The 72,089-nt window shown below is 32.7% G+C and overlaps 1 protein-coding gene and 1 long non-coding RNA gene across 2 annotated transcripts in view; both read left to right on the top strand.

The window, feature by feature from the left end:
* The window catches only part of TECRL (trans-2,3-enoyl-CoA reductase like), a 98,273-nt gene extending 80,466 nt beyond the window's left edge, over positions 1-17,807 (top strand). Inside the window, exons 9-12 of the mRNA XM_040482290.1 lie at positions 12,437-12,494; positions 15,930-16,015; positions 16,553-16,598; positions 17,456-17,807. Coding sequence (XP_040338224.1) covers positions 12,437-12,494; positions 15,930-16,015; positions 16,553-16,598; positions 17,456-17,583 — 318 coding nt within the window. The 3' untranslated portion in view covers positions 17,584-17,807. The remainder of the gene's footprint in view (positions 1-12,436; positions 12,495-15,929; positions 16,016-16,552; positions 16,599-17,455) is intronic.
* A 4,314-nt stretch (positions 17,808-22,121) lies between these two features.
* Positions 22,122-43,709, top strand: LOC121034979 (uncharacterized). Its single transcript, XR_005792707.1, has 2 exons — positions 22,122-23,096; positions 43,486-43,709. It is a non-coding gene; the product is annotated as an uncharacterized LOC121034979 (long non-coding RNA).
* The last annotated feature ends 28,380 nt before the right edge of the window (positions 43,710-72,089 follow it).

Below are 72,089 nucleotides of genomic sequence, written 5' to 3' on the forward strand. Positions count from 1 at the left end.
TTAGCTCTCTAAATCTTTTTTTTTTTAGTTCTCTAAATCTTTTAAGTTTATTTATTTACTTTTACAAGAGAGAGAGAAAGCGCTCACATATGTGCAAACTTGTGCCCAAGTGGGGAAGGACAGAGAGAGAGACAGATTCCCAAGCAGGCTCCATGCTGTCAGCGCAAAGCCTGACATGGAGCATGATCCCACCAGTCGTGAGATCCTGACCAGAGCGGAAGTCAAGAGTCAGGCGCTTAACTGACTGAGCCTCCCAGGCACCCCAAATCTCTAAATATTTTAATCAAAATGTTCTACTTAACTATAAAGAATGATTAAAATTTTTGAAGTATAGTAAACTTTGAAAAAAAATCATACTTAGTAGTTCTTCCTATTGTCTGCACACTTATAAACCCTTAACAGCAAAAAGTTTTACTAATCTAAAAGATGAACATTTAAAAAACACTTTGGTGGGGTGCCTGGGTGGCTCAGTACATTAAGCTTCTGACTTCCACTCAGGTCATGATCTTGCAGTTTGTGAGTTTCAGCTCCATGGCAGGCTCTGTGCTGACAGCTCAGAGCCTGGAGCCCGCTTCGGATTCTATGTGTCTCTCTCTTTGCCCCTGCCCCACTCACTCTTGGTCTCTCTCTCTCTCAAAAATATATAAGCATTAAAAATGTTAAAAAAAATAATAACAAAATTAAAAAAATTAAAAAAACACTTTGGCATAATTGTTAATTAACTAATTCTGAATGAAAACAAAATCTGCTTTTTTGAATGAATTACAGATCTTTTCTAATTGTTTTCAATCCAGTTATTTAGATAAATCTGTTTAACTTTACATATGCATTGTTTGGATTGGGTACACATCCATTATTTTATGAGACACATATTTTACTTCATATACCATATAATTCCACCATATAACCCATACTTTTATTCTTTGTTCATGTTCTTTCTCATTCCTGTCCTTGATAGATTAACTCTCATGATTCCTGTCCCTGATGTATTGATAAATTCCCTTGATTCATATATAAGTCTACATCCTTTGTGAAGTTTGTCTTAGACAACTTACACTCCCACATTCATACAAGGCACAAATGACACACCACACTTTGTTAAAAGGTCTCATGTAAACCTGGGTGTGTGTGTGTGTGTGTGTGTGTGTGTGTGTGCGTGCGTGTGTGTGTATTTTAATTAATAGTTTAGATAATAAGGTTCTCTACTTGTTGGCTGTGGTGGGGGCAGGTCATGCTTTAATATTTTTAACACCTGGTCTTGCACATAGTAGAAATACTACTTTCTTGAGTGAATAACAAAAACTATTTATTTATAATTTCTTTTTTTAATATTTATTTATTTTTGAGAGAGAGAGAGTGGGGGGTAAGGGGAGGGAAAAAGGGGGACAGATTATCTGAGGTGGGTTCTGTGCTAACGTCAAAGAACCCAATGCAGGGCTTGACCTCACAAACCTGAGAGAATGACCTGAGCTAAAGTTGGACGCTTAACCGACAGCCACTCAGGAGCCCCCTCTTTATTCATAATTTCTTAAGGGAATGTATTAGAAGTATATCACAACCTTTTAATTTTCCACATGTTTATATTATTCATAGATAGTAAAGCTTCAGTTTATTTACTTTGATGCCTTTATTGCTAATCTACATTGTACCAAATCTAATGATCTCTGTATATTAACTACTCAGTAAATTTGAGCAAATGGAAGAATTAACTAGTGGATAAACAAAACAATAACCACATATTTGGTTTTTATTTTGATATGTTTTTAACTTCATGCATGATTATTTCTCTCATATTTCTTCTCCTTATGATGTTAACCACTATACAAGGGTTTTGCAACTTGGTTTCCGTTATTTCTGTGTAAATATTTACACATTTCCCATTTATATAATATTATTGATTCTTTCCTTTTTTCAAATGTGGTATAGCCATGAATCCATGGCTCTAGTATAAAATAAAATTTGTTTTAAAAAAGTTACAGCTTTTTAAAACTGTCATAACAATTATAATATTTTAGTGTAAAAAAGGTATAATTGGAAACAAGCAAAATTCTAATAGTTTGCACTATACATTTTTTCCCAGGATTTTTAAAGATGCTGCCTCCTAATTAAGCTACTAGTGTTCAATCTTCACACACTCTTTTATTAATAAATGTTTCTTTATACATTTCACATGGGGAGAAAATAAGAAGGAGGAGAATTAGGCAAGTCTTATAATTTTATCATAGTTGCTGTCTTATAAGGGCCAAGGTCTCAAAATAAATAGTGATAAATAGTAGCATTGTCTAAGTCCAATATAGACAGTAGGTAAATACAATGACTTTAATTCCACATTTCTAAGCACATAACAAACATTGACCATCTCAATCCTAGACTTAAATTAAGATAAAAAGAAACATCTGTGTTTTCAATTATAGATGGTATTATCTGAGAAAACCTTGTTTAAAAGTCAAAATTTTGAATTTTGTCTATTCTGTTGCAAGTAGACATTTAGAAATAAGGTAGAGGGGCCACTGGGACTCTCTTAACATTATAAATTGTGATGGCAAATTAAAAAGGCCTGCTAGCCCTGATATTTCCTAATAATGTTGGATGCAGGCAAAACACATTTATTTTTCACAAATAAAATATGATATTAAGATGTAAGTTAGGAAACTGATTCTAATACAGAATGTAATAAAAACTGAGTTGTTTGAGTTTGCACATTTATCACCTAAATTGAAGATGCCTACCATATCACTGTGAGCATAACATTCTGTATTTCAAGGTTAATTTTCTTCATTCATAATAAATGAATGCCTAAATGTGTGCCTTTCACATATATCACAAAAATGTATATGCAAATGGTTTGGAAAGAAAAGCATCTTTTTTTTTTTTCTTAAAGAGTTTAATTTTACATAATCTCTGCACCCAACATGAGCTTCCAACTTGCAACCCTGAGATCAAAAGTTGAATGCTCTATTGACTGAGCCAGCCAAGTGCCCCAAAAGCACATATTTTTAAGTCAAGTGCATCTAAAATTATATTATAGTAAGATTATCAGTATATATTATAATTAATTACTACTATGTGAAGAAACTCAGGGGAAATTCATAGGCCAGTCTTGTATAATATAAAGTCTAACCAGAAAATGCCTATCTTAATTCCAAGTGCTAATTTTTCTGCAAATGTTTGCAAAATTTCCTGTTCTTCATTTATTGATATATGTACCCTCTTAATCTAAGAAAAAATGCTTTATTCATTTAAAGTTGAATTTGCTTCTGTTGTGTAGAGCCACATTATCACCTGGCTAGAAGACAATGTATGAGAACTATGTTCAATAAGGTCATAATTAATTATTAATGACTTATGTATGAATCAGGCATTTTGTGGACTATTAACAATTATGATTTTCTCTTCTGCTCCCGCCTTCTGTTTTTTTTTTCTACTGCCATTCTGTTTTCTAATATATGAAGCAAAATATACTGTAAGCAAAACAACACACTTTACAATGAACACTTAAAACATTCCAAAGTAGAGTATAATTCCTTTTGGAAACTCTTTGATTTTTGTGAGTTTTGCCATGCTTATATTTTATTCTGAGAAGTATTTTACCACCTCCCTCTCTGTGTAAATTCTTTCTGACTTTCAATGTGTCTTTGTTCTCTCAAATATGTTCTGAAATCACAAAATCTATAAGGGAAAAAACCAAACAAGTAGAATCAAAATTAGGCAAATTTATAAAGGCATCATAATATTTTTCTCCACAACTTTTAGATCTTTGTTTTTATGCTAGAAATAATGTGGACATACACTATAACCCAGTATCTTCATATTTCTATGACCTCTCTTCATTCTCTGAACTCAAGTCCACCCACAAAGAAACAAAATCACTATTGCAAAACAAAATATATTCTATAATTGTTAATATTTTGCTATTTTATAAATAATATTACTTTTTCTTTATCCTCTCTTCTTCTCAGTTTAGTTTTACTCTCCAGGAGCAGTTACAGTTCATCAATTCTTTGTACATTGAGCACTTCACCAGAAGAGGAATTTTTTTCTCCTGAATTTCTTACTGTCTTCAACAATGCAGGAAATGAGAGAATAGATAACATAAGACATGGTTTGCAAAACACTGAAAATCACTCTACTTCCTGTTTTGCTCTCTGTGTCTTCAGTCTCACCATTAGTTATCCAGTCATTTAGGTTAATTTTTTTTATTAAAATGAAAATATTCTTGGAGAGGTAATAAATTATGCTCTTCTCAAGCAGTCACAACTTCACTTGTAACACTGAACCAAGAAGGACCTTGGGCATAGAACAGTAATTTTTGATTAGGAGAGAGGGTGCTGGGAACACTATCTATCATAGCATATATCATAGCAAGGCTGGAGGAGAGTGGGGCCATGCAATGGGAACTGCAGTAAGGCCAGGAAACTGCTTGAATGTTTGGTATTTGTGGGGGGAAGATAAATAAGGGATGAAAAGTGTGCCAAAGGTAATGCTTTTATTCTCAGCATCGTGCTCAGGTTTCTTTGTGACAGTGTTTTCTATCTTTTGCTTACTGTTGATAGACAGTTATAGACACCAATAAAAAAGATTCACATTACTTTTTTACTGAAGACTTTAAATATAGGACTCTACCTTTTCTCATCATTTGTCAATTTAATTTCCTCGCAAATCCCCTCAAGTATCTAAGATACCTAATAACATAAATAGGAATCAACTTTATACGCAAATTTGGCTGGAGTTACTACTGCTTCTTAAATAATTTGTGTAGAAACTAGTTTTAAAAATAATAATGTAAAATTAATGGAAATTGATTTTATTATAATTTGTTATAATTATCATTTATGTTTTAGCTAAAACTGACTTACTTCTAAAAAGAGTAATAATTTAAATTAAAAACAGCAACTACTATAATGATAAAATATATCATTGCTAAAATATATACAATCAAAGCTAATATATAAAAATTTCTGAAAAAATAATAATCATAAATGTATTTTTAATAATCATTTACCACATAGTCAATATTTATGAAGTATCAAGTATCATTTTTAAAATTTTACTCTATGATGCTATTTTTATACTGTATTCTTTACCATATGTGCACATTCTTGTCTTATATAATATTTCATGAAAGCTCTACGGATTAAAAAAATAATTCAGGGACCCCCAGAAATGTGATAATGAGATAGACCACAGAAACAAAGTAAACTACTTTTAAACACTAAATTTCAAATCAAATACTTTGAGTTATAATTTTGAATGAAAATATCATCTCTTATAATGAGTTTTGTACAATAAAATATTAGTTTCATGCAACAAATAAATTCATAAAATAACTACTAAAATTTACTTTTCATACCCTGTAATAATATAAATACAATATCTGAACTTTTGTTTAGAGCTCTACAGTTACTCATTTTCAAAAGTGAAATTTATTGGTTACAGCAAAGACAATACAATAGAACAGAATAGTCATAATAAAATGATGCTAGGACAACTAGATACACACACACACACACACACACACACACACAATATCAATCCAGACACAGACCTATACCCTTCACAAAAATTAACTCAAAATGGATCACAGACTTAAGTGCAAAATGCAAAACCATAAACCTCTTAAGAGTTAGCATAAGAGAAAATCTAGATGACTTTAGGTACCACAATGACTTTTTCGATAAAACACTAACAAATGATCCAAGAAGAATATAACCAATAAGCTAGGCTTCATTAATATTAAAAACTAATGATCTCCAAACGACAATATCAAGAGAATGGGAAGAAAAGCATAGACCTGGAAAAAAATATTTGCCAAAGACACATCTGATAAAAGATCATTATCTGGAATATATAATGGATACTTAAAATGCAAGAATAAGAAAATAAACAGCTGAATTCAAAAATGACACCTTACCAAAGAAGATATACAGATAGTAAATAGCATACAAATAGATGCTCCAAGTCATATGCTATCAGGGAAATGCAGATTGAAATGAGGTAGCACTACAAACTGATTAGAATGGCCAAGAATTTAGAGCACTGATGGCACCAAATGATGACAAGGATGAGGGACAACAGCGACTCTCATTCATTGCTATGGGAATGCAAAATGATCCAGCCCCTTTGGGAAGCAGCTTGGTGGTTTCTTAAATACACTTTTACTGTACTATCCAACAATTGTGCTCCTTGTTTACCCAAAGGAATTAGAAGCTTATAACTACACAAAACCCTACAAATGGATGTTTATAGCAGTTTCATTCATAATTGCCCAAACTTGGAAGCAACTAAGCCAAAGCAGGTGAATGGATAAACTACGACACATCCAGATAATGGAATATTATTCAGTGCTAAAAAGTAATGAGCTGTGAAGTAATGAGAGGACATGGGGAAAGATTAAAGGAATATTAATTAATAAAAGGAGCCATTTTGTAAAGGCTAAATACTGTATGATTCCAAACAGATAACATTTTGGAAAAGGCAAAACTGTGGAAACAGTAACAAGATCAGTGGTTGTCAAGGATTGAAGAGAGAAATGAACGGGAAGAGTGCAGAGAATTTTTAGGACAGTAAAATACTCTGCATGATACCATAATGATGGATATATGGCAATATACATTTGTCCAAACTTAGAATGTACAAACAATATCAAGAGTGAGCCATATAATGCAAACCATGAACTTTGGATGATTATAATGTGTTATTGTGGTTCATCAGGTGTGACAAATGTACCACTCTGGTGGAGGATATTGATAATGGGAGAGCTTATACATGTACTGTAGCAGGGAGTACATGAAAAATCTTTGCACCTTCCCCTGGATTTTGCTATAAATGTTAAACTGCTCTAAAAAAAGTCTTAATGAAAAAAGTATCATTTAGTATATATATTTTCTGATAAATCCATAATTAACATATTGGATATATTTACTCTGGAATACAATACATGTTATCCTTTCTTATATAAATGTATATAAATGAGTTTCATAATAAAAATAGAGATTAGGAGTTGAAATAAATTATTAGAATATTATGATCATAGTGATATAAATTATCATGTTATAAAACCTATGCTAAAACAGTATAATATTGGCTTGCATTATCAAATATCATGTCTGTGTGAATATATTTTATCCCTAAGAGAAGAAACTAACTTCTCAAGCTTATAATAGTTGATACATATCACAGATGAAGCTTTCCATAATTATATAGTGATCCAATATTTCCCTTGAAATATTAAGATAAAATAAATAAGACACAACTTATAATAATAATACTTACTAGAAATAGAAAAATTAAGAGCTGAAATGCAAAACACACCTGATTGTCAGTGTTAGAAACATTTTAGCAGATTCTATTTTTTAATTGTATTAATAAAATGACCATTACATTGCTCAAATGATAAACTTACATCTGCCAATAACTAATAATAATGATAACATATATAACATATATGAAACTTTGGGAAGAACAGATATAGACAGAAATAATCATTTTAATTCCTATAAAAATATTACTACATCACAGAATAAAGATTACTGACTTTTACAGTGGAAACCAAAATAATTTTACTAAGACAAAATACACAGTCTGACTATTTGATGGCTACAAATTCTATATTAGGATGTTTAGAGTTTGTTCCCTAGGTGCATAATTTTCGCTTATATAAATAGAGAATGCTTCACTTGATGAAGCTTTCAAGAAAGAACATTACAGAAATTAGCAACACAAGAAACAACAGATGTTGTTGAGGATGTGGAGGAAGGGGAACTCTCTTACACTGTTGGTGGGAATGCAAACTGGGGCAGCCACTCTGGAGAACAGTATGGATTTCCTCAAAAAGATAAAAATAGAACTACTCTATGATCTAGCAATTGCACTGTTAGGTATTTACCCAAAGGATACAAAAATACTGATTTGAAGGGGCACATGCACCCTGATGCTTATAACAACATTATGAACAATAGCCAGATTATGGAAAGAGCCCAAACATTCATCAACTGATGAATCAATAAAGAAGATGTTGTATACATCCACCCCCCGACACACACACAATGGAATATTACTCAGCAATCAAAAAGAATGAAATCTTGCCATTTGCAACAATGTGAATTGAGCTAAAGTATATTATACTGAGTGAAATAGCCAGAGAAAGACAAGTGCTATATGATTTAAATCATATGTGGAATTTAAGAAATAGAACAGATGAACATAGGGGAAAGACTCTTAACTCCAGAGACAACAAACTGAAGGTTCCTGGCAGGGAGATGGGAGGGGGATGGGCTAAATAAGTGATGGGTATTAAGGAGGGCACTTGTGATGAGCATTGGGTATTAGAAGTAAGTGATGAGGGGTGCCTGGGTGGCTCAGTCGGTTAAGCGGCCGACCTCGGCTCAGGTCATGATCTCGCAGTCCATGAGTTCGAGCCCCGCGTCGGGCTCTGGGCTGATGGCTCAGAGCCTGGAGCCTGCTTCAGATTCTGTGTCTCCCTCTCTCTCTGACCCTCCCCCGTTCATGCTCTGTCTCTCTCTGTCTCAAAAATAAATAAACATTAAAAAAAAAAAAATTAAAAAAAAAAAAAAAAAGAAGTGATGAATCACTAAATTCTATTCCTGAAACCAATATTACACTATATGTTAACTAACTGGAATGTAAATAAAAACTTTAAAAAAAAGTGGATCTCTGCAAGTTGGCCTTCTTCTAGACATTGGTCATAGGCATCCTTACCATAATGACAACATGCTATGGACTGAGGTACAGTACCGAGTAGTAAACAAGAAGCATCTTTACTACTGAAATTCCATATATTCTGATCCAATCATGTCTTTCAATATGGAAACAGTGGGATTTAATGGTGAATATTTTGATAAAAATTTGGACAACCACACTTCTGATATAGTAACTAAAAAGTCCTTTATGAGCTATTAATTTGATACTTCCCTGCCCCATATGCATATTGTTAAATATTTCTTAAGGTCTATATATTTATCTTTAAGTTTTTATTTAAAGTCCAGTTAATTAACATACAATGTGATATTAGTTTCAGGAGTACAACACAGTAATTCAACACTTACATTACCCAGTGCTCATCTCAAGTGCACTCCTAAATTCCATCACCTATTTCACCCATCCCACATTGTTAAATATTTAGTAATACTAATTAAAAATAAAATTGAAATGTCAAAGAACTGAGAATACTGAGGGTGCTGAAAAAATAAAAGTGTTTCCATTTACTTCCTAAATCAAAACACTCAAGGAAAAGATTATTTTCTCATGTAAACACTGTGATACTTTCAATTAGCTGACAAATTTATTTTTATACTTATCAATATAATGTTAACGCTCAAGAGGAAAATGGATTATTGAATCACTAACACCCTATTATTCATATAGTATGACGCAACATATAGTCAAGCTACTCAATAAAGATTATATGAAACAAGCAAAAATAAATTTTTTTTAGATTTACTTTAAGCAACACATATACTTCCAAATGAAAGTACATTTGAATTTTCATTATTTACTCTTCTAAAATTCTTTTGCAATTAAAACAATATATCCAGGGAAGTAAAAAAACATTAACTATGGTAAAAACCCAAAGAGCATAAAATTTACTATCTTACCCATTTTTAGTGCACAACTCAGTAGTGTTAATTGTATCCACATTGTTGTGCACAAACTCCTAGTGACTTTTAAAATCTAGGTCATCTTGTTCTTTGTAAGTAAGGTGATTCTGGCAATGCCCCTGAGTTGCTGATCTCTCTGTGAATGTGTCTGGAAAATATAAACTTATTTTTTAATTAAACTTTTTGAAAGAAGGTAACATTGTTCCAAATTATCAATTTGTATGTGAGCAAATCAAATGAAATATTTTGAAACTCATTTGTTCTACTACTATAATGCAGGAAAACTGCTTCTTCTTGCACGTATTATTTAAATATAATTTTTTTCTTAAAATATCTGGACAATGTTTCCTTGGCATTTTTTCTTATGTTCCTGTGTACTTATTATCTACAATGTCTTTACCATCGGTGTTACGTAGGAATCATACACAGTTCACAGTAGATTGCATCTGTATGTTTTGCTACATAAGATAATTCAAATTTTAAGTAACGTAAAAATCAAACCTAATGATAGCAACTTCCTCAAGCTTTATTTATGAAATTGTTGTGTTAACATATAATGTGCCAAATGAATACATCTAATTTAGAAAAGAATCAATCCAAGAGAAATATATAAATCATATGGAAAAATGTTCCAGTGTTTCACATTTAATGTGCTTCTGAAATTTTATTTGGTAATAGAACCGTATATTGAGTTTTATAGCACTGACTGAATTTTCTAATCTTACTCAGCCCGGATCCAAGAGGAAATTATATCAACCACTTCTGTTTAGGGCAGTTAGCCTATAGTGGACTCATTCATTCTTCAGAATTTTAAACCCAGTGCTTAAGGTGAAAATTGAAAATAGTCACATTGCTCTTTAAAATCCATTATGGAGTTGCTAAGTTGATGATAAGCTAAGTATGTCTAGGCATATGGATATAGCTGATGTGTTTTTTTATTTTTCTCTCTCCACCCCTGGAATGTATATAGATATGCATTTCATCGGTAGACAACAATGGACTAGTTGGCTTATTTACAAGTTTTTTTTAATCCCCTTCTTTTATTTTTCTTATTTCAGTATGTTATATGTTTTATTTTGGGGCTGGGCCCTTCATGGGGCACATAATCTTAAATTATGGCATTAGTTACAGCTATTTTAGTGGTCTGACTGAAGCCTAAAAGCTCTTTTTTCCATGGCCTATACTTTGGGTAGAAGATTGATGTTTCCATATTTAGCTGTAAAAAGTAAGAAGGAGAAAATATTTTGATGGTTGAATAAGTATAATATATTGAGAATCAAAAAGTGAATACATTTCACCAGAAGAAAATCCATATTTCTAAAATATAATTTGTTTACAAAGATTTGCTAAGGTAATTTGCTTATTAATACTACTTACTTTTATCATATATTCCATTGTGTGTTTGGCACTGTGAGTGATGAAAAATGAGTATGACATTCTATTTGACTGAAAGATGAGCAAAGGTATTAAGATCAAACAAACATAACAAATTATTAATTTGGTAATTATATGTTTTGTAGTGTAGCCAATGTGTGACACAGAAATTTAGAGAAGATCAATCAATGTAGGATCATTCTCTGGAGAAGTTTTTAACTGATGATATTGGTAACTAAAATTATCATAATTTTATTGGGCAATTCATATGTCAGACACTGGATTTCATTTAATCATCCTCAAATAATCATCATGAGATAGGAAGTAATATTTGCATTTAGGTGAAGAAATGAAATTTCAAATGTCTTAATCACGTAATCTCTAATAAGTAAGTTAAAAGATGTGCTTTTTGAACACAAATTAGTCCAACAAAAGTCCACACTCTTAACCACATTCACCTACAAATAAGTTCAACTATAAAATTATTATCTGAAAATGTGAAATTCAACTTTGATTCCTAATGATAACTTGAGAAACTAGGAGCTTCTTCTACAATTACAAAATGTGAATAAACCGATACAGAAATTGTTGAAAAGAACAAAATCAGATATATTTTAAGAGATTAATAGCATTAAAGACACTGAGTTAAAAACATGCTCAATTATGGAATATATTACAGTAAAACTTTGGGTGACCCTAAACGATAAAGGTTTTGAATAACAATCTGTTATTAATACCATAGTATTTAAATGTTGAATACACACTTTGTGTTAATCAGATAAGGCATGTAACTTCTGGGAATACATGTTGCAAATTGGGAACATTATTAGCCCTCCCCAACCCCTCTCCAAAGATGTTAGTAACACAAGCTTCTTAGAGGGTCATAGTGGCCTATTTACAGGGACATGTGGAGTGTGCATGATCAAGGGGCCAGATGACAGACAAGCAGCAAGTGTCTTGGTGGGACAGTACCTCTTAGAATAAATTTTCTAAACTGAGCTGAATCCACCTGGGAATCACACTACCACCCTTGAAGTAGTGCTGCTGTGCTAATGAATTTAGAACATGTTAACCTATGCCAAATCTATCTTTCCCGACGTGACTTACCTCTTCATAGCATGCAAACTTTACCTACTAAAACAAGTACAAAGCATATAGTCAGCAATGCCTGATTAACAAGGAAATTTGAACCTAGTTATCAAAAGGTGTCAATAATATCTTCAAAGTTTCTACCTCAATGTGACTCATTATGTTAACTCAATATATATTCAACAGCTTTTTTTATTGTTATAATACAACATGTCCTCTTCTTGCAATTAGAGTAATAATATGTCTCTTGGATCTTTGGAATTAATATATTACATGGACATTAGTATATATAGAGAGAATACAATTTTTAAAGAGGAACAGGTATACCACAGTGAAAACTTTTAAATGTTTTACAGATTTGTGAAGCTGGAAATCATTTCATCAATGTAATTTTGTCTCATCCTAATCACACAGGTTAGTCCCTTTTTCTCTTTATCTTCTCTGGTGTGAGTTAATCTAGTGTGATGTTAATTATTACTTTCAAAGCCTTAAGTGAACACTTTTTTAAAGCAATAGTTGGAAACATTTAAGACAATATGCCCCAAGGCTAGCCCCTTTATGCCTAAGTTTTTCAAATTTTGAACTAAATCATATTTCCTAATAATGGTTTCTCTAAAATGAAGTATGCATGCCCTCCTCAGAACAAATGATAACCTCACTTAAATATATGAAAAAATAAAGAGATATTACTAATAAAGGCAATATAAAATTCAGTGATACAGATCTAATTTCTTAACTCTCAATCTTGATCTAATTTGCATAATAATGGACACAATCTCACTATATTTCAATTGACTTCTTAAGCTTTTTTCTAATAAAAGTGATCATTGTTTAGCAAATACAGTAGCTATAAAAAAATAGCAATGCCTAGGAGGACATTTTGAATTCAGTAGTTAGTTAAAAAAAAATTTTTTTTAAATTTACACTGTTTATCTAAAGCTTTTCTTGGTAAATCAGTCCTGTCATTCAGGTTTAATTATATGTAAGGATTCACACTGTTTTTTGTACATGATACATGATTATATTATACTTTCAAATAACAATGGTCAACATTTGGATTTCATTTTGTTATCAATCTCGCTGAAAATATAAACGTGTATTTGTCTCAAGTATGTTTTAATATCTACCTGAATGTCTTAACATTTTCTTGCCTTGCATATTTCTGGCAGTCTGGTGAAATATTTTCCAGAATAATACTTACACATATAGAATTAAAAAGGAAATTTATTATGTTGGTATATTTGTGAATGTATAAAAAAGCCAAAATATATAACATTTTTATTACATTACATAATCCTGTGATAACTACTCAACTTCTTGAGTATTGATGAACATATAGAGATAGAGATAGATACATAGATATCTAAAATAACTATACTATGATTTGAAAATATCTGTACTCTCTCTTGCTGAAAAATGTTAACAGATTAATGCCAGTACTATAGTGGTTTACTGTCTGCTTTTGCCTTACAGTAGAGCCTGCATTTAATTAAATGGTTGGATGCCATTTTTATCTTATCTATATTCATGATTTACTGAGTTCTCTTTGGATGTATTTGAAGCCTAAAAGTTCTGATAGTCTGATTTGTTTTTGTGTAGAAACACAATACAGTCCTATAAAAATACTAACATTACCAAAGTTATGAATATCACTAATTTTAGTCTTGACTATGAACCCTTAACAGCATTACCTTGCTCAAGTTTCTTCATCTTGTCTGGATTCTGGTATCATTATATGAAAATGAAAATTTCAGGGGTTCCTGGGTGGCTCAATTGGCTGGGTGTCCCATTCTCAATTTTGGCTCAAGTCATGATCTCATGGCTTGTAGGATTGAGCACCTCCTAGGGCTCCGTGCTACTCCACGGAGCCTACTTGGGACTCTCTCTGTCCCTCCTGTGCACTCTCTCTCTCTCTCAAAATAAATGAATAAACATTTAAAAAATAAAGAAAATGAAAATTTTTAAATCATCATATTTCTAAAGTCAAATGTAACTTTGGAATTGTTCAAATGAAAAAAACTTTTTTTTTTTTTCTTCAGGGTTCACTCCGCCTTTTATCTTGCTTGTATGTTGCTCTTGAGAAATCAGAAATCTAATCTTCTCTTCTTTGTTTATTGACTTGATCTTTTTGCCTTCAGACTGAAAAGAATTTTTCCTTATCACTACATCTATTAATTTTGTGAGGTGTGTCTCAGAGTTGATCATTTCAGGTCAGTTTTCCCAGATACATGATGTAATTTTCCAGGACACTGATTCATGTCCCTTTTTTTAGTACCAGAAAGTTTTGTAATTTAAAATTTGTTTTGTCGCTTTGTGGACTGGGTCAGGGGGTAAATTGTATATGTATTATATTTTATATCTTATATATCTATCACTTTCTATTTTTTTCCTTCTTGTTTGCTTGTTTTGGCTGGTTTTGTTCATCTACTTAATATCCCCTATTCTAGTGAACATTCTACTCTTAAGAAAATTGAAAAGTCTATATTACTGAGATGATTTTTTTTTTCTACAATTTCTTTCTTGAGTTCAATCAACTCTCATCTTTTCTTTTTTTCTTCCTGTTTTGGCCATATCTATTTTGAGTTTGGGAATTCCCTTTTTTTTTTAAGTTTATTTATTTATTGTGATAAAGAGAAAGAGAGAGCACTCACACACGTGCATGAGCAGGGTGGGGGCACAGAGCAAGAGAAAAAAAGAATCCCTAGCAGGCTTTGCACTGTCAGAGCTAGAGGCTGATGCTGGGCTCCATCTCACAGGTTTGTGAGATCACGATGTGAGCTGCAAGCAAGAGTCCAGGGCTTAATAGACTGAGCCACCCAGGTGCTCCCTCAATTATTTTTCTTTTGATGAATATATAGGCATTACACAAAGACATTTACATGAATGTTATCAAGAGAATATGATATTAAATGGCATATGTATTTATCTTTATCTTGAAATGAGCAGTACATGAAATCTGTACAGTACCTAATATATTTTTTGTTGATATTTTAACAATAGATACAACTCTGAAAACAACATACTGGCATTTAATTATGACTTTAGAATTATAACTAAAAGAGATTCGTTGATGTGTTATCCAATTAAACTTGTTATGGAGAATAAACAGTAATTTTATAATTCATATTTACTTTTATAAATGTCACAGCTCAAAGTTCAACTTGAAATCATTTTAATATGCTACCTAAAATATTTCTTGAACAAAATTAAAAGGCAAAGAATCACAAAAATCAAGTGACAATATGCTAAGTATAATGAAAATTGTAAATAACAACCCTGATTGCTGAGCAGAAATAATTTATGTGGTATTTCTGAATATTAACTATGGTGATATTCATTGTAATCCTCTTATGAGAGATTTTTCACACTTTTCTGATATAAATGACATCCTTAAAAAATTCCTTTTGGATTTTCACTAATTAAATTAGAAAGGGAGGTTTGAAGTATTAAACAATCTCAACCAAAAATATCTTCTTTGACACTAAAAGAGAAGAGGCATGCAATTGTTAAAGCATATTTACTAATTGTAGTATGTAATTCAGCTGCAACTATTATGATATGCAAAATAACATTTTTGTATTAAATTTTAAAGAACTGATTATCATGGTATATTGTATAAATGTATGGCAACATAGCTGTAGACATAGACAATTACAGGTATATTGTTTTAGTCAAAAGGCCGTAGCATTTCAAACTGGGACTCTTCTGAGTAATTTGGGAAGTTGGTTCTATAAATAATTGATGACATTTTATGTGGTGTAAGTTGTTTTAGGGAATTTAGAGTTATATAATACATATATGATTAAATTGCAGTATGTACCATCATTGATATTTTATTCTTTCTAAAAGGAGTTAATGCCTGTTTTCCAAGTCCAAATTATAACCCCTTCACATGGATGTTTTTTCTGGTTTCATGTCCTAACTACACCTATGAGGTATGCTATTTATGTATGTAAATAATTAAACTTTATTCTATGAGAAACTAAATGTATGTGTTTCTATATTTACAAGTATTAAAGTTTAACATATATAATTATACAGAGGATTTATCTGTATATATAGGCATAGACAGAGATATAAATTATGATATAGTTTCAATTCGAGTTATAGGCATGGGAAATTGGAACATTTATGTAAACTACAATTTTCCCTGCAGAAAATGAATATCTTTCCATATATATATTTTTAAACAAAATTTTATAATTTTCATATAAAGTGTCTTGAGATGTTTCAGGATTCTGTTTTTTATCAAAGTTTTTGCAACAATGTCTTTCATTTCTTATTTTATGAATATGATGCTGTTTATGGGATTCTTTATCATAATTAACAACAAAATCTTTATTTGGGGAAAATGTATTTCTACCAGTAGTTTTTCTATCGTGTTTTAAGCTTCACATTACCTATTTAAAACCACAAATGAAAAATTCCTAGATTAATCATAGTATTTTTAAATTTATGCTTTAAAATAACAGATTGGATCATGGATTAGTTTCACTGTCATGACACAAACACTGCCAGGTAAGACCTTGGTTATTTGACATTTAAGTAAATGCTCCTTTAGGATAAGTGATTTCTGAGAACAAGTTTCTGTAGTGCTAAAGTTTGGCATTTTTGCAAAAGGATTTTTTTGCTTTCATTTTTACCTTTATTTTGGATATTTTTAGCAGTATTAAAATATATTGGAACAAAAATCTCTAGGTACTTATGGCTTAATGTAGCCCAAAAAAATTAATTAAGCAAAAAGGATTTAGTCATAAGAAGTTGTGTTAATAATGCACTTCACTTGAAAATCTCTTTTATGATGAATATAGGCATATGTATGTGTTATGTCCTTCAAGTGTTCATGAATGTCTCTGAATGGAAGGCTGGGACCATGAGTGTGTAATCTCAAATGCTGGGCATTTTAACACACATAAGAGAGTTAAATTGCATTGAACTTCATGTATTGGAAAGTATATGGATTACATCCATTTCACACATTATTTATTTCACTATACAAAATTTTTAAATCATAATTTTTGTGGTTTGCCATATGCATGTGTGTAGACGTATATTATCTGCATATAGAAAACTATTATTGAACAATTCAAAGAGATAACAATTCCTTATTTGGAAATACTTTGTGGCAGTGGGATATAAAAAATGTGGATTATTTTGAACTCTGCTATATACTTTCAATGTTTCTTCAACTATGCAATAAATATGGATGAACATATATTATGCTAAGCAATTAATATGAGTAAAGAAAATTGATATAGAAGTATGCAACATTTGAGAAATATTTTAAGAGCTACATAAGATAGTTTTTTTCCCAGTATAACTGGGTATATTGATCATAGAAATAAGAAAGGATAATTATTTCTTTTTTCTTCTAGTTGGGATTTTTACACTTCTGATGAGTATCCAGATGTCTTTGTGGGCACAAAAGAAGCATAAGATTTATTTGAAGAAATTCAATTCTTATATGCATAGAAAATCAGCCATGATTCCATTCATACTGTAGTAAAAATAACTTATCTCATGTATATAAAAATAGTATATAAATTCACTAAATCAAACTTGGTCAATAGTTGACTATTATGTAACAGAAATTCAAAACAAACAGTACTTTTATTGAATAAAAATATTAAATGGTAGATTCTAGCTAACTTTAGAGTAGTAAACGAGGCAAATAAAAAGTAGAAACTGTAGATACAACTAATAAAAGATACATCCAAATATTTTCAAGGGATTGGTCTTTGAACAAAGTAGATTTTCTTACTTCATTAAATGTTTCATAATACTATCTGCTTAAAACAATTAAAATATCTGAATTATAAACTAAAAATTTGTGATTTTAAATCACCTGAATTTTACACATTTTGATGGTAATTTATTATTTTCTTTATTGTTTAGCATGTTATTGAAAAGTATAATATGTCACAGTAGTATTTCAATTTCTAGTGAAAATTCTACCAATATTAAAAGTGAAACATAATTTCTCATGAATCATATTTATTCATATATACATTGTATGTTGTCATTCTGAAACTATAATAATTAAAAATATCTTCTAGACATTATTTACTAAATCATTTGAATATATACTTTGTATCAAAATATATATTTATATTTACATATAAATTATATTTATATGTAAATATATATTGAATTATGTATACTTCAAATGGACTATATGTGATGACAATACATTGGAAATTTTTTAAATTAAGAATGGAAATATTTTTTGCTTTATTTTTACATATTTAAATTCCTATGTCCTCTCAAACTTTGTTTGCATATATGTAAGTATGTATGTGACTATGCATATATATTTTGACAAAGAGATGACTGGTGTTATAAAAATCAAGTATACATTAGTTAAAAATTTTAAAGAAATTCTGAGTTTCCTTATTTTTAAACTGGGATTTTTTAGATTGGTTAATTTCTGCAGCGTTCTAAGTTTTACATAATCAAAATATTCTAACTAAAGTTCTTAGATTATATACATATTTGTAAAATGTTCTTGGTAAATGTAGGTATATATACCTTCTGTGGGTGTTTATCATTAATATATGTAGCAAATTATTCAAGAAATAACAAAAGCACCCCTTTGAAAAGCTCTGTTATCTTCCCTAAATATATAGTATTAAAATATCTCAGAGGAAGACACATAACTTTAATTACCTAATACCTATTCAGCAAAATATCATGGACTCATTTGAAAGTATTAACAGTAGGTACTATGAATTGAACCACATACACTGAATACATCTACGTTATCAACCACCTGTGATAATCATCCCTTTGTTGAAAGACAAAGAGTAGTTTGTGTTTTCTTAACTGGATTCAGACTGATGCCAACTCAGGAACTTTGCATATTCTTATAGGATTAGAAGATCTTTGACCAATAATTGCACTACTAGGCATTTACCCAAAGAATATAAGAACACTAATTCAAAGGGATACATATACTCTTTTGTTTCAGCAGCATTATTTACAATAACCAAGATATGAAACAACCCAAATGTCCATTGATTGCTGAATAAAGATGTGGTATATACATACAATGGAATACTCTTCAGCCATAGCAAAGAGTGAAATCATCCAATTTGCAATGACATGGATGGAGATAAGGGTATTATGCTAAGTGAAATAAGTCAGTCAGAGAAAGACATACCATTTGATTTCAATCCTATTGGGGCTTTAAGAATGGGGGGGGGAGAGACATAGAGAGAGAGAGAAACAGACTCCTAATTATAGAGAACAATCTGATGGTTATGGAATGGGATAGGCTAAATAGATGATGGGGACTAAGAGGTGCACTTGTCATGATGAGCACAGGGTAATGTATGGAACTGTTGAATTATTATATTGCACACCTGAAATTAATATAACACTGTATGTTAACTATCTGGAATTAAAATAAAAAAAAAAAACTTAAAACAAAACAAAATACTTCCATTTTTATTACCCTAGGATTTCAAAGCAGGCCATAGGATTTGTCCTTAGTGGACAAGAATAATAATTGTTCTAAGTGGATCAGTAGCTCAGCAGTCACACTGTTGCTCCTAAAGTCTTCTCAAAGGTGAGCAGATATGATGCCTCAGCAAATAGGATACTGCACAAATGAGATGTTCAAGCAGCTAAGTTTAATCGGAGAAAAGCTTTTGAAAATAAAAAAAATTTTGCAGGTACAATATGTCTTAGCTTTTATTTCTATATTTGGCAAATGGAAACATGTAAAATCATGTAAAAACATGTAAAATTTCTTCTTTGATAACTGACAGAGCAATATAGAATTGCCTACCAACCCTTCATGATTAATAAAAACAACATAAAAATAGCATTCTAAGTTATATTTTCATGGCTATTCCAAAGTAATGTATAATTTCTCCAAATGTCCTCTACTTTCTGATTTAACAATCTAAAAAATAATTATAGACATTAAACAAAATCACAATAATTTGTTTATATAATATGCTGTCCCAAATATGTTTCTTTATACCATAGTCTCCCTGAGTGTCAAAATTCTCACCTTATAAGTAAAATACACTTACATCATCAAATTCTGAAATTCTTGTGTATTTTCAACAATAGTGATTTTTTTTTGTCAAGGTGAAGATTCTGGGAATATAAAAAACTTATACATTCCCTGCTTTCATAAAAAAAGGACAAAAGAGGCCCTATTTCTGATTTGAATGAGGTATGTATATACATGATATCTTCATATAAGTGATGTGAGTTTGGTCAAGGAGTTTTGTAGTTTGGGAAATGGACACATTTAATGCTATCAGTAGCTATATCAATTGGGAAATAATTCTAAGATGTTGCCACTTCACAACCAACTTTTCATAATCCATTTATTGATGAATTTGTTAAAAAACTAAATGTCAGCTGTGGGCAATCATAAGAGGAAAAAACGGGAATATGTAGTTTCTGCTTTTTATATAGTTTACATATTTAGGACATAACAATTCATTAAAAATATTTAGTAGAATTAATTGAAATTAATTAAAATAAACATACTAAAAATATTATCCTTATATTTTATTCTTTTATTTACTGGGCTGTTTGGATATAAAGGAATGGACATTACCTCAAGCTGTAAATTCCTGTTCAAATTTTGGAACTGGGAACCTGATTGCCATGATCTGTCTTCTCTCAGGCCACTTCTCTATTACAATATCTTAAAATGCATATTCTTTCCATTTCTATCACTTTTGCAGAACATACCATTTCTAAAAACAAAGCAATCACCCCTAAAGTCTGAACCTAAAATATATCATGAGGGTTATAAATCTTTTTTTCTGAGAAATACATAGATCTATAAATTTGTGTCCAATGATATCTTTATAGATTGGGTTATTTATTGGTTTATTTGGTATTTTATAACTCCTCCAACACATCTAGATATAAATCAGTTTACAGGGTCTTTAGGAGAATGAATCTATGCAAAGTAGACTAGAGCAGATTGGGCAATGAGTCTCATGTAACGTGTCCCTCCATCAAAAATAGAACTTACTATATCTTCATTAATAAAGGCCTCATTCAAAACAAAGGCTGGAAATAAACTTAAGCAGGGGTTCAAAAATATAATCACGGATTTCAGCTTCTATTGTCCAGATCATTTAATAAAATGATTATTATGATCCCTACCAAACTATAGCTTTGCACCTTCCATTTGGAGTGTTTAAGAATGGTAGCCAATAATATATTTAAATTTATGAATGTAATTAATCTTATGAAAGTAAATAAATTAACATCAGAGTTTTCAGACTGATACTGGATTTGTGATTACATATAATACTTTAAAAAATTAGACTTCACTTAATCTAATAATTCCTCTAATAGCTGCTTTTTTTAAATAATTCCGTAATAATACTTTCTCTGATCCCAAATAAAATTTTGCAAATAGTGTTTCTAAAATACCACATTTTTATCTCTCACACATTTCTTATAAAAAGTAGCTAGAGAAAGAAAATAATCAGAGGAAAAACAACAAAATTTAAATCAGCTGCTATGCTACTCCATATTATCACAGCATGCCTCTATTCCCCACTCCTCATCATGTCTACCTCAAGCTGCTATTTTAAAGGTGTTTTTGGTTTGTTTGCATGTGTTTTTAAAAAATGTTTTGGCTAATTTTGAATAAAAATAGACCTGTAGTTCATTTTTTCTTTTAGCAAGTTTTGTGTAAACAAAGTTATTGTCTGACTCACACACACACACACACACACACACACACAGAAATTTTAAACAATATTTCTTAAGAGAAAGACTATGTTGTGTCAAATAATTTTTATTTTTTTTTTAATTTTTTTTTAATTTTTTTTTTCAACGTTTATTTATTTTTGGGACAGAGAGAGACAGAGCATGAACGGGGGAGGAGCAGAGAGAGAGGGAGACACAGAATCCGAAACAGGCTCCAGGCTCTGAGCCATCAGCCCAGAGCCTGACGCGGGGCTCGAACTCACGGACCGCGAGATCGTGACCTGGCTGAAGCCGGACGCTTAACCGACTGCGCCACCCAGGCGCCCCTCAAATAATTTTTAAATAAATTAAGCATATTCTTATTTTTTAAAATATGCATGTTTTATCTTTTCTATAGAAATGTTAAGTCTAATGTCTAAGAATAGTAAATATTAAAATTCAGTGTTGTAGTTGAATATCTTGTATACTGACATTTAATCTTCAGTAACTAAATGCATTTTGAAGATATTTTAAGTTCAATTTTAAGTAACTGGCATTCAGAACATGTTAAGTTTTAGCAGCTGATATATTTCAGTTAAAATATTTGTTCTCATAAGATGAAATACAATGACCTGCGAATCAGTAGTAAGGGTTCTTTATATTTTTATTTTAATAAAAAAGAAAACCTTTATATTGCTCCTGGATATTAAAGGTGATTACAGCAAATGTTACTTTATAAGCACAATTAAAGGCATTTATGCAGCTTTTGCATAATGATAATAATTAAAAACCATTTATTTTAAAGGCTGCTTAAAAGTTAATTTTCACCCAGGTGCATATTGAAGCCTATAATTAGCCTTTCTTCAGAGGAGTTTTGGTTGAGGAAACACATAAAGGCATTTCCAAAGGCAGAAGTTCACTGCTAAAATGGGATTTTGGTTTTTAACTTTAGTTTGATAATGGTGCTTAAAATATGTGAGAACAAATGCTCCGAAATACTTTAAAAAATGAATCTATAATCATCCCAGATTGATTTCATTGAGAAGACATATAGAAGACCTATTTTCATATAATTTGTTTGGTAAATGAAGTCCCATAAGACTGCTACCTGGAAACTTTTATTATTTACAACAAATATAAGAAATTTTCAAAACAATTACAAAGCATAATTTCCTATGTATCTCGTCATTCTAGTGGGCTGGAAATCAATGCTATTTCTATAATAAATTCTCACTTAACAATTCATTCTTCCTCTACTAGTGATGTCCTACTTACTATCCATTCACCAGATGGTGCATTTTCCGAAAGCTCTCTCATATTTCCAGACAGAATCTCCAAGTAGAGGTAATCATTACACTTGACCTAGTTGCCAATTTTCAATACAGAATACAATAGTATATATAATCCCAATAAGGACTTTTTAAATCCAAGTACTGATACTTTAAGAAATTTATAGAAATAAAAAAGTAATTTAGGATTTATTATTGTGAACTATCTAACACTAGCTGAAGTTTGTTTACTTATTTCTTTTTTTAAAAAATGAGTCATTCTTTTGTTGTATAATTTTTTTAATGTTTATTCATATTGAGAGAGAGAGAGAGAAAGAGAGAGAGAGAGAGAGAATGAATGAGCAGAGGAGGGGCAGAAAGAGAGGGAGAGAGAGAGAAAATCCCAATCAGGCTCCATGCCCAGCACAGAGCCAGGCATGGGGTTTGATCTTATAATCATGAGATAATGATTTGAGACAAAATCAGGAGTCAGATGCTTAAGTGACTGAGCTCCCCAGACACCCCTGTTTACCTGTTTAAATATGAGTTTTCCTGGGGCGCCTGGGTGGCGCAGTCGGTTAAGCGTCCGACTTCAGCCAGGTCACGATCTCGCGGTCCGTGAGTTCGAGCCCCGCGTCAGGCTCTGGGCTGATGGCTCAGAGCCTGGAGCCTGTTTCCGATTCTGTGCCTCCCTCTCTCTCTGCCCCTCCCCCGTTCATGCTCTGTCTCTCTCTGTCCCAAAAATAAATAAAAACGTTGAAAAAAAAAATTTAAATAGTAACACAGAAATAGTGAATATACATGTCATGTATAGCCCATAGGCCAGTCTAAATCGTACACTACTTGGTATATTATTGTAGAAAATTCAATTCTGCTATAGAATATAAGGATGTATGTATTAAAGGAGACACATAAAGAAATTCCATCAAGATAATTTCCAAGAGGATAATATTAAGATTTTATTCCAACTGAAAGAAAAAAATATGCAAGGCAATAAATAAATACAATGTGATCTGATATACTTTTTTAAAGTTTTTATTTATTTATTTATTTATTTATTTATTTATTTATTTATTTAGAGAGGGAGAGAGAGAATCCCTAGCAGGCTCCCTGCTGTCAGCGCAGAGCCCAAGGTGGGGCTCGATCCCAAAACTGTGAGATCATGACCTGAGTTGGTCGCTTAATCGACTGGACCACCCAGGTGTCCCAGTGATCTGATATACTTTTAAAAATAACTCATTCTGTTTCTTATGTGAAAAAAAAAAAATGTGTGGATAAAGAGATGACACAGGAGAACATTTAGAAGAATCCAGTAATAGCAAAAGGGAGAAATGCTTAGCTGCTACAGGAGGCTCTGTGTCTTGCTTTTGTGTTACAGAGAATGTCTATAGAACATTCTAGATTCCAGGAAAGAGTTGGGGTGAAGGCATGGTGGGTCTAGATTTCGAATCTTAAGTCCTTTTATTGGCCTGAATAAACAAACCCAAACCATTACAGTGTCAATAAGTCTAATCTCCTTGTGTGTGTGTACACACATAAAGAGCAAGAGCTTCCCATGCCCTTTGACATTCTTGCATTTGCCAAGCATATCCCTGAATGACATCCTTAGTTAGAATATGGAAAACTTTATCAAAGCCTATGAGGCTGCACAATGCATCTCTGGATGCATCTAACAAGTGGATCTACCAAATCAATTCACTCTAAATCATGGAGTACTATATAGCTTCAAAATATGTGTTCTAGGGGCACCTGGGTGGCTCAGTCGGTTAAGCATCCGACATTGGCTCAGGTCATGATATCACAGTTTGTGGGTTCAAGCCCCACATCGGGATCTGTGCTGATAGTTCAGAGCCTGGAGCCTGCCTTGGATTCTGTGTCTCCCTCTGTCTCTGGTCCTCCCTCATTCATGCTCTGTCTATCTCTTTCTCTCAAAAATGGATTTTAAAAGTTAAAAAAATTAAAAAAAATAAAATATATATTCTATGAATTTTAATTGGCATATTTAAACTCTCAAATGAAAACTTAAATAAGTAAAATAGAATGTACAAATGGATACTTTATGTAAACCGTGGGCATTTTACATCACTAAAGTAAAATAACCTGTAGGCATTTTACATCACTAAAGTAAAATAATAAATAAATAAATAAATAAATAAATAAATAAACTGCTAAAGATGATAAGATCCAACTTATATATTAAGTAATAATATAAAAACAAGAATACCACAAAAAATGAATTAACATATTCACAATTGTTTTGGATTAGGAAGATTAAAACTTTTTTCTTTCCATTGTTCTATGCTTTCCAGATTGTTTTCCATGTACAAGTATGGTTTATTTCACTATAAATTATAAAGTAAATAATTTATTAAACAAACCAGATTCTTTATAAGCTGGTTCCTCCATTTTTTTCTCTAGTGTCATTTCCAAATATATTTCCTTATACTCTATGTGTTCAAATAATCACTAATCAACTTATCACATATTGAACTTTTCAAGTAACTAAGTTTCTGCATACATTCTTTATTTTACAATATGAACTCTTTTAAAGATTTTTAGTTTATATTGAAATTATCTTTATATATATATACACACAAACACATATATACACACACATACATATATATATGTATACCCCAAATGATACATTATTCTAAGTATAATGAATTTTTCAAACTAAGTATATATAGATTATCAGAAACAGAATGTTAACAGCAGCTTTCCAAGTCCCCAACCCAACCCCCTCCTCATGCAACTTTGTTATCACTAACCTCTCTAAAACTAGTGTGACTTCTAATAGCACAAATTAATTTTGCAAGTTTTGTGATTCACTCCTGTGTCTGTTTTTCTTTACTCAAATCATACAAGTTTAATAAATATTGTTACATGTATTTTTGTATATTTTTCTTCTACTTAAAGTGTGTGATACCTTCATCCTTTTTGATATTTTTTATCGGTTTTAATTTTCATGGGCATTTAGGTAAATTCTGACTTTAGATTATCACAAATAGTGTAGTTATGAACGTATTAGTACTTTTTTGGATAAACATATATAGACCTATTAAGTGTGTACCTAACAGCTGACTTGCTGTGTCATGGGTAGGTTTATTTTTCAGTTTTAGTAAATACTGTCACAAAGTCCGTTCTTCCAACACGCAGTGTTTTCCATTTTTCATTTGGTCGGGTATATACTGATATATCACTATACATTTAATTTGCATTTTTCTCATGGCTAAAGAAGTTAAGCACTTTTCATATGCTTAATAGTCAAATGGGTATCCTGTTTTGTAAACTGCTATTTGTCTTTTACCCAAAAGATTGTTGAATTTTCTTTCTTATTGATATATAGAAAATCTTCAGGGATTAAGTTGTTGGGTTCCTTCGCCATTGTCTCCTTCATTTACTTCTCTATGGATCTATGAACCTAACAAATATGTTCTCTTGTTCTGTGAGTTGCTTTTCTAGTCCTTCAATGCATATTTTAATAGTAATGTTAGCATTAATACAGTCTAATCATTTTTCTTGTATAGTTATTGCCTTTTGTGTCTTTTTAAATGCTCTTTCCCTCATCCAAGGTCACCTATGTTCACTATGCTCTGGAACTGATGCTTTTGTGTTCAGGGTTAGATAGAGGTCAAAATCCATTTATATTGTATAGATAGTCAGGGTCCTAAAACTGTTTATAAAGAAAAAATTTGCCCATCACCTTTTAGTTTTATAAATTGAGTGTTTATGTTAAGTCTATGCTGGGGGTTTACAAATATATCCCATTAGTCAGGCTTAGGCTGTTTTTGTTTGGGTTTGGGTTTAACCTTGCACTGATTTTACCTTGGCATTATTTAATGACATTTCCTGGTGGCATTTGTCCTACCTCTTCACATTTCTTCATCTTCTTAAACACTGTTTTGTTTATATTTGGGCCATTACATTTTTATTTGAATTTTAGAGCCACTTTGTAAATTAAAAACTCTCTTGGGATTCAAATAGGAATTATATTGAATTTATAGATTAATTGAAGGAAGATTGATCTTTGCAATATTGGGTTTTACAATTCACAATCTCTCAATTTATTCAGTCTTTACTTTCTATCAATAAAATCATTTCCATATAGAGATATTTACATATTTCATTAGATTTATTAACAGATCTTTTTATCACTATTTTAAATTATAACTTTTTAATCTTCTACTTGTCAGGTTTAAAAAAATTATTACCTTTAAAATTTTGCCGCATTATTTCTAATAGTTTTCTGAAGAAAATTTGGATTTTTCAGCAATATAACTGTATAATGTGCAAATATTTTTTATTTTTCTCTAATAATTACATACATGTACATATGTGTGTATATACATTCTCAGTACAGTAGTGTATGAAATAATGAGAGATAATTTGCATTTTTACATCAGAGAAACATCAATGTTTTATCACTGATTATTAGGTTTCCTTTAGGTTTTTGTAGGTGTTCCTTATCAAATTATGGAGTATTCCTTCTATATTTAGTTTGTTAAATATTTATAATTGTCAAAGAGGAAAAATTTCCTCTACAGTTCAATGTCCTTCTAGCTGAGCTAAGAATCAAATTGATATGAAACAGAAAACAGGAGAAAATAAAATTTAACAGCAAACATATGGGGAATCCACACAGACATAGAAATTCCAAAGACAGGCAACAAGACTTCTGAGCTCTGGAAAGGGGTAGGGGATCTGAGGATACAAAGGAGAGAAACATCATTAGCGCGAGATGAAAAGAGATGTTTGGAAACCAAAGTTGCCCTATTATGTAGATAAGTTTCTTATCTTATAAGGAGCAATTTCTGTCAATAGCTCTCTTCCTGGTAACAAGCAGGTAATTAAGGGGGAGGTATAGAGTTTTTCCTGAAACTGCTGAGTTTTGATTGCTTCTAACTCAAACTAGTGTTCTTGCCAAAGTGGCTCATCTTGGGACTGCCTGCCCTTGGCACCTACAAGATGGAGTATTGAGTTTTCTCAAATGGTTTTTTTCATCTATTCTAATGATCACATTTTTTTTCTTCTTATTCTTTAGGGTTGTTTTCCCATTCTTTTTTCCAACTTCCTCAGAATGGAGTTCAAATAATTTTTAACATTTTAAATTTTATAACAAATGTTCCACTAACCATAGCTTTTGATGTATCTCCAAAGTTTTGATATATCACTCATTTACTATTTTACATTTTAGTAAGAATACATTGTAATTTATGTTTTTCTGATTTGACTCATGGATTATTTAAGAGTAAACTTTTAGTCTCTCAGAATTTGAGATTTCTTTTATTTTTGAAAGTTGATGAGACTTTGTTACACAGCATATGGTTGAATTTGGTAAATTCCTGTACACTTAAAAAATATGAATGTTGCAATATGTGCACATTTTATATAAGCTTACTAGACTTTCATGAATTTCAATCCTTTGCATATTTAAAAATGCACAATGCGTTATTGATATATATCATAAGCTATTAACATTGACTTATTTGCATATGTGAAATTTGTATGTATTACTGAAAAAAACCCTCAAATTTTAGTAGGAACTTCAATTGCTCTTGTGATGAACCCAAACATCTGCAAAACCATCTTCTATAAGTTCTACATTTAAACATTTTAAAACATGGGTGTATTTTGGTAATATCTATGAGGCTCACTTTCCTTACCTATTCACTATCACAGTAATTTATGCTTTATACAATGATGGGGATAAAATAGGGTAACATTTTAATTTTTTGCTGTATGGCTAAAATTATAATGCTAATCTCTGTTAATTTTCCCAATAGAATTGAAAGGGAACACAAAGGTCATTTGAAATGAAACCCTTGGGCTCCTGGGTGGCTCAGTCAGTTAAATGTCTGACAAGGTTTTGCGTTTGAGCCCACGTTGGGCTCTGTGCTGAGTGCAGAGCCTAGATTCTGCTTTGGATTCTGTGTCCACCTCGCTCCCTCTCTGCCCCTCCCCGGCTAGCACTCTGTCTCTCAAAAACAAATAAACATTGAAATGAAATCCTTGTTTGGGTTTATGGAGAAAAGTATACAGTGTGATGGGACAATTCGGTTAGCACGAAATAACTGATGAGGTGGAGGAATTTTTGAAGTATACATAGAATAAAGAAATGATTTTTAGAAAGGAAAATTCACTAATGACTTGCATTGGCTTTTCCAAATGATATAACAACAAAACAGAAAACCCTTTCCTAAATAACAACATGAACTTCAAAGTACAGAATAAAATCAACAAGTGTAAAAAAATGAAATTTGACCAAATAAAATTGATAAGGCTGTTTTTCTTTTCATTGACAACACAGCAGGTTTAAGTTTAAAGTTTGTCATTTATATATGTGAACTGCTTGAGACTGAGTTTAGTTTTTTACTTTTAATGAAGGAATCAATAAATTTGCAATTCTTACAGGAAAGAGGATTAAAAATCCTAATCCATCCCTAAGATCTCAGAAAGACTTGATAGGGCAAAACTATGAAGGAGTATATTATATATAAGAATTTGATTACCAAAATATAAAGAAATATATTCACAGTATTTTAGTTTGTTATTATTTTATTCCAATGAATCTAGGACATAAGTCACAAACCATGCTAAATTGTACAACATAGTTTGCAACTGAAAATTAAACATTAGCTTTGATACCATTTTAGAGCTCTTTTGGGAATTCAGACATTCAGTGATCTCTGGGCCACACAGTCCATATGCAGTGGCTGTTAATTATAGCAACATTCTCTCCGCTGATCTAGGAACTTTCTAAAACATTCTCCATATGCTCCAAAGAACAATTTGTCTTCTATTTGGACTCTGATTAAAATTTTTAAAATACCTAAAATTTCAGCATATGAAGTTGAGTTTGTGTGTATGTACTTGTGTGTATAATAGGTATATGTCCTATTTATGTTTAACTGATTTAGAGCACCAAAGTATGTATCTTGAAGGTTATTTCTTAAAAGTATGTCATAAATTACTCTTTTCTCTATATTTTGTGGTTCTTAATGTTCATATTCTGTGACATTATTAAAACTACTCCTAGTCAATATGATGTTTTCAACAAAATGGATAGAGTGACATATGTCATATGCTTATATAGATTTCTCTCTCCCTTGTTTAAATCCATTAAGAGGATCTCTCTCAATACTAGAATTAAGATTAAGCTGGTCAGCTTCATCTGGTTTTGGTTTTGATTTTTTTTTTTTGTTTTTTTTTCAACTTTATTGAGATATAATGGAAATGTAACATTGTGCAGGTTTAGGTATACATGTGGTGATTTGGTACACATATATGCTTTAAAGTGATTATCAGCATAAAGTTAACATAGCCATCACCTCACATAATAACTTTCATGTGTGTATGGTAAGAACATTTAAGATTTATTCTCATAGACTTTCAAAAGCAAGGTGGTTACTTTGATATGTAGGGTTCTCTATTATTGGGCCATAAGTATTTCAATTTCCCACTCAGCCAAAATAATCACTTACATTTCCTTGATCATAATGTAATGTTTCTAATATGTCAGCTTTCCTTCATGCATTGTACCTACTTGTAATAAATTTGATCTCATCCCAATTCTTTCTAATACCCAAGACCTAACTCAAAGTTTATCATCTCCAGAAATTCGTTTCCAAAACTTTTTTCCTCTAGTAAGTTTTATATTTTCCTTCTCTCTTCCCCTAATGTCATGTGTATGTATATCTATTTTACTTTTGTAGTCAAAATCATGGAAATAGAGTTAGGCAGACAAGACTTCAAATTGTATTCTCATATTTATTGAATGTGTGATATTTGATAAGACTCAGATTTTTAGGTCTCAGTAAAATAAGGACAATAATGTTTAAATCATAGCGAAGTAATTAGCCCAGTTTCTGGTCTATATTAAATAAATGATGGCTTTACCAGTTTTATTATCATGATTTCAGATATATTGTTAACTTAATCAAAGTACTTCCCTCAGGTATTAGAGAATATCTTTCAGAACAGGAACCGTGGGATTTTCATCAGTCTATCTAAACTCTAGCACACTGTATGGAATGGCTACTCAAGAAGTGTTCAGTTAAGAGGATTTGCTCTCTATGTTCTCAAATGTGAATTTTAACCTTCTGTTCTTTGTTTGCCAATAGCAGAAACAAATAACTTCTAAAATTAATTACTCTACAGTCTGGTGTAGTTATTTACAAATACAGATTCTTTAATTCTGTGAGAAGAGATAAAAGTGCATAGGCTTAAAAAGAAAGTAATATAAAGACAAAACATTTAAAGACAAAATTAAATTAGCTAAGTAGAGGTAAATTTCTCATATGTAACAAAAGAATAATAATAAAAACCTATTCAACTGGATTATTGTGACATATAAGAATGTACTTTTAGTTACTTTTCCAATATAATTGCTTCGTGTGACTTTCTGATATATTTCAAGTCACTTGTTAAAAGTTGTTATTAACAACTTAATTTTAACTCAGGATGACTTTTCACACCCCAACTGATATTTTTATGATTCAGCATTATGTATCTATATCATCTTTGAGTTATTATCTTATTCTAAACATTATTTGGAACTAGGTAGATTCAAACTAATTAAATACACAAGTAAATGCACAAATAAATGTAAATTTTAGTATTATTTTCTTACTGCTAAAAGACTAAAATCGTAAGAACTAATCAAAGAACATAAGTCAGTTATATAAACACTTTTCTGGAATCAAGGTGAGAGTTTACTTGTTCTTATTCAATATCTGTCAAAATTAGGTTGATCTGCCTGTGTATAACTTGGTGTCTTCTATAAGACACAGCCACGTTAATTTACTTCAATAAATTAATTTTACCGCTATCTTGTAGTCTTCATGAAGGTGTGGTTTGGATATAAAGCTACTGTAAAATATTACATTCCATAAGGATTACTATTTAAAAATTTATATATGAATACTAAATCTAATACATACAAAATTATGCTTAAATTAGTAGTAAATACTAAATTAGCTTTTAAAACTATACTTAGCATTTACTAAATTTAGACTTTAAATATGATAAGGATAATAATTTAGAAATTATAGGCCAATAAGCTGGTTCCAGTGGACCTGAAATTAATTATGGGGAATATAAAAATAGAACACATACAATCAATAAAGATTTTAAGATATTTTTCTATTAATATTTAATAGTCATGCAAAACCACTTCAAAAATTGTGTTTAAAATTTCAAGGGGGTGGGGAATCTCAGTAACCATGAATTTTTCATTTGCAAAAACTCGCCAAACTACATAATTCATAAATACCAACAACAGACAAATGATAAGTATTCAGTGAAAATGACATTCTATGTGGTACCACTATGCAATTTTACTTTGGCTTTTCAACGTTTATTTATTTTTGGGACAGAGAGACACAGAGCATGAACTGGGGAGGGGCAGAGAGAGAGGGAGACACAGAATCGGAAGCAGGCTCCGGGCTCTAGGCTCGGGGCCATGAGTCCAGAGCCTGACGCGGGGCTCGAACTCACGGACCGCGAGATCGCGACCTGGCTGAAGTCGGACGCTTAACCGACTGCGCCACCTAGGCGCCCCTACTTTGGCTTTTCATTCTACGAATGAAAAGTTCTTTTACATACCTCTAACCTTTGCCAGTCTCTGGCCACTTTCCAAAATTTTACAGACTATCCTACTAAACTGATTGTTTCTGTACTGGATATTGAGAATACAATGTCCAATGTCATTCCATGACAACAGATGTTGATTAGACTCTAAGTTCTCATTTCTACTCACTCTAGGCTCCTGCATTAACTTGATCATTTGCATATTTCTCACCAGTGTATCCTCTGTGAGTTCAGAGAATCTTCTGTTTATTTTTGTGTGTGTGTGCATTTTTAGCATTTGAATATATGTAATCTCTTAATAAAGTAACCTCATTACTATCCAACAACGTTTCACTAAGAAAAAAAGAATAAAGGGGCACATTACTCTTTTGGCTTTTTTTTTTATATTTTGTTTTAAATAGCTGTTTCTTACTGCCAGCAGATTCTCCACATCTGTGACTAAGTAGAGGTAAGTGTATATATATATATACACACACATATATACATACATATATACATACATATATATACATATATGTACATATACATATATATACATATATATATATATAAAAGTGTTAAGACTCTTATATAATTACTTGTCATGATTAAGCATTTATAACTCAATTAACATATAGATTTAAGGTTAACTTAAATGTAAGTGAAAATAATGATCTGTCTTCTAGTAGTACCAGCCGTTGAGTCAACTAAACAGAACAATATGGATCCAAATTAAATATTCAAAATGTCTCTTGAAGGTGTTTGTCTAATCCTACTTTTACCAGCCTTCTTCATCATTACAATTAAATGTGTTTATATATATATACACACATGCACACATGTATACGTGTTTATCCCCAAATGAACAAAATCATAAAGCTATGAAATCACCTTTGAAGATAAATTGAGCTGATAACTTCTCTATGAAACTTTCCATAACCTGACGCTCTCCTATACTCTCTTCTCACAAGTTGTGGATGTTTCTTATATACTTATTCTCTATTATACTTAAACACACTCTATTATATCAGTTGATACACCATACATCATATTATAAGTACTTACCTTCTTGCCTTAATAGATAGTATATTCTATGTATTTCTTGCAGGCAAGAATCAAGACTTAATCATACTTATATGTGTAGTCATGAGCAAATATTTAAGAACACTACAAGGGTTCAATCAACAGATTACACACCAGTAAGCGCTCAGTTTTAGAGGTCTTTCTTTTTTTCTTTATCTCTTTTTTTTTTTTTTTCAATTAGGGATACTGACTCTACAGTTGCTAATGTGAAATGAGTTTCTATTCTACAATAGTATATAATTCAGATGAATTATGTTTTTTTAGCAACTTCTACATAGGGAAAATTTCAGTTTTAAAAGACTGATAATTGGACTGCCATTCAGTGATTAGTAAGACAAACTGGTCACTTCCATCTACTTGAACTTGATTCATGAAAAAACATTAAATCTGGTCATGTGCAACAGGCTACTGAGAAATGCAGAGCAAAGCAAGCAGTTTTATATTGAGGACTATAAAAACATATATTATGTGAGAAAAAAATCTTAAAATATTCATACTTCTAGCGCGACTATAGAGGATGATCACATTGCTTCTACATTGTTATTTGCAAATAATAAATTAGAAAACATTATACTTCTTTGTCATCTTCTTGAATGATAACAAGAAGTTTGTCCCTGAGAAACACAGAGAACAATACTTTTTCAGATATTTAAAAAAATGGAAATAAAATTTTATTTCTCAGAGCACTCAAATATCTTATTGACATATACAATCTACAGATAATTTATAACATAGGAAAAAAATTACAGCAGTAAAAAATAGACAAAAGATAACAGTCCCTTATGGGGTTCTTCGATGTATTAAATACACTACTGGGCAGGGGATATACTAAGCAGGTGGCTAAAATGTCAAAATAATAGTATATATTTGTGATATTGAATGGAAAAGCAAGACAGCATTAAAGTTAAACTTCAATATAATTGCTAATTCAACATTTTGTGTCAGAAATTAGTGATACAGAATTGAAAGGTTAGATGAAATTAGATGAATATATATATATATATATATATATATATATTTCAACGTTTATTTATTTTTGGCACAGAGAGAGACAGAGCATGAACGGGGGAGGGGCAGAGAGAGAGGGAGACACAGAATCGGAAACAGGTTCCAGGCTCTGAGCCATCAGCCCAGAGCCTGACGCGGGGCTCGAACTCACGGACCGCGAGATCGTGACCTGGCTGAAGTCGGATGCTTAACCGACTGCGCCACCCAGGCGCCCCATATATTTCTACTTATATCAGTGATTAACATAACATATTCCATTTTTGGAGCTTTGGTTCATTTTGTGTGTGTGTGTGTGTGTGTGTGTGTGTGTGTGTGTGTGTGTTTTGAGTCTTTCTGACTCTTTCATTGCATGGAAGTGCTTTTTTTTTTTTATCAAGAATGATGGTGGAAATGTCAAGATAGAATTGACTCAGCTTTATTGATAAAATATATGTACATTAGAACTAATTAGTTCTCCCTTTAGTCCACTGAATCACATAGTTTCTCTTAAGGACAGGAAGACTTAAAAATCAAGAGAATATGTTTGAGAAATAAATGAAAAAAAGGGGTCTGTGGGTGGCTCAGTTAAACATCCAATTCTTGGTTTCGGCTCAGGTCATGATCTCACAGTTTGGGAGGTTGAGGGCCTCATGGGGTTCTATATCGAGAGCCCAGAGCCTGCTTGGTATTCTCTCTCTCCTTCTCTTCCCCCTGCACTAGCACTTTTGCTCTCTCTCACTCTCTCTTTCTCAAAATAAATAAATAAAATTAAAGAAAAGAAATAAATGAAGATGTATTTAGTCTTCTGTATTAACAAAGAAACCTAACTGCAAAAGCAGTACCACTTAATATAACTTTAAAAAAACATTATAAAAGACCTGAATACGAATATCCAAGAAGCTCAATGAATTCCATGTAGGATTATTTCAAAGAGACTCATACCCAAACACATTATAATCAAGTAGTGGAAAGACAAAGAGAGAATCTTTAAAACAGCAAGAGAGAGGTGACATCCTATACAAAAGATGATCCTCAATAATATTATCAGTAGATTTCTCATCAGCAACTTTGGAAGCCAGAAGTCAGTGGGCTGATATATTTGAAGGGGAAAAACAAACACGAAACAAACAAAAAGCCAAAAAACACAAAAACTGTCAAGAATTGTAGAGCTAGCAAAAGTGTCCTTCAAAAATGATGAAGAGATGAAGATATCCCTAGATAAAGAAATGTTGAGAGAGTTTGTTATCGCTAGAGTTTGGTCCTGAAAGAAATTATAAAGGTATTCTTGCAGGTTGTAATGAAAGGACATTGAACAGTAGCTAAAAGTGATATAAAGAAATTAAAATCTCGGTAAAAGTAATACACAGGCAATTATAAAAGCTAGCATTATTGTAATGATAGTTCATAACACAGGTTTTGGTTTTATTCATGATTTAAGAGACTAACACATTTCAAAAATATTAGTCTAGAAGCTAGTATTATTGTAACTGTGGGTTGTGACTACTTATTTTATGTTGTAATAATTTAAGAGATTAATGCATTAAAAACATAAATTTATGAAAAAACATAACTTTATGATTTCAGACACACAATGTGCAAAGATGTAATTTTGTGACACCAATAACTGAAAAAAAGTGGGAACAGAGCTTTAAATGAGCAGGTTTTATGTTATTGAAATTAAGCTGGTATAAATTTAAATAAGTGTTATAATGTTAGGATGTTAAATGTAATCCTCATGGTAACCCAGATATAAAGAGTTATAGAATATACACAAAAGTAAATGAGAAGAAATTTAAACCTTTTCAATATAAAATATCAGCTTAACACAAAACAGACAGTAATGAAGGAAATGAGGGACAATATAAGCTATAAGACATCTAGAAAATAAATAGAAAAATGACAAAACTAATTTTCCTCTTATCAGTAAGTAGTTTTAATATAATTGGATTAAACTTCCTAGCCAAAAGACAGCTATTGGCAGAATAGAGAAGAAATCTGAGCTAGCTATATGTTGTTTACAAGAGAGTCACTTTAGATTTTAGGATGCAAATAAGTTGAAAGTGAAGGTTGGAAAAGATATCCAATGCAAATAGTAACCAAAAGAGAGCAGGTATGATTATACTAATATAATACAAATATACTTTAAATTTAAACAAAGTTTGAAAGAGGAGAAAAAAAGACATATAAATAAAAAGTCCCATACGTCAAGAAGATATAACAATTATAAACATTTATGTCTCAACAAACAATCAAATAAGAAGCAAAAATTCACAGAATTAAAGAAATAAATTGATATTTCCACAATTGTTACAGACTTCAATATCCCATTTTTAATAATGAACAACTAGGCACAAGATAAGGAAATGAAAAACCCAAATAACACAATAAACTAACTAGAATTAGCACATATAGGACACTGTATCTGTCAGGGAAGAAGATCCAGCTAGCAATCCCAAGTGAGTATACCCATTGTGTGGAAAATGTGAAAATCATTACAATGTCAACCATCAGAAGTAGGAGTTCACAGACACTGGTCCACTGCATATTCTACAGCATTGCAGCTGCCAAAGAGGACTCACCATGTATATCACTAGTTGGAACAGCACTTTACTTACAGAAAGGAGAAGAAATAAAAGATCAGTGTCTGTAGAATATGCAGGTCTCCCATGGCCACCAGGCCTGTCTGATAGCCCACTCAGGGTGATGGACTGCATGCACCCTTCTTCTAAAACAGGTGAAGATCCTATTCCCCTCCAGCATAAGGGCAGATATACTGCAGGGGCTGGTCAAATGCCATACGATGCATACTATTAAGCAACAAAAGAATTTTACTGTATACTGAGAACAGGGCAAAATTTTCTTCTAATGAGAAAGAAGAATATATGGGCAAGCAGCTGATGGCCACTCGGCATCCATTTGGGGGAATGTCCCAGACTCCAGACACTGATTCCTCCACACTATCCAACAACAGAATACATTCTTCTCAAGTGCACATGGGACATTCACCAGAATATGCATACATTAGGTCACAAATTGTGTCTCTAAATACTTTAAAAGATCAGATCTTTTGATCTTTTCTGATCACATAGATTGAAGTTAGAAATCAATAGCAGAAGGAAAACTGGAAATTTTAAAAATTTGTGGAAATTAAACAATGCACTCTTAGATAATCAATGGGTCAAGGAAATCACAAGATAAATTAGAAAATGCTAGATAAATGATAACAAAAACACAATATACCAAACTTACGGGATGCAGCAAAAGTGCTAAGGGGGAAATTTAAAGCTACAAACACAGATCTAAAAAAACAAGAAAGATCTCATGTCAACAATCTAACTTTACAACTTAAGGAACAAGAGAAACTCAAACTCGAGGCTAGCAGAAATAAGGAAATATTAAAGATCAAAAATAAGTAAAATCGAGGACAGAAAAATACAAAAATCAATGAAACCAAAAATTGTTCTTCAAAAGATCAACAAAATTAAGAAAATTTTCACTAGATTGACTACGAAATAGGAGATTCAACTTGTTAAAATAAGAAATGTAAGTGGAGACATTACTACCAATTCTATAGAAATGAAGGATTTATATAAGAATTTGTACTATGAAAAATTATAAGCCAAAAAAATTGAATAATCTGGATAAAATGGACACAGTTCTAGAAACACAATTTTTTCAAGGCTGAATCATGAAGAAATAAAAATAAATTCTGAATAGACCTATAACTAGTAATGAGATTGAATCAGTAATTAGAAATCTCCTAACAAAGAAAAGTCCAGGACATGACTGCTTCATTTAAGAATTCTACCAAACATTTAAAGAACTAATATTTCTTCTTAAAATTTCAAAAAAAAAAAAAAAAAACTGGAGAATGCTTCCTAACTCATCTTATGAAACCAAATTTACCCTGATACCAAAGCCAGACAAAGGCACTATCAGGAAACTACAGACTAATATCCCTTGTGGATATTGATTCAAAAATCCTGAAAGAAAGAAAATAAGAAAGAAAGAAAGAAAGAAAGAAAGAAAGAAAGAAAGAAGAAAGAAAAGAAAGAAGAAAGAAAACAAATACAACATTATATTAAAAAGACTATATACCATAATTACATTAGATTTATTCCTGGAATATAAGAATGGCTTAACAAACAAAAATTAACCAATGTAATATACCACATTAACAGAAGAAAAATAAAAACATGATCATTTCAATTATTTCAATTGATGCAGAAAAAAACATTTGACAAAATCCAACACCATTTATGATAAAACACTCAATAAATTATGTATTACAAGGAAATTACCTTAACATAATAAAATCCATATATAAAAAATCCACAAAGAATTTATATTTGATGTTGAAAAACTGAAAACTTTCCTCTAAGATCAGGAACAAGGCAAGTATACCAGCTTTGCCACTTCTATTAAACATAGCACTGGAAGACCCTGCCAGAACAATTAGGCAAGAAAAGGAAATAATAGGTATCCAAATTGGAAGGAAAAAGTAAAATAACCTGTTTTCACATATAATATTATTTTATATGTAGAAATTCCTAAAGATTCCACAAAATAGTGTTAGAATCAATAAATGAATTCAGCAAATTAGCAGGATTACAATGTCAATGCTAAAAAATCAGTTGCACTTCTATATACAAACAATGAACAATCTGAAAAGGATAGTAAGAAAACAACTCTAGGGGCGCCTCGGTGGCCCAGTCTGTTGAGCATGTGACTCTTGATTTCAGCTCAGATCATGATCCCAGGGTTGTGGGATTAAGCCCTGGTCAGGCTCCATGATGAATGTGGAGTCTGTTTGAGATTCATACTCTCTCTCCTTCTGCCCCTTTCCCCCACTCACACTGTCTCTCCCTCTCTCTCTCTCTCTAAAATAAAAAGAAAAGAAGAGAAAACTGCATTTAAAAAGCATTGAAAAATAAAATTAACTTAACCAAGCAGGCAAAAGACATGTGTGATGAAAACTACAAAACATTGCTAAAATAAATTAAAGAAGACATAAATAAATGGTAACACATCCCATGTTTATGGATTGGAAAACTTAATATTTTTAAGATATTATTACTACTACAAAGTGATCTACAGATTTAATGCAATGTCTATCAAAATCCCAAAGATTTTTTTTGCAGAAACAGAAAAAAAACATTCTAAGATCAATATAAAATCTCCAAATACCCCAAATAGCCATAACAATAATTAAAAAGAAGAACAAAATTGGAGGGCTCATAATTCCTGATTTTAAAATTTCTACACTACAGAAATATAAGCAGTGTACTACTGGAATAGACATATAGAGCAATGGAATAGAATAAAGAACCCATAAATAAATTCTCATATATGGTCACATGAGTTTTGATGATGTCTCAAGATCATTTACTGGGGAAAGGATAGTCTTTTCAACGAACAACACTAAGAAAATTGGATATTCCAATTTTAAGATTTCCAATTCCTAAAAACATAAAGTTGGACCATTATCTATCACTATATAAAAAAATTAACTCATAACAAATCAAAGTCCTGAATATAAGACTTAAAACTATGAAACTCTTAAAAGAACACTTAGGACCAAAAATTCAGAACATTGAATTTGGCAATGGTTACATGGATATGACAATAAAGCACAGTCAACAAAAGAAAAAATAGATAAATTGTACTTCAAGAAGCTTAAGAATGTTTTGTGCATCAAAGGACACTATCAACAGAGTAAAAAGATAATCTATGAAATGGGACAACATATTTGAAAATCATAGATCTAATAAGGCATCAATTTTCAGACCATATCAAGAACTCCTAAAATTGAATTCCCAAAATAAACAGCTTGATTCAAAAATGGGCACAGGGCTTGAGTAGACTTTTCTTCAAAAAATATTGCATGTGGCAGATAAGCCCAGGAAAAGGTACTCAATATCACAAATTATTAGGGAAATACAGATCAAACCTATAACAGTTACCATCTCACACCCATTAAGATAACTACTACCAAAGCAAAATAAAACAGAAAATAAATGTTGACAAGAATGTGAAGAGACTGAAACTCTTGCAAACTATTGTAGGAATGTAAAATGATACAGCTTCTATATGAAAAAAAATAATTGTTCCTCAAAAATTAAGAATAGGGTTACCCTGTGAGCCAACAATTGCATTTCTGGGTATAGCCATAAGCATTGAAAGCAAGGTCTCAAAGAGATATTTGTACAGCCATGTTTTTAGTAGCATTATTCACAGCAACTAAAATGTGGAAACAACCCAAATGGGCAGATGAATGATAAGCAAAATATCATTTACATACATAAACTAAAATACTATTCAGCACTAAAAAGGAAGAAAATTGTCACATATGTTATAATATGCATTAACCTTAAAGACATTATAGTAAGTGAATAAGCCATTCTCAAGAAGATAAATACTATATAATTCTATTTACATAAAGTACTTAGAGTAGTTTAAATCAATGAAAGTAGAATGGTGGTTTCCAGGGGCTAGGTGGATAAGAGAATGAGGAGTTATTGTTCAGTGGGTATAGAGTTTTAGGTGTGCAACATGAAATGAGTTCTGGTAATTTCTGATGGTATTGATTACACAACAGTTTGAATGTAGTAACATTACAGCTGTACACTTTAAATGGTTAAGATGGCAAATTTTATATTCTTTGTATTTTATCTTAATTAAAATGGGAAAAATGAATGAAAATGCCCAATTGGGATAAGGATAATGGAAAAATAATATAATCATTAGTCATGTGACATTCAATTTAGTCCCTTCAGAAGGTAATAGACATTATGTTTTAAAGAAGCTCTGAGCATTAAAGAACATATTTAAGGAAACCCAATGCAGAGCTATAACACTGAAATATCAGAAGTTAGCTAAGTATTCATCAATAAAGTGAAAGTTCAATAAATTATAGTGTACTCACTAAATTAACAAAGCATAAATTTTTCATGAAAACTACATAGACTATGAAAAGTACTTTAGCTGTGCAACTTAATTTATTGTTTTAAATTTGCATTCAAGAAGTTCATTCTCTTTAGTGGACAGTTCTATGACTTTTGATAAATATATAAAATCATGTAACATATGCCATCACAATCAAGATACAAAATAGTTCCATCATGCAAAAAAATTCTGTTATCCTTCTCCTTGATTCAACCACTCCACTTATCCTCAAACCATGGAAAACAGGATGTTCTCTGTCACTATAATTTTAACTTTTACATAATGTCAAATGGAATCATAATATGTACACTTTCGAGTCTGACTTCTTTCACTTGTAATGCATTTGAAATTCATCTATGTTGATTTGTGTATCAATAGTTCATTCCTCTTTATTGCTGAATAGTATTCCATATATTATTTCATGTACAGTAATTCATGTATAGTATTCCATGTATTATTTCATAGTAGGTTATCATTCAACAGTTGAAGGATATTTCAGCTTCCAGTTTTGATGTTATGGTTCTCTTGTATGAAAAGAATCAAGGTAATTTAGTCAGGATTTGAAGGGTGTCATACTTGAGATTATAACACTTTCTAATTCCTATCTCATTATCAGATTCTCAGACACAGGTAACTCTGAAATTAGGGAAAAACACTAAAATGAAAAGCAAAATTTTTAATTTACTTAATGTTATACTTCAATAAAGTTAATTTTTGCATGTATTTTTCATAAATAAAATGAGACTTTTGAACTGAATCAGTTTTTAAAGATTGAGGTTCCTCCTCCCCCAAATCTTATGTTACTCTTAGTAAGTTAAAAAAAAAAACAACAATATAATCATAGGGATAATTTTTCTTGGTTTTCTATTAAAAATTAAATCAGGTATCTAAAAAGTATTATAAAACAATTAAAATATTCTCCATTTTCCCTGAAAAGGCTCAAAAAAGAGGAACTGCATCGTGAGATGCACCCATGGAAAAGCACCCAAATATCCTCTTTATCATTTCTTTTTTCTTTTTTTCAATGTTTATTTCTTTTGAGAGAGAGAGAGAGTAAGAACATGTTGAGTGGGGAAGGGACAGAGAATCCCAAGAAGGCTTTGCCCTGTCAGTGCATAGCCCAACACAGGGCTTTATCTCACGTGGTACCATGATGTGAGCCAAAATCAAGAGTCAATGCTTAACCGACTGAGTCACTACTGCATTTATTTTTTCAAAGGCTTATTTATAATGGTAGATCCTCTCACACAAAATCACTTTCATCTTCTCTTTTTTCCATATTCTAGATCTACTTTTTTTCTTCAATAAGTAGATATAGTTTAAAATGTAAATCAGTTTAGATGTTCAATTTTTGTATTCATTAATATAATCAATGCTCATAGCTTCTGCCTTGCAATAGTAAACCATGATTCTCAAAAGTCTTAAATTAAAGACAACAAAAAAATCTTAAGAGAGTTATTCCAGTAAAGGTGATCTAGAAGCACATTCTAACTGACCATAATGGATGACAAAGAGAAGAGATATAATGATTTCCACCTCTTATATTTGTAATTCTTGTCTGTGGGTGTTTTGTATTATATTTGTATTTATTAATCTTAATCACTGAGACTTACTTTTAAATATATTTTGATAGAAGTATCTTCCTCATTAGCATTTTATATTACTTTAATAGCATTGACAATTGTAGCTAAATATATTTCTAAATATAAACGTTCATTTGTGCTATTTCACTGAAAAAAGGTGTTGATTCTTCTGGTATGAAATATATAAATGAAAGGAAAATGAACTTCCATAATTAAAATTTCTACACATTTAATAGGGAAAATATAGCCAAATGTTCAATATAGTTAAAATCTAACAGAAGTTATGTTCTTTTTCAGCAGACCATCTCAGTTTGGAAGCACTTACATATTTATTTCACATCAGAAGATTGATACCTCTGATATACCTCTACTGGAGTCTTTATTTTTCTGTCTTGTTCTATAACACTGAAGAGTAGATCATCCACCAATTATAAAATTTAGCAAGTCCTGTTCTTAGGTCAATCCAATAAGCCTGAAGAATAAAGATCGGTTCTCTGCTTCATTAGCATGAGACATCATAACTCTGTGTTCATTGTATATTATTGATTCAAGTACACAGGCCCAGATTCTGCTCAAATAATTCACTTGGTAGTTGAAGTGAAAATATCTGATGGTTGAAATTGACCTTAAATGTTTAATAGCTTGGGTCCTCTGAGGGGGTCATCAACACTCATTATTACTTCCTATTCAAACCATTATCCTGATCAACGCAGTATTGTTCTTATGATTCACTTGCTGGATGTTTCTTGAAACTGAAATCATAGCATTTTCAAGCTAGAAGAGATTTTACAAATGATAAAACTAAAGGTACAGGAAGGTTAACCATCTTTTCTTCTATTCACTCTTTTGAAACTGGATCCTATTTTATTTTTAATTTGAATGTGATATAAGGATAATTAGAAATATGCCCTATTAGCTCTCTTCTAGCCTAACCCAGACCTATTTGCTAGATGAGCAGGCTCCAAAGACTTGACGTCATGGTTTAAAAATACTCTGAAGGAGAAAGCCATCTAAACAACAAAATCAATCAAGCAGCCAACAAAACCTTGTTGGGGACTTTACAAATGGCATATAGTAAAAAAGAAAAACAACAGTTGGTGCTCTGGTACAGACCTTTGAAAAGCTTGATTACATCACGACACTGACAACAAGTTTTTGTAGCTGTCCTGTATCACAGGGTCACATGTCATTATTAGAAACATAATGAAAAATTCTGTCTTACAATATATTCATTTATCACATAATGTTATTGATTGATTTTAGCAAATGATATAGGTCTGCTGTCATTTCTTTTAAATATTATTCAATACCTTTCTGCATGTGATATGAAAATTGTCTTTAAATGTTAATTTACAGGCTTTAAATCCAGAAACAGAATAATTTTGAGTTCAAGTTACCAAAATCGAGTTGAAACATAGAGAAAAATTAGAAATTATTTCAGTCATAAAGTTATAGCAATCATTTTTCTATTACTGATAAGTTTGACTCATGGTTCCATTTTTTAATCTACTGATATCAATCTGCAGACTTTTTTTTCCTAAAAGAAAAAAAAATGGCATGAGCAATTGTGCATATGATTTCAGAGGATTTAAGGACGCTAAAATATGTCCATGTATCTCAGTGAACTTCAGATTAAAAATATCTGCACGAATTGAATTCAAAGATGGAAGTATCATTATTTACTTGGGAAGAAGGATGACATTCACTTTAATGCCTAAAATTTAAGCTCAGTGTAATTGAACAATCAACAGCTGTAGTTGACTGATAGTGCTTTAAATTTTTTAATAATGTCACGTCACATGGAGGGGAAAAAAAAACAAATCCTCTTAACCAGTCACCATTCAAAGTCAAAACATAGGAATATAAATATTCAGTAGTATTTTAACTCTCATGTATAATTAAGAATGGATTTTGTAACTCGAAATGTAATTCTCTCAGGGAAGTATGTCATATTACTCAAGATTCACATTAGGAATATTTGTAGATTAATATTTTTATTGTTGAGTGGCAAAAATAACATATGTGGATTTAAGCCAAGTGATGATGTACTTTAAGCAGTTCGGTTATGGTACGAGAAAGGAACAGCTGGTTGTCAGCAGTGTTTACTGTGACTTTAACAGACCACAGCAGCTACAGAATGCAGTCTTAATGAAGAAGCTCTAAAGCCGCCTGTGGAAAGAATTACAAATGTTTCAGGAATGCCACAGTGATTTGTTTTCTTCTATGGGTAACCAAATAAATCTGAGATTTCATTGCCTAAAAGAGGTGAAGTCCACAAGATGTGAATGTTAACAAATTCTTCAGGCTCTTTGAACACTAGTTTCATTTATTCTTTCTATTTTTCACTCCATAAGTGCTGTATTATTAGCATGGAGCAAAGGGAATAAATCCTTACAATTGTTTGACAAGCTAAAGTTCAGTACTGTGGGGCCGCATCAATTTGAATTTCATGTACCACTATTTCCCTTGACATTTCACCATAGGGGGATCCCACACATTTACCAGGCTTCCATAATAAGTACAGGAGTATATTTGGAGCATATAATGAGTGGATACACACAAGATTGTGAGAATTTAAGTCAGTGTAATTTGTCAATTGATATGTGGAATTAGACTTTAATTGGAAATGAGTATTTCAAAAGTAGAAGTGTAGTATCTACGTTATTTAGTGTCAGAAGAAAGACACATGTGTGTCAGAAATTAGGACATAATGAATGACTAAGGCAGGAAAGTGTAATAAAATATGCTTTAGCACACAGCAGTTTTGTGAATTTTGAAATAGAGTAGAATCCAAAGTAGAAGAGATTCTCAGAATCTTCTCTTTTTAGTTGTTTCAACATGATTCTATAAACCACAGTTTAGCAAACAGTGATCCATAGAGCAATTCTGGCCTATTAACAGTTATTTGTTGTTGTTGTTGTTTACATTTCATTAGATCACAGTGACAGTCATTTATTCATGTACTGTCTATGGCTGATTTAGTATTGCACTTGCAGGGTTGAGTTTCTGCAACAGAGATTATAAAGGCCTACAAACTTTAAAGATTCATTATCTGACCCTTTACAAAAAAAAGTTTACTAGCCCCACTGCATGAAAATCATGAAAGGTTTAATTCACATTGTTTGATTTGTGGATTTCTTTAAGATCTCTTATTTAACCATATAGCCTCTAATATAAGCCAGAGAGATAAAAACAAATTTATATTTGTCATAGATATTTTAATACAGTAAATGATAAATTCATAGTTGCATTAGAGTTTAATCAGGACAATAGAACTACCAAAAATTTTGTCAGGTTAAAGAGATTACTATAGAAATTAGAATTTACATGAACGTGAAAGGAACTGGGTAAGTGAAAGTCAGAAAGGTGAGAATTGAAAGAGAAGCTACAATCACTGTCAATAACAGCCTGAGTCACTGCAGTCAGGCAGAGTTGAGCTTCAAGGGAAATCCTAAAAGTCATACATAGCTGGCTGTCAGGTGAAACCATCAAGGGCAAACTGGTAGAGATTGGTGGAATTTGCTGCCTTTAAAGACACTTGTGTGAAGGGCTTGTCAGTTGACTTGGGTCCACTCCTGGTTGCTTGGGGACAGTACTTTGGGATACTCCCTGGATTCTGGAATCTGCTGTAAACCTCTGTTTCTCTCTCAACCTGATCTGCTCCTGAGATCTTTAGAAAGTAATGGTTTCTTTATTTCTGTCAATTCTTACCAATTCCAGCTTATACATATACATGAAAAAGAAATATGGGAAACAGAGTTTCCAGTTTTAGCTAAATTAACAACTATAGATTATGCTCAGAGATTCTGTGAGCCAGCAATTTGGGCAAGGCACAGCAGGAAAGATTGGTCTCTGCTCCACTTGGCATCTTCTGCTGAATTTTAAAGACCAAGAGGTGGAATCATCTGAAAACATATTCGCTTACAAGTCTGGTGGTTGGTGCTGGGGAAACCCAAAAGAGCTAAGAGCTAGGGCTGCTGAACCTCCTTAGGCATCTTTATTTCACAGTATTTGGACTTTTTACATGTCAGCTCAGGTGTCCAATGGTACCTTTCATAAGAATAAGAAGTCAGGTGGAAGCTTTATGATTTTTATAACCAAGCTTCAGAACTGCTTATCATAACTTTGCCATTCTCTATTAACATAAACAGTTGCAAGCTTCTGCTGAGATTGAAGGGGAGCAAACGAAGACCACACCTCTTGTTGGGAGCAGAGTCAATCACATTGTCAGAGGGAACATATTTCTTCAACCCAGTTTGGAAAGCAAAACCTGCCACATTTTTAAAAAATGGTCATTCTTTCTGTAACTTCCTAACAAATAAATTTAAATTTACATTTTAGACTTTCTAATTTTTTGATATCACCACTCAAGACTAAACTCACCTCATGGAACAGCTCAAATTATTTTAAAATTTGATTGTTTCTTGTGTGCATCATGACATATTTACAGATATAAATTTCCAGAACTGTAAATTTTCCTCAGAGCACAGCTTATAGTATTTTACAATTTGATACTCTTTAACTTACTCTTTAACTTATGCAATTATAAGTTTCTAAATGTACAATTATGTTTTACATTTTTCTTTCTTCATTATTATCTGCCCAAATTTTGTTGTGGTCACAACATGTAATTTAATAATATGATTTAAGTTTATGAACTTTTTTAAATGATCCAGCTTGTTCTCAATTTATATAAATAACTTTTGTATGCTTAAAAAGAATGTGTATTCTTAGTTGTTGATTTTATTTTTTTAATACACAGACACATTCGACAAATTATGTTAATTATGTTGTTTAAACTGATTCATAAAATATGATTGGTATCTTCTATATCCTGAGAATTGGTGTTTATGTTTGGAAAATGTGAATTAAGAACATAGACACAAATCCCACCTCCCAATGAGCTTGTATTCTATAAAGACAAAAAAGGAATAATTAACATAATAACTAACTAAATAACTAAGTAAGTATAAATTAGAAATAATAAGTCACATGAGAGAAAAATGAGGAATGAGTATCATTGACATCTGTTGGTGTGGTGATGTTGATGGATTGCAACACTATATAAGGTGATTAAGGTTGGTTTCGTTGACAAACAACTTTTGTGTACAGATATCATTGATGTAAGGGAATGAGCCAAGTATATTTTTTTTCCAGTCAGAGGAAACATCCAATACAAATTCACTTATTTGGGAAGATCCCTGGCCATTTTGAGAACTAACAAGCTGGAGAAAGGTAATCAAATTTGAGTGAGTGTAGTAACAGCTGAAGTCAGAGAAAGCACATGAAGCTAGACAGTTTTGTAAGATTTTGGCTTCTACTCACAGGAAATTGTGAGTTATGACATGATCTGCTTTCTGTTTTCACAGTATTACTCCACTCTATTGAGAATGGACTTGGTAGAAGGAGGCAGTTATTAGTTAAGTGCAGGAGTCCATGCAGAAATGATGGTGAGTAAAACCACGGTCCTAGAAACAGAGATAGAGATGAGTGGCTAGGTTCTGAATATATTTTGAAGATAGATAGTGGACTATTCTGTCAATAGGACTGGGTTTGAGAGAAAAAGAAAGAATAATAAAGTAGGACTCTGATAATTTTGGCTTGGTCAATAATAAGGATGATATTATAATTAAGGAAGGACTACAGATATAGAATATTTCAGAAAACACCAGTGGTTCAGTATGGATTATTAAGTTTTTGATGACAATTAGATATCCAGACAGTAACAGAGATACCTAGTAGGAAAAGTCTGGAGTTTAGAAGAGAGATATGGTCAAGATATATACAACTGTGAGTTGACAATATGTAGATAGCATTTTATGGCAAGAGACCAAATAGAGTTTACCAAGATAATATTTGTAAATAGAAAAGAGAACTGCTTAATTCTAGGATACCCCAATGACTAAAAAAAAACATGAAATGATTCAGCAAAGAAAATTAAGTAGTTCTCAGTAAAATAATGCCAAGAAAAAAAAAAAAAGAGAGAGAGAGAGAGCATGTAGTTTCTTATAAGCCAAGTAAAGAAAATCAACTCAACTTGTCAATGTTAAATGTTGCTGCTTATGGATTAAAAACAAAACAAAACAAACAAACAATGATGAGAACTAAAAACATACTGTTTTATTTCTTTGGCAATTCCTGTGTGATATATGAGTATAGAAATTTCTGTTTTGTTTCTTTTTCTATCAAATTATAAGATTCTTATTAAAAACAGAACAAACTGAGGGTTGATGGGGGTTGGGAGGGAGAGGGGGGTGGGTAATGAGTATTGAGGAGGGCACCTGTTGGGATGAGCACTAGATGTTGTATGGAAACCAATTTGACAATAAATTTCATATTTAAAAAAATAATAATAAAATAACTCAGTGGGATCTTTCACTCTGTTAGAGGAGAAGCGAATAAACCCTGGCACCATGTAAAAAAGAGAAATTATTATTATGAAAATATTCAAGAATTTACTAAAGTTGAAAGATTTTACAGTGAGCACATATAAAGCCACACCCTAGATTTGTCATAAACATTTAGCTATACACATTTGTTAAACATGCATCAATTTTAGGAACTCCATATAAATGGAAACACACAGTATTGCTCTATGCAAAAAGCTTATCTCAGGCAGCATAAGATTTTGAGAGTCTTTCAGTTTGCTGTGTATTTTGTGTAAACATACTTCAATCTTCTATTGTTGGATACCAAAGTTGTTTCCAGGATTTGGATATTAAAAGAAAGCTTCTGTAGAAATCTATGGAATACATTTTCCATTTTCTTGGGTAACCATGCAAGAGTGGAACTGCTGGATCAAAGTGTGGATTTCACAAGAAATGTTTAAATGTTCATGCTCAGTTTTATAAGAAGTTAAAATTTTTCCTAAAGAGGTGGTAATTTCTACACACCCACCAATAATCTATGAAATATCCAGTTGTTTTACATCTTTACCACGTTAGTAATTCTGGTGGATGTGAGGTGGCATTTCATTATGGTCTTAAGATACATTGCCTAGGGGCACCTGGGTGGCTCAGTTGGTAAGCGTGAGACTTCAGCTCAAGTCTGAGCTCCCTGTCCATGAGTTGGAGCCCCGGGTTGGGCTCTCTACGGACAGCTCCCAGCCTGGAGCCTGTATCAGATTCTGGGTCTCCCTCTCTCTCTGTCCCTCCCCTGCTTGCTCTCTCTCTCTCTCTCTCTCTCTCATAAATAAACGTTTATATATCTATATAATCTATATATAAAGGTATTAATACTTTGATATAATCTATTATACATATAGATAATATGTAAATATATGAATGATTACTTCCATAAGTTCTCTAGAAAAACTTTATACATCTTCTAATCATAAAGATCATATCTTATCTTTTACTTTGAAAGCATTGTGGCTAATTTACAATTAAATTAATCTCAGGGTGCCTGGGTGGCTTAGTCAGTTAAGCTTCAGACTCTTGATTCCAGCTCAGGTCATGAAGTCATGGTTCATGGGATCAGACCCCCTGTCAAGCTCTGTGCTGACAGTGCAGAGCTTACCTAGGATTCTCTCTATCCCTCTCTCTCTGTCCCTTTCCCACTAGAGCTTGCTCTCTCTCTCTCTCCCTCTCTCAAAATAAATAAACTTAAAACAAGTATTCTCAAAATTATGTTTTGTGTATAGTTTGAAGTATGGTCAAATTTTTGTTTTATTTATTTTTTGTATTTTTTTTCCTCTGTGGGTACCCCTTTATGCCAGCACAGTTGTTGAAAAGGTGTTCCTTTCTTCAATGGATTGATTTGGTGCCCTTGTTAAAAATCAAATGATTGTAAATGTGAGAATCTATTCCAGGGTTCTCTATTCTAGCTTACTGATTTCCTTATTATCTTTATGTCAATACCATTCTGTTTTGATTTATAAAATAGTTTTACAATAAGATTTGAGGTCAGAAAATACACTGTTCCTTTTATCATTATAAACACTGTTCCCTTTGTCTCAGAAACTACTTTTTGTGTTGGAAGTTTATTTTATCTGATATTAAGGTAGCCATTCCATCTTTCTTATTCTTTTGGTTTGTATGGTATAGAATTTTCCTTCAATTTATTTTCAAATCATGTTTCTTTATATTTAAAAGGGATTTATCATACATAGAACATAGATAGAACTTAATTTTTTTGTCCATTCTAACAATTTTCATTTCACTAACATTAAATGAAATTGTTACTATGGCTATATTTACCTCTACTATTTTTGTTTAATTTCCTTTGTTAATCCCCCTTAGTGTTTGCTTCTATTCCTCCTTTCCTGCCTTTTTTGTTATTTTAGAGTTCCTTTTTAGTTTTTTATACTTATGCCTATTTGGTGCTTATTATTATTGTTTGCTTTAAGTATTACAATATATATCCTTAATTTTGCATAATACACTTCATTAAGTTATTCTACTTTCTGTGAAACAAAGGTACCTTGTCACTGTATAGATCCATATTCCAATCTCACTGTGTTTTATGCTACCTAGATCATATGCATTAGATCCATATATAGTATACTATTAAATTTGCTTTGAAAGGACATGTGCATATTAGTGGAACTAAGAGGAGAAAAAATATCTTTTATCTCTACCATGATACATGCTATTTCTGATGCTGTTCATTCATTCCTGGAGATTTAATTTTGCCTCTGACACAATTTCCCTTCATTTGAAGAATGTCTTCAGCATTTCTTATACGGCACATCTGCTGGAGATGAATTCTCTTGATTTCCATTCATCTGAAAATGTCTTTATTTCTCCTTAATTCTTGGTTGACATTTTGGCTTGAATCTCATTTTTTTCTGTGTTTTCTGTTATCCCCCCAACCCTTTCGTAGGCTCATTTCAGTGTGTTCCATGCTTGCATGTTTCAAGGGTCAATTAGAAGCTTGAGCAGAGTTTACAAAGCAGATTGTGGGCTCAACATTGATGGCTTTCCTTTCCTAAACTTACTCAATTCCCAGAGGCCATCGTTACCTGAATTCCTTCTTTTGTTCTTAGGCCAGAACAGATTCTGTGCAATATCAGAATCTTATCTCTTCCATACAGGGCTGTGGCTGAGACCTAATTTCAGGCTGAAAATCAAAGAAAAATAGAAATTCTCCCCATGATGATTTTGTCTTGAAATTTTATTTTTATATATGCATAACAGCTTATTGAGATATAATTCTCAACCATAATGTCCACCTTTTCAAAATACATAATTTAGTAGTTTCCAGGATACTGACAGAATTGTATAATCAACACCTCCATCTAAGTTTAGAGTATTTTCATCATCCCCCAAATAACTTCCTTGTACCCATTAGCAGTCATTCTTCATCCATCCTTCTTAGATAGTATTCCAGAAATTGTCAACTTTGGTTCACACTCCAAACCTTCAAGGTAGTTCTAATTGTTTTTGTATTCAACTCAGACTTTTTTTTTTCTTTCAGGTTTTTATTTAAATTCCAATTAGTTAACATAGGGTGTAATATTAATTTCAGTTGTAGAATTTAGTGATTCATCATTTATATACAACACTCAGTGGTCATCATAAGTGTCCTCCTTAATACCTATTACCCATTTAACCCATCCCCCTGCCCCTCCAGACTTTGAGTTACTCTGTGAGGGATAGCTGATCCCTTAGGCATTTGTTTATACATATCAGATGATGACAAATTGCTCTCCACATCAATTTTTCTTAATAACTTAAATCTTATTACATACAAGTTATGTATTATTATCTTATAAACATATGAGTTTATACTGCTCCATCTTCCCTAAATTATTTTTTCTCTTACCTAATAACTTTATTATTAACATTTTGTCTATAGAAGCAAATATTTATATTTACATAGCCATATAAGCCTTGTTTTTTATTAATATTTGACTAAAATATTCTTAAATCTTTTTAATTTCAACTTTTCATGATTTTTACCTTTAGGTGTGGATATATATACTAGCCAGAATAGAGCTGCATTTTTCCCCCTAATTAGCAACCATTGTCTTTACTTTAATGCATTCCTGCATTTAGCCCATTTATAATCACAGTAAAACATATTTATACTGGTTTCCATCATTCTAATTTTTCCATTGTCTATTTTGTGCACTATTTGCCTATTTCCTTTTTTATGATGAGTTATAGTTTCAGTTTGGAGGTTGATTTCTTTGTTATTTAAATTTTTCAATTTCTAGTTTGAAATTTATGCTCTATACTCTTCTTTTTGTACTGTGAAACTTGAAATTTTGCCAGGAATTTTACAAGTAACAAATGTAAAGAGAGATGATGATATCTTGATTCTTCTAATAAATAATAAAGTGACCTTTGAACACATTAATTTTTATCACTCCCCCTCACATACTTATTTCTTTGAGAACTTAAGTTTTTCCTTTTAAGCATCTAAATTAGACAAACCTACTGTTATCATTTTAGATAGTGTTTCATTTAAATAGACATATATGCATGCTATGTAATGTTTTTCTGCATTTTTTCTTGCCTCTTAAGCTTGAAATTATCTTCCTTCACTCTGAAATGCATCTTTAGAAACTGCTTTATGAAAGTCATTTGTGCTCTATGCTCTCAACTAGCATCGACTGTTTCTTCTTCTGTCTTTCAGCATCATAAATAATATCTTATTCTCACATTTTCTGATTAGTTTAAGCATGACTTCATATTTTTAGCTTGTTTTCTTTTGTTGTAAACTTTTTAAGTCCTTTGTTTATTATATTCCATTACATTGTCTTTAAGTCACTGAACTATTTCATACATTTAGTCATTGATCTCTTGTCATTTTCATACAGTGCAATTATTTTCAGTCTGTCTTATGTTCATAAAATTTATCACTGTGCCCTACAGTGAACAAAATCAGTTATAATTAAACCCTTCATTTTTATTCCATCACTTATACTCATAAAGAATTATTTGTGAGGCCCTTTTGCACAACTATGTCACAAAATATTCTTCTACTTTTTTATTGTTTTTCACATTTACGATCTACCTTTAATTTGTAATTTCACTTATATTTGTAGCATTCTGAAAAATTTAATTTTTTTTGGTTGTTTGGATTTACTCACTTTTAGCCATTCTTCCTAGCCATCATATACTGTATTTTTCTATTACACGATAGTGAAAATTATACCATGTATTTATTTCCTTTTTTTCTTATTGGCTGTGCCAAGGTCATGTCTATATTACTAATCTTTTCAAAGATTCTAAATTTGGCTTTATTAGATTTCTTGACTTTTTCTCTCCTCTATTTTATTTATTCCTGCTTTCTTTTGTTTCTGTTTTTTGCCTTTTTTCAAAAGTGTATTCAAATTCCAGTTAGTTAACATATAGTGTAATATTACTTTCAGGTGTACATTATGGTAATACAACACTTCCACACAAACCCAGTGCTCATCACAAGTGCAGTCTTTAAGCCCCATCACCTGTTTAACCCATCCCCCACCCAATTCCCTTCTGATAACTATCACTTTGTTCTCTATAGTTAAGAGTCTGTTTCTTGGTTTGCCTCTCTCTTTCTCTCCTTTACCTCCCCATTGCTCGTTTGTTTTCTTTCTTAAATTCCACCTGAGTGAATTCATATGGTATTTTTCTTTCCCCGACTGACTTATTTTGCTTAGCGTAATACTTTCTCATTCCATAAATGTCATTGGAAATGTCAAGATTTCATTTTTTATGGCTGAATAATATCTCATTGTGTATATATATGTATGTGTCTTATGTATGTGTATATATACACAATAATATCTCATTGTGTATATATATGTATGTGTCTTATGTATGTGTATATATATACACATACATATGTGTGTGTGTGTGTGTGTGTATATATATATATATATATATATATATATATATATATACACCACATCCTCACATCCTTATCCATTCATCATTTGATGACACTTGAGCTTTTTCCTTAATTTCGCATTGTAGATAATGCTGCCATAAACATTGGGTGTATGTGCCCTTTGAGTATTTTTGTATTCTTTGGGAAATACCTAGTAGTGCAATTGCTGGATCATAGGGTTAAAGACCTAAATGTGCGACCTAAAACCATAAAAATCCTAGAGGAGAACACAGGCAGTAATCTTTTTGACATTGACCATAGCCAACTTCTTTGTAGTTATGTCTCTGAGGCAAGGGAAACTAAAGCAAAAATAAACTGTTGGGACTTCATCAAAATAAAAAGTTTCTGCACAGCAAAGAAACAATCAACAAAACTAAAGGCAACCTATGGAATGGGAGAAGATATTAGCAAATGACGTATCAGATAAAAGGTATCTAAAATACACAAAGAACTTATAAAACCCAAAACCCCCAAAAATGAATAATTCAATTAAAAATGGGCAGAAGACATGAATAGACATTTTTCCGAAGAAGATACCCAGATGGCCAATAGACACATGAAAAGATGCTCACCATTACTGATCGTCAAGGAACTACAAATCAAAGCTACAACGAGATAATCGTCTCACACCTGTCAGAATGGATAAAATCAACAAAACAAGAAGCAACAGGTGTTGACAAGAATGTGGAGAAAGGGGATCCCTCTTACACATTTGGTGGGAATGCAAACTGGTGCAGCCACAGTGGAAAACAGTATGGAGGTTCCTCAAAAGGTTAACAATAGAACTACCCTATTGTCCTGCCTTTGTCTTTAACATCACTTTCTCCTTCTTTTGGAGTTCCTGATACTCTTTTTTTTTCCAATTTACTAAGTTGACTCTTTAGCTCCCCAATTTATAAACGTATCTGATTACTACTAAATTTATATTAAGTTATTTTATCTAAATTCTGATTTAGTTTTCTCTCATGAATTTATTAAGTAAACTATTGAAGCATAACATATCTACAGAAAATTAGGTGAATTATTAGAGCACATTCAGTGCAGTTTCAAAGAGTGAAAATACTCTTGTAAGCATCCTATAGCTCAAGATATAAAATCATCTGCATCTCAGAAGGCTGGACCATACCATTTCCTACCCCCAAATTGTTCAAGTTCCCATCAGTGTTAGATTTGTCTGTTTTTGAACTTTTTCTGTCCTAATAACTAAAAAGCTTAACAATGAAAAATCAACAACTGTCTTAGGTTTGTAAAAGAAATGAGGACACAGGGCAGGCAAACCACTGTCCTCAAGACTGATCAAATAGGGGAAAACAGGGAGCCATGGTTTGCTGGAGCAGAGACTCATAAGCAGAAACCACAGAAACCAGCGTAAGGGTAGGAAAACCTGAAATATAATGACAAACTGTTGGAGGCTTATGGCAGGTGAGTCTGAGAGTTAAACATTCCATGGGTAGCCAGTCATAAGGGGCCCCTACAATCTTGAGAGATTTACCTCCAGGAGACTTACAAGATCTCACAGTATATATATAAGAAAAATTCCTTCTTGCTTCCTACAGGGAGAGGGGGGAAGGAATGCTAGGAAATATGTCAGGGCACTCTTTTTTTTCTGTAAACAGGCCTGCCTTCAGAAAAAATTCTTAAACAGAATCTAACTTTATGGGATATTATCAGAGCCTAACTGACCTAGGGGAAGTGAAATACTCAACTTAAGTCAGCTCTAGCTTTCCACCTGGGAGAATTAAAGTAACCAAGTCCAGCCCACTCTAGCCATCTAGGGGAAGGGGAAAAAAAAAAAGACTGAGAAAACTTATGAAGTTCACAGTCTAGAGGAAAACTCACTAAAAGATTGAGACCTAGTCATAGGACTATAGAATGCATTCTCTATCCCGGGACACCTTACCTCATATTACTAAAATACTACATACAGCAGTGTTTTTACTTGGTACATCATTGTTCTGGTGATCAAAAAAACCCCCAAATCCCATTCATAATAAAAGGCAAAAAACACAATTTGAATACAGAGCATGCACCAGAACAGACATGATAGGAGTACTGGAATTATCAAACCAAAAATTTTAAACAGGTATAATTAATATGCCAAGGGTCTAATGGAAAGACAAAATGCAAAAACAGATGGACATTTTAAGCAGGGACTTGGAAATCAGAAGGAAAAAAAAGGAAGTTCTACAAAGATCACTATAACAGAAATGAAGAATGCTTTTGATAGCCTAATTAGTTGAGTGTACGCACTTGAGGAAAGAGTGTCTGACACTGAGGACATCTCTCGACAGAAGCTTCCAAAGCTGCAAAAGGAAGCTCCAAAGCTCCAAAGAACAAAGATTAAAAACATTGAACAGGATATCTAAGCACTGTGGGACAACTGTAAAAGTGTAACATACATGTAATGAGAATATCAGAAGAAGAGTGAAAGGAACAGAAGAAACATTTGAAACACTAATGACTGAGAATTACCCCCAAATGAATGCCAGACACCACACCATATATACAGGAAGCTCAGTGAACACTAAGCAAGATAGAAGTAAAAAAATGACGTCTAGGCATATTATTTTAAAACTACAGAAATTAAATAAAGAAAACATCCTGAAAAGGCAACAGGATGGGGAAAATCCTTACCTATACAGGAACAAAAGGTAAGAATCACATCCAACTGCAACTCAGAAACCATGCAAGCAAATACAGAATGGGGTAATACATTTAAAACCTTGAGACAAAATACTGGCAACATTTTTGCAGATCTCACTCCAAAGGCAAGGAAAACAAAAGCAAAAATAAGGAAATGTGGTTACATCAAATTAAACTGCACAGCAATGTTGTTGGTTTGGATCCCTCTCCAGAGCTCCGAGGGAGTAATCTGAAATGGGCCCCCATATAAGGAAGGCAGGGAGAGATCTTAGAGGCAGGTCACTCCAGATTGGTAGTTGGTAGTTTTAATAAACAAAGGGAGCTAATATATAAGGTTTGTCTTGAGCAGCAGTAAGAGGAATGGATACCTGCATACAATTATCAAATCTTAAAAGTTTATATAGAGGCTTTAATTGAGCTCAGTCTCATATAGCATGCAGCATCTTTGTCCTTGAAGCAGCCTCTGGGAGCAGGAAAGAAAGCCAACCAGAACCCACATTCCAAAGGCAGGAGAAGGGGTGAGGAGCCTCTATCACCCAGGGGCACCTGGCAGTCATGTCATTTCCATTATCTTCGCCAACAGAAAGAAACCATCATCAAAATGAAAAGACAAACTACTGAGTGGGAGAAGATATTTACTAATCATGTATTTGTTAAGAGTTAATATCCAAAATATATAAAGAATTCATACAACTCAATAGAAAACAAACAATCCAATTTTAAAAAAATCAGCAGAGGATACAAATAGATATTTTTCAAAAGAATACACATAGATGGCCAACAGGCATATTGAATAGAGGCTCAACATCACTAATCATCAGGGAAATGCAAATCAAAACCACAGTGACATGGGTGCCTGGGTGGCTCAGTCGGTTAAGAGGCCTAAGAGGCTGACTCTTGGTTTGGGCTAAGGTTTCGATCTCAGCTTGTGAGTCCCAGCCCCATGTCAGGCTCTGCTGTTAGGCTCTGCACTGACAGCATGGAGCCTGCTTGGGATTTGTCTGTCCTCTCTGTGCCCCTCCCCGGCTTGCTTTCTCTCTCTCAATAAATAAATAAATAAATCAATTAATTAAATAAAAATCAAATAAAACCACAATGACATATTACTTACATCTGTCAAAATGACTATTATCAGGGGTGCCTGTATGGCTCAGTCGGTTGAGTGTCCAAATTCAGCTCAGGTCATGATCTCACAGTTTGTGAGTTCAAGCCCCATGTTGGGCTCTTTGCTGACAGCTTGGAGCCTGGAGCCTGGAGCCTGCTTCAGATTCTGTGTTTCCCTCTCTCTCTGCCCCTTCCCAGCTCTAGGTCTGACTCTCTCTCAAAAATAAATAAATGTTAAAAACTTTTTTTAATGGCTATTATCAAAAAGACAATACATATAAATTAAATTTTATCCAAACTAAAACCTTACCTATGTGGACAATTTTGATAAGAATTAAAGACATTTTTTTAGAAAAGCACAGTCTTTTTATTTTTACTTTTTTAGAAAAGCACACACTTTAAAAGCAAAATGTAGGTGGGAATGTTAATGAGAATGTCCTCATTTTTGTATTGTAAGCCAGAAAAAAAAAGCTGCAATTTATTTTTAGAGCTTGGAACACACTGATCACTTTAAGTCTGTTAGAGGAGAGGGGTGTAGTAAGAAGAAAAAAGGAAGGTCAGAATGAACAGCAAATGGGGCTGTCATTGCTAAGTTGCATCAATGGAGAAAATGCCACGGGACATTATTCAACTAATCAGGGATAACATGAACGTCCCCATTCTGTCAGAAAATATGTACACAAATGACCTGTTCTTTTATCAGGAACAGTAGGATACAACAGCTTAGCCATTATTTATGTATAGATAAGGAGGATTTTTGTTGCCGTTCCCTTTCTTTCTGTGATGCATCCGTACAGCTTTTTTTTTTTAATCTAGTATTCTTCATGCCTGAAACATTTTGAATAAAATATTAATAAAAATAAAAGCATCTCTTATTGTATAGCCTTTTTTCACTAATTGGTTTTGATATTAGCTATCAACTTATGAAATACCCTTTTCTCTAGAATAGGCTAAAAAAATTTGCCCTATTTTTTTTTAATCTTTATTTTTGAGAGAGAGAGACAGAGCACAAACAGGGGAGAGGCAGAGAGAGAGGGAGACACAGAATCTGAAGCAGGCTCCAGGCTCTGAGCTGTCAGCACAGAGTCTGGTGTAGGGCTGGAACTCATGAACCGCAAGATCATGACCTGAGCCAAAGTTGGACCCTTAATCTACACAGTCACCCAGGTTCCCCTTGCCCTATTGTTAATAAGACTTTCAAACTTAAAAACAAAATATGTTGTTTTCGAAGGGATTTCTTAAAATTTTCTGTTATTCTTTAATTATGAAGGATAAAAAAAATATAGAGTAGGTTTTTACCCTCTGCATGAAAATTTTCATGCCGAATATTGTTATGATATTTTGCTGGCCATTATTAACTATGTTCCATTTAATTAAAATGTGTGGCTAAATATCAACTGGTCATCAGGATCTGGAAAAGTATATTTGATTTTTGTTTATTGGTACTAAATTATCTTTCAAGTAGCAAATGATAATAAACATTTCCTTATTTTCCCCTGGGTCCTAGGAAGGAAAAAAGTACATGAGAAATAAATTATTCTTTTAATTGTAACAGCCTTGGCCTAAGTCCCTTGAAGTAAAATTCTTTCTTCCTAGAAAAACAATAAGTACCTCAGTCAAGGTTGGGGCTGTTATGTTGCAAACTCTGTATTTAAATGTTTTGTGACTAAATTTTACATCCACTAAGTAACCGGAGAAGTATTCAAAAGATGACAGCCTAGGGGCACCTGGGTGGCTCAGTTGGTTAAGCGACCAACTTTGACTCAGGTCATGATCTCGCAGTTCGTGAGTTTGAGCTGGGCGTCAGGCTCTGTGCTGAGAGCTCAGAACCTGGAGCCTACTTCAGATTCTATGTCTCCCTCTCTCTCTACCCCTCCCCTGCTCACGCTCTGTGTCTGTCTCTCAATAATAAATAAACGTTAAAAAAAATTTTTTTTAAAGATGGCAGCCCATCACAGTTAAGTGTTGTTTTAAAGGAAGGCATTAATTCTACATTATAATTACCTTTATGCATAATCTCTTTGAAAAAGATTGCAAAGATTATAGCAATAATTTATATGAATGGTTTGATAGTGAAGAGACGTTGAAGACTGACACTATTGCCATCCATTCTTCCTTCTCACTTAGCCATCAGTGGTCAAATCTTATAGACTCTTTTTGTAATCAAATAAAGGAAATAAATGCCACTTAACCTAACATACATGCAACATAATAGTTGATGCGATGTATGGTCTTTCTCAGTGTTCAGAGGATGGTTGTGAGAGCATAGAAAGAATTTGTTTTTCAGCTATTTCCCATTTAGTGTCAAAAATTATTAACTAACAAGAGAAATCATAATGAAATGGAGGGAATTTTTCTTATTTTTTAAATGAAGAATTAAGATAAAATTTTATCTGTGTATATAATAAATGCATGAGAGTCATAAGGATAGGATCAGAATGATAGCAATAAAATGAAAGAGCTCTATGAGCAGAATTCACTTTTCTATTTTATTAATTCTTATATCTTCAGTACCTGCATCTAGAATGGTATATACAAAGAGAATATCAATGTAAATAAGTTTCAATGTAAATTATTGCTGAACAAAAGAACTGTCACATGAAACACTAGAAACAAACATAAAACTTGGTTGGAAAAAATGTAAATTAAAAAAACAACTCATGTATATACCCAATATGGCCATCAACTTTTTCTTAATTTCTATTACTCGTGTCCTATTTTAATGTTGTTCTTAATGGTGATAACATTGGCTATATTATATATTAATCACTCTATTCATTTCTAAATAGTTATATTTTAATATGCTAATCAGTGTCTTCTATACAATATTGCACAAAATATTAATATTTGCGCTCCTTGAATAGTTTTTTACTTCAAGTCTCTTACTTTATGTTTTTTAATTCAAAATCTTATTGCTATTATTTTATTTTATTTTATTTTTAATTTTTTTTAAATTTTTATCTTTAAGAGAGAGAGAGAGAGAGAGAGAGAGAGAGACAGTATGTGAGCGGAGGAGGGGCAGAAAGAGAAGGAGACACAGAATCTGAAGCAGGCTCCAGGCTCTGAGCTATCAGCACAGAGCCCAGTGCGGGTCTGGAACCTGGAGCCTTGAGATCATGACCTGAGCCAGAATCGGATCCTTAGCCAACTGAGCCAGTCAGGCGCCCCATTATTGCCATTATTTTATTATTTAAAAAATTTTTTTTTAACATTTATTCATTTTTGAGAGACAGAACAGAACATGAGCTGGGGAGGGGCAGAGAGAGAGAGACAGAACCCAAAGCAGATTCCAGGCTCTGAGCTTCAGCACAGAGCCTGACGCAGGGCTCGAACTCACTGACCAAGAGATCAAGACCTGAGCCGAAGTCGGAAGCTCAACTGACTAAGCCACCCAGGTGCCCCTATTGCCATTATTTTAAACGCAAATTTATACAATGGACTCTTTTAACAATTTGCTTACTTTTGTTGAAATGTAGGATTAGATTTTAATTACGTATTTTACAATAATAAACCCAGTAAAGTCAGAAGTATGTATACAAGTTAGAAATGATTTAAAAGCAAAATGGGAAGGCCACAGTTGGAAAATGAGTGATTTATTTGAATAATTATAGAATATAAACCTATCAACTCCATTTACAAAGTTTCCCTTATTGGCATTTACTAACCAAAAAAAATAAATAAATAAAGTACATATTTTTCCTATAATTTATATCACTTAGTTCATTTTCTGAATGTCAATACCTCATTGAAATCACTTGATGGGTACCTGGCTGGCTTAGTCAGTAGAACATGCAACTCTTGATCTTGGGGTTGTGAGTTCAAACCCATGTTGGGCACAGAGATTACTTAAAAACAGAATTAAAACAAAAATAAAATCACTTGAAAATTTGTTAACATGATGTTTATAATTTTGTATTGGTGTTTTCAATGTTTTTCATAATTTTCCAACTAATTTCCTAACCCTAAAATATGATTTTGCTTATTTATTTTCTGTTTGGCATCTGTTTACAACAGTAATACTAAAATACAATGTGTTCGACATTGTTTGTCACACAGAAATTTACTTGGTTTTGAAGTGTCAACCAGTATCTCACTGAAGATTTCTAATTCAGGTTATTAGCAGATGATCCCTCAACTATTATCATCTCCTCCTAGCCAGCTTCCAAACTTCCAGTTTCCTCATCTTCCAAATTATCAAACACATAAGATACACATAATAGGTTCTTTTTTCCTGAACCATGAGATAATATTTAGTGTTCATACTTTGGAAAATATAGACCAGAGTTCAAGCCCTGGGTTCTAGCTTATTGTTGCTGGGTCAATTACATAAACTCTCTAAACCTCAGATTTCTGGTCTACAACATAAACTAATAACCCCTACTTCATAAGAGCTTGTTAAATATTAAATAATATGATACATAAAGTAGTTAAAAAATATTTGACACAATAATTAACTTCATAGTAGTTTCTGTTGTCAGAATATTTCTATAGGACTGAAGTTTCTCTAGCCTTCAAGTATTAAACTAAAATCAAATTCTAAGGGTTTCCATCATTTTAAGCAAACCTATATATTAAAAACAAATTTTATTGTTCATTTATTGTTGAGAGAGAGAGAGAGAGACAGGGTGCAAGCGGGGGAGGGGCAGAGACAGAGGGAGACACAGAAGCCTACACAGGCTCCAGGCTCTGAGCTGTCAGCACAGAGCCCCCAGGTGGGGTTCGAATCCACAAACAGCAAAATAATCACCTGAGCCGAAGTCGGACGCTCAACCGAGGGAGCCACCCAAGCACCCCTAAACCTATATATTTAAATTTTAAATAGTAATCATTTTGTTCCAGGGCCACCTGGGCGGCTCCGTCAGTTAAGTGTCTGACTTCCACTCAGGTCATTATCTCACAGGCTGTGGGTTTGATCCCCGCATCGGACTCTGTGGTGACAACTCAGAGCCTGGAGCCTGCTTCTGATTCTGTGTGTGTGTGTGTCTCTCTCTCTGCCCTTCTCCCTCTCACTCTCTGTCTCTGTCTCTCAAAAATAAATAAACATTAAAAAAAATAATAATAATTATGTTCATGCACGTACACACTAGAAAAATGAAACTGTGTCATTTTGGGAGAACTCAAGCGCTGGTGCTTTGGAGCATCCATCTTCTAAAATGAATAAAATCTTAGCTTATTTCAGAAAATTGAAAATACAACATTTTACTTTAAACTTCAGTGACCATGCCAATCAAATTAATCACGTCACCTGTGTTCTACCTACTTTGTCTATATCGCCTATTTGGAAAACCTAGATTAAACAACATGGCATTGCACAGAGAAGATTTTTCTTTCACATGCTTGTTTATATTATTGCATAAGATTTTCTGGCTCAGGAGAGATATTTAGAAAGTAAGGAGCCATGTAATGTAAACCTACTCAGGTCAGTTAAATTAATTGTTCAATGTGGCAACAGACCTATATCCATCATATTAGAAATCAACCCATTTTACATATTTGTCACCTACTATATTAATTTCATCAGAAATGTCACTACCTGAATGTTTTATCTCTTATAAGCTGTTGAATAACAGAGATACTTTCTTATTTTGTACATTTTATATCATCTCCCAGGCTGGAGTCTTTAAAAAATACATGTTCATTAAAGAGTAAATAAGAAAACTAGGGGCGCCTGGGTGGCGCAGTCGGTTAAGCGTCCGACTTCAGCCAGGTCACGATCTCGCGGTCCGTGAGTTCGAGCCTGTGTCGGGCTCTGGGCTGATGGCTCAGAGCCTGGGGCCTGTTTCCGATTCTGTGTCTCCCTCTCTCTCTGCCCCTTCCCCATTCATGCTCTGTCTCTCTCTGTCCCAAAAATAAATAAACGTTGAAAAAAAAAATTAAAAAAATAAAATAAAATAAAAAAAAGAGTAAATAAGAAAACTCAATTAAAAATTGAGTTCGAATTAAAAACATAATAAGAAAAAAGTTCTATTTTATATAACAATAAAAACAATCAACTATCTAGACATTAAATGTAACAATTTTTCTTTTACAACATATATAAGAAAACCTCCAAAGGTACACAAAATATACTTGAAAAAAATGTTAAAAAAGTACCAGACCTTTGGATAGGAAGATTCAGTTATCAGAAAAATATGTCAATTCACCTCAAACCTATTTTCTGTTGTCTCTGGGAAAAGATTACCACACCCCACCAATGGTGACTTGAAATGCTACACTGAGGGAGGGTTTACTTTCACACCCTAAGGAGAGAAGCATGACCAATCACTTGCTTTAGCCAAAAAAAGTAAGGGAAATTGAACTGTGCTATATCACAGCAGAAACTAAGTGCTTTCCTTTGGTTTCACCATGTACTGTTTCCTTGGCTTCACATATGAAATAGAAAATCTATTCCTTTAATATGGTTCCAGAATAAGTAACACATGGAATATAACCAAATCATATATTGATGTGTGGGTGACATATTTGGGAATTGTTATGGACTAAATGTTTATGTCAGAAACATATGAATGTCTTAACATTAATACATTAAGATCTAATCCCCAATATGATAGTATTTGGAGGTGGACATTTGGGAAATATTTGTTATGAGAGTAGAGCCCTCATAAGTGAAATTAGTGCTCATATAAGAAGAGGCCAGAGAGCTAGCCTCTCTGTGAGGATAGAAAGAGAATTCTCGGGGCGCCTGGGTGGCTTAGTTGGTTAAGCATCCGACTTCGGCTCAGGTCATGATCTCACAGTCCGTGGGTTCAAGCCCCACGTCGGGCCCTGTGCTGTCAGCTTGGAGCCCGGAGCCTGTTTCAGATTCTGTGTCTCCCTCTCTCTCTCTGACCCTCCCGCACTCAAGCTCTGTCTCTCTCTCTTTCTCAAAAATAAATAAACGTTAAAAAAAATTAAAAAAAAAAAAAAAAAAAGAAAGAGAATTCTCAGTTTGCAGCAGGAAGTAGGCTTTCACCAGACACCAAGTCTGCTGGTACCTTGATCTTAGACTTCCAGCCTCCAGAACTGCGAGAAATAACTGTTAGCTGTTTAAGCCACTTTATGGTAATGCATTATAACAGCCTAGACTGAGACAGAAATTGGTACTGAGAAGTGGACTGATGCTGTAACAAATATCCCAAAATCCTGGAGCTGAATAATAGGTAGAGGCTGGGAGAGCATCGAACAGTATGCTAGAGAAAGCCAATATTGCCATGAAGGGAATTTGAAAGGAGAGCTCTAGAGAACCCTTCCATCTTCCTAGAGGGTACATAATCATGAACAGAATGCAGGTAGCAATATGGACGTCACAGGAGATTCTACTAAGGAAATGAGGAACATGATACTGAAAACTAGAAGACAGGCAATGCTTGGTACAAATTGGCAAAGAACTTGGCTGAATGGTGTCCATGTTCTCGTGTTTTATAAAAGGTAAAATCTGTTAGCAATGAAATTGGATATATCGGCTAAAAACATGTCTAAAGCAAAGTATTGAAGGAGCAGCTTGGTTCCTCCTGCCTGTTTACAGTAAAGTGTGAGAAGAAGTAAATTGAAGACAGAATTATTAAGCCAAAGGAAAGTAGCACTTAAATTTGGAAATTCCCAACCTATCCGTATTCCAAAACAATGAGAAAGCATGTTCAGAAGAAAACATTAGGAGTCTGGCCAAACAACCACGTGATAAGTAGATCAGTGTGGATGTGAACCAGGAACTTGATCAGCACCTTAATCAGTAAGAACACTGCCAGTTTGAACTTAATAGAAAAGAGATCAGAAGGAATGAAGGAAGGCTGTCAGTCTATTTGGATTTCACAGCACAGGACAATAATACTGTTCAGTTACAAATGTGCTGCGCTCTTCTAGGAAAGGGAAGAATGAAGCTGAAAGGTAATTCAGACATCATTAGGGCTGCCTGCTCCATTTCAAAAGAAGGAGCCATTGCCTTGCTTTCAGTCCTGTGCCCAAAGCCACTTGGGCCTCTACTCTGTCCTGCAGAAGCCTGGTGGGGACGGGGGCTCAGGGGGAGGACCCCCACCAACACAGCAGAGTAGCAGGGACAAAACTGCAGCCTTCTTGGGGCTGGGGGGCAGAGTATGAAGTCAAAGAGGATTTTTAGGCACTAAATACATTCTAAGCCACACAAATAAAATGTGTCATTTAATTCCTAAAATTCTGTCAGTTATACATAATTTTCTAAGGACTCAGGCTCCTATACAGAGTGGGCTATGTTTAAAAAGTTATACCTGCCCATTTTTATTTGCATAAAAATGCATAATATTATTCAAGACCTATCCAGAAATGCAAATTGCTTTATTACTTTATTTTTATTTTTTTAGAGTTTATTTATTTATTTTGGAGAGAGAGAGAGAGAGAGAGAGAGAGAGAGAAACATGAGTTGGGGAAGGGCAGTGAAAGAAGTGGAGAGAGAATCCCAAGCAAGCTCTGTGTTGTTAGCACAGATCCTGATGTGGGGCTCAAACTCACCAACCTTGAGATCATGACCTGAGCCAAAATCAAGAGTTGGACACCTAACTGACTGAGCCACTCAGGCACCCCTCTCTCCCTTTCTAAAGTAGTGTACAGTCCTGTCAATATTCTTTAAAAAACCCATTATTTTATTTTTTAAAAAGTTTCAAAATAAAAATGAGAACAGATAACTATAAATTTTTTTTAAATAAAATCATCATGCAATATGTTTTTTGATACACATTGTACCAAGAACACATTTGTTTCAAAAGGAAAAACAAAGCTTTAAGAGATAAGTATACTTCAGAGTCAATATTTTCCATAATTGGTTTTCCTGTATATTTCATACCAAATATATGCTACTGGATTAGTTGCTCAAGAGATTAAATTTACTCTCAAGCAAACTAGAACTGAAAAAAAAAAAGCAGGTGTTGCTGCTTAATGGAACTGTGAGCCTATTTCTGTAATGAGCTTTACAGATACATAAATCTTATCTGATTTTTCAAATCACATTCTGCATTTTATAAGAATTGTGCGCTACTGTGATGCCTGGGTGGCTCAGTCGGTTAAGTGTCCAACTTCGGCTCTGGTCATGATCTCGCAGTTCGTGGGTTTGAGCCCAGCGCATCATGCTCTGTGGTGACAGCCCAGAGCCTGAAGCCTGCTTTCGATTCTGTGTCTCCATCTCTCTCTGCCCCTTCCTTGCTCACCCTGCTCTGTCTCTCTCTGAAAAACAAGTAAACATTGAAAAAACTAAAATAAAAAGAATTGTGCGCTACTAAAACCTTCAAGAGAACTACAAACTTTAAATTGGTTGTTAATTTGAAGATCTTTCAAAAACTCAGTTTTATTTATTTTTTTTTTTAATTTTTTTTTCAACGTTTTATTTATTTTTGGGACAGAGAGAGACAGAGCATGAACGGGGGAGGGGCAGAGAGAGAGGGAGACACAGAATCGGAAACAGGCTCCAGGCTCTGAGCCATCAGCCCAGAGCCTGGCGCGGGGCTCGAACTCACGGACCGCAAGATCGTGACCTGGCTGAAGTCGGACGCTTAACCGACTGCGCCACCCAGGCGCCCCTCAAAAACTCAGTTTTAAATTCTATGGCATTTTGGTTGAAGCATCAGGGTCATTTAAATATTTTTATTACCAATGGAAAAAATTTTACTATACTGTATTACTGAATATTTTCCACAACAATCCTTGAAGCCATAGAAGGATCCAAACAGGGGGCGTGTAGATTTCTCATTCAGCAGACTTTGTGGACATAAACATTGCAAAGGATTTTCACAGATAGTGTTAAAACTCTGTTTCTTTTTATGCTTAAATTTATATGTAAAACTTTTCGCTAAGGGTGATTTAGTGTTTGGTAAATTTGAATTATTCCACCACGAGTTTTGTACAATATTAACAAACACACAATTTTTCATTTCTACATCGTATTAACATTCTAAATCTATACAACTGTAACCTGAGTTATCTTTTTACTTCTGATAAGTGTTGTGAAAATAATGAGTAGAAGCCCATAGCCAAACTCTAGGACCTAGGGTAGTTAGCCAGGGGGAAATAGCCAATATTTGGTAGTCCCAAAGCAGTGTCCTCATAGAAGGCAAAAAGGAAAAAGGGTAAGGGGAACATGTAAAGAAGTTTAGGCTATGGGGGAATGCTTGGATAAATTCGAGTGACAAAGTACTCGTGTTTAGCAGGGCTATGGGCTGGTCAGGAATGTTGGGATAAGGAATTGTGTGAGGACACTGGAAAAAAAATCTGGGGCCTCATTATCCCATATTTTGTAGGCCAACTTTATGGATTACCTATGGAAGTATCACTTACCTAAGAGATGCGGGTAGCATTAGATATCTCAGAACTGGGTGGGCCTCCCTTAAATCCTGAGGAAGACGATCTCATTTACAAAATCAGTGTGTCAATTTTAACGTTGGTTTCCTTAATAATAGTGTTCATAGTAAGAGCTTGTCTTACTGCATAGCTTTCAATATCCTGCTCTTTCATGTCAGAATGAATTACACACTGATGACTGTATCTTAGCCTCACGATATGTAGAGGGTTGGTTAAAAGCAGTATCAAGCAAAAGAGGGAAGGTTAAAAAAATAAAACTGGTGTCTACTGCACACACATAGACCAAGCCTCAGAAGCTGTGCTGGGCAATCAATGAGTAGGTGTGTGTTATCAAGTCTTCCTGTCGTGTGAGTTTTACAATATATAAAACAAGGCAGGAATTTGCAAAGAAATGGGCCTACCAGGCAAAGGATATGTAGGTAGTGGAAAGAGGAGGAAATGGGCAGTATCTGTACGTGGTGAACAGTTGGGATGACAATGGAAATCTTGCAGGATAATTAATTAAATATTGTTATAGGGGAGAAGTAGAGAAAAATTAAAAATATATATGTATATACAGATTTTTATATTTTCTTTATAATTTTAGGTAAAAGATTAAGAATGAAAAAGAAAGTTTTTAGAAAAAACCAATTGTGTCATGAATCATAAAAAGGATTAGATGTCAATGTTCTTGGAAGAAAAAGGTAAAAAAAAAAAAAAAGAATTTGTAAAAACCTTAATGCTTTTTGGTGTTCTGACAAAAATCCTAAAGATTAAGATGTTGGATAATTTGAAAAAAAAATTCTTTAGCATTTAAAAATATATCTAGAAGTATCTGTTCTATATTCAGCCTATATATAATCTCTTTGGAACCATGCATTTGTGAAACAGATGTGACAGCAGATGGTAGTAAACAATGCATTTTTTTTTATAACTGATTAACAACTTTTGCCAAATGCCAGTGGTAATAAAGAAATCCACTTTATCTTGGACTACAAGGAATTAAATATTCAGTGATAATAAAGGCAACTATTTTGGTTTACCTGGATATCGCTCACCTCTTTGAACGGTGTTAAATAGTAGCAACTTAGTCTAAACTTAGCTCTGCCTTTGCATTGCCATTTTTTAACTAAGTAAGGCAGTTATTGTATTTCATGAAGGCAAGATAAATCTTTAATCAATTTTGTCATGTCTTGATTATTTGCAAAACAGGATGACAGAGAGAAAAGAAATAAAATCTGTCCAGCATAAGGTGAAATTTATTGCTGTAATTTTACAGAAGAGTCCCTTTGATGTCATAAACTACAAGAAAAAAGCATGAGCAGTTTATTAAAAAAACATAAGAATAGTGAGATGAGATTGCAGGCTTTATAGCAATCCACACTTTATATTGGATAATTCATTCTTGTCCCACTATAGAAAATAGTAAATTGATTTGATTTTATATGTAGCTGTCCCATTAATTTTCAAAGCATAACCTTATGAAGATCAAAGTAGTCAAGTTTGCTGACATCAGCTTTGTAAGAGGGAGCTTATCACTCCCTAAAGTGAAAATGTAGTGTTATCAAGAAACACATCTGCAAAACCAGCTATTGTCAAAGGATCGTGACATATAAATGATCTATGTGGCACTGTTGATGTATCCATTTCACTAAAACTGTTAACAAAAATGACTTTAAAAGTTAGGAAATGAGAGCCATGGCTTTAATGATATTATCAGCTTCATAACATTTTCTTTTTTTAGTTGAAGGAAGGTTTTATTTTTTTCCATCATAACATTAGCACATTTTTACTCGTTGTGTGCCAGATATGTCTATTGTGACAAAAGCTAATTTGGAGGAATTGCTGAGATTCAAACGATTAATTGAGTTAGTCATTTTATAATAAAATTGTTTTCTGTTTGGTTTTGATGCTTTTGTTTGGGTCAGAAAATGTGCCTTATGTCTATGAAATCTAATATTACTCAAGACATGTTTTCTCTTTTTTTTTTTAATTTCTTTAATTATTTTTGAGAGAGAGAGTCAGCAGGAGAGAGGCGGAGAGAGAGAGAGAGAGAGAGAGTCCCCAGCAGGCTCTGCACTGTCAGTGAAGAGCCCAACTGGAAGTGTGGGAAGGGGGGGCCCGATCCCATGAACTGTGAGATCATGACCTGATAGTAAATCAAGAGTCATACACTTAATTGAATGAGCCACCCAGGCGTCCCAAGACATTTTTTTTCTTAAACTAGATCAGTGTATAAAATTAAAATATAGCATCCACTTAATTTATTAAATCTGTAGGAGGGAACATGTGCCATTACCTTATATAATGGTACTTACTTGTTTAACTGCACCATGTACATATAGCAGCATCAGAATTATTAACCTGTACCCAGCAGGCCAAAGGTAAGTGTCAGTTGTAACTCCCTCTCTGGTTTTCTACAGGTAACATTATACTTGAGAGAAGTTAGAATGCACTTAACATTTCAATCATTTATTATTATTATCTCATATAAAATCAAGAAAGAAAACTCAGTCTCTAAGACTTAGTAAAATAATTTTGATTCCCATTTGAATTTTTTATTTATCTTTACCTAAAATTTTAAAACACTGAAATCATGTATGCAAATTGGGATGGGGAAACGATTTTAAAATATGCTAACCATCTCCATGAAGGAAAACAGTTTTGAAGAATTACTTATCATTTGAATATGTGTTCATGACAGAGGTAAATCTACGATAAACACACTATAAAACCAAAGACCTTCGCCAAGTACATTAATCTGTTGTTTGTTTTAACTTGCCTAATGTTAAGGCAACTGTTTGAATGCATTTTTTAAATCATTTTTCAAGATTCATCAAACTCCACTTAAACATAAATGCCACTCTTATTCATTCAGTCACCAAAATCTGTGTGTAACCCTTAACTCCTTGACACTATACCCTTATACCAAAATCAATAATTACTCACTTTTTCTCTAATTCCTAAATATTTCTGGAGGATGTGTGCCATTTTCCATCTTTATTGGCATTTTTCTAGGAGAAACCACCAACATCTGGTCCATGGATTATTACAAC

Source organism: Herpailurus yagouaroundi, unplaced genomic scaffold, assembly GCF_014898765.1.
Source record: "Herpailurus yagouaroundi ecotype Mexico unplaced genomic scaffold, PumYag 28, whole genome shotgun sequence".
Classification (NCBI taxonomy): Eukaryota; Metazoa; Chordata; class Mammalia; order Carnivora; family Felidae; genus Herpailurus; species Herpailurus yagouaroundi.